General features: G+C 44.7%; 2 protein-coding genes across 3 annotated transcripts; both read left to right on the forward strand.

Annotated features, from left to right (window-relative positions):
* Positions 1-17,612: 17,612 nt before the first annotated feature.
* On the forward strand, positions 17,613-22,158 carry LOC143800236 (microtubule-associated serine/threonine-protein kinase 4-like). Its single transcript, XM_077281182.1, has 5 exons — positions 17,613-18,490; positions 18,567-18,761; positions 18,967-19,068; positions 20,161-20,260; positions 22,070-22,158. Exons 1-5 carry the CDS (start codon positions 18,440-18,442, stop codon positions 22,156-22,158), a joined length of 537 nt encoding a protein of 178 aa, XP_077137297.1. The 5' UTR covers positions 17,613-18,439.
* Positions 22,159-22,802: 644 nt separating this feature from the next.
* On the forward strand, positions 22,803-40,886 carry LOC143788736 (microtubule-associated serine/threonine-protein kinase 3-like). 2 transcript variants are annotated; one of them, XM_077278635.1, is made up of 15 exons: positions 22,803-23,003; positions 26,415-26,623; positions 28,439-28,577; positions 28,662-28,794; positions 28,983-29,148; positions 29,264-29,359; positions 37,242-37,364; positions 37,515-37,627; positions 37,721-37,812; positions 38,152-38,262; positions 38,801-38,874; positions 39,044-39,143; positions 39,556-39,629; positions 40,129-40,224; positions 40,450-40,885. In XM_077278635.1, the coding sequence occupies exons 1-15, from the start codon at positions 22,957-22,959 to the stop codon at positions 40,545-40,547; spliced, it is 1,671 nt and encodes a 556-aa protein (XP_077134750.1). In that variant the 5' UTR covers positions 22,803-22,956; the 3' UTR covers positions 40,548-40,885. The 2 variants fall into 2 exon arrangements, with proteins under 2 accessions (XP_077134750.1, XP_077134825.1); XM_077278710.1 differs by lacking the exon at positions 38,152-38,262 and having other exon boundaries at positions 40,450-40,886.
* Positions 40,887-72,089: the final 31,203 nt, after the last annotated feature.

A 72,089-nucleotide genomic window follows, 5' to 3' on the forward strand; every position in this document is an offset into this window, starting at 1 on the left:
TAACCCCGACGACATGACCTGGGTGAACGTGTTCTGTACTTTTATAGGCCACAGAATTTTGAGAAAGGGGGCTGTGATTGCAATAGTATATTTTTAAAAAAGGTACCCCCTATTGGTGAAACCACATCCTTGTTGGCTAAGACTTCATAACATTTGTGTACCTTAAAAAGCTCGCTTGAAAAGCTCTTTTTTGTGTTGCCTGGTTGCTAACATTGGACACAATACACTTCATATAATTTTGATAAAGGAATGCTGTTAGTTTGGCTCAGTAGTTCATTATAAATATTTCTTTGGTGACTAGTGTTGAGCATTCCGATGCTGCAAGTATCGGGTATCGGCCGATACTTGCTGTATCGGAATTCCGATACCGGGATTCCGATACTCTTGTGGTATCGGGTATCGGGTATCGCAACAACATTAATGTTAAAATGTGTAAAAGAGAGAATTAAAATAAAAAATATCGCTATACTCACCTGTCCGACGCAGCCGGGACTTCAGCGAGGGAACCGGCAGCGTTGTTTGTTTAAAATTCGCGCTATTACTTGGTTACGTGAATTCCCGGCTTGTGATTGGTCAGGTCGGCCACGTTGCCGGGACGCGGACCAATCACAGCAAGCCGTGACGAAATTACGTCACGGCTTGCTGTGATTGGTCCGCGTCCCGGCAATATGGCCGCCCTGACCAATCACAAGCCGTGACGTCACGGGAGGCTGGACACGCGCCCATTTTAAAATGAGCGCGTCCAGCCTCCCGGCTTGTGATTGGTTGACCGCGGCGCAACCAATCACAAGCCGTGACGTCACGGGAGGCTGGACACGCGCCCATTTTAAAATGAGCGCGTCCAGCCTCCCGGCTTGTGATTGGTTGACCGCGGCGCAACCAATCACAAGCCGTGACGTCACGGGAGGCTGGACACGCGCCCATTTTAAAATGAGCGCGTCCAGCCTCCCGGCTTGTGATTGGTTGACCGCGGCGCAACCAATCACAAGCCGTGACGTCACGGGAGGCTGGACACGTGCCAATTTTAAAGTGAGCGCGTGTCCAGCCTCCCGTGACGTCACGGCTTGTGATTGGTCAGGGCGGCCATATTGCCGGGACGCGGACCAATCACAGCAAGCCGTGACGTAATTTCGTCACGGCTTGCTGTGATTGGTCCGCGTCCCGGCAACGTGGCCGACCTGACCAATCACAAGCCGGGAATTCACGTAACCAAGTAATAGCGCGAATTTTAAACAAACAACGCTGCCGGTTCCCTCGCTGAAGTCCCGGCTGCGTCGGAGAGGTGAGTATAGCGATATTTTTTATTTTAATTCTTTCTTTTACACATTTATATGGTTCCCAGGGCCTGAAGGAGAGTTTCCTCTCCTTCAGACCCTGGGAACCATCAGGAATACCGTCCGATACATGAGTCCCATTGACTTGTATTGGTATCGGGTATCGGTATCGGATTGGATCCGATATTTTGCCGGTATCGGCCGATACTTTCCGATACCGATACTTTCAAGTATCGGACGGTATCGCTCAACACTATTGGTGACTATTAGTGTTGAGCATTCCGATACCGCAAGTATCGTGTATTGGCCGATATTTGCGGTATCGGAATTCCGATACCGAGATCCGATACTTTTGTTGTATCGGGAATCGGTATCGGGATCGATATAATGTGTAAAATAAAGAATTAAAATAAAAAATATTGATATACTCACCTCTCCGACGCAGCCTGCACCTTACCGAAGGAACCGGCAGTCTTCTTTGCTTAAAATGCGCTCGTTTAGTGCCTTCCGTGACGTCACGGCTTCTGATTGGTCGCGTGCCGCCAATGTGACCGCGACGCGACCAATCACAAGCCGTGACGTCATTCTCAGGTCCTAAAAGCCTAGAATTAGGCATTTAGGACCTGAGAATTACGTCACGGCTTGTGATTGGTCGCGTCGCGGTCACATGGGCGGCACGCGACCAATCAGAAGCCGTGACGTCACGGAAGGCACTAAACGCGCGCATTTTAAGCAAAGAAGGCTGCCGGTTCCCTCGGTAAGGTGCAGGCTGCGTCGGAGAGGTGAGTATATCAATATTTTTTATTGTAATTCTTTATTTTACACATTACTTTGGATCCCAGGGCCTGAAGGAGAGTTTCCTCTCCTTCAGACCCTGGGAACCATCAGGGATACCTTCCAATACTTGAGTCCCATTGACTTGTATTGGTATCGGGTATCGGTATCGGATCAGATCCGATACTTTGCCGGTATCGGCCTATACTTTCCGATACCGATACTTTCAAGTATCGGACGGTATCGCTCAACACTAGTGACTATTAGTTTCTCTCCTTGAGAGCAATAACTTTGGCTGCCTAAAATGTACAAATGGCGAATATACAAATGGCGATTTGGAATCCAGATTAAATTGCTGTATACTGAATGCATTCAGACCATCACTGTTGTGAACTCTGTTTTCGGGCTCCCTCTTGTGGTCACTGGTGGTATGGTGTGATTTTTGCTTTGGGCTCCCCCTGGTGGCTTTGTTTGTTATCCTGCTGGTCTCTGGCTATCAGCTGGTTCGTTACCCTCTGGGAGGTTCCTATATAGCTCTGTTTCACTTCCACTTGTTGCCGGCTGTCGATGTAATCAGTGCTACTCGGATTCCTTCTGACTACCTTGCTCCCAGTCCATCCAGGACAAGCTAAGTTTTGTTTGCTCATTTTTTGATCAGCAGTGTTTATCATGTTTTCTTGTCCAGCTTGCTAAAATGTGATTCCCTCGCTTGCTGGTTGCTCTAGTGGACTGAGTTTCTCCCCACACACCGTTAGTTGGTGTGTGGGTTCTTGAAATCTCAGGATGGATATTTTGTAAGGGTTTTTTATTGATCGCATAGACCCCTGCTCTATTTTCTGCTTTCTAGTACTAGTGGGCCTCTTTTGCTGAATCTGATTTCATCCCTATGTATGTGCCTTCTTCTTACTTCACCGTTAATATTTGTTGGGGGCTTCTATATCTTTGGGGATAATTTCTCTGGAGGCAAGCGAGGTCTTTCTTTCTCTTTAGGGGTAGCTAGTTCCTCAGGCTGGCTCGAGACGTCTAGGAATTTTTTAGGCACGTTCACAGGCTACCTCTAGTTGTGTGGGATAGGTTCAGATTTGCGATCAGTCCAGTTACCATCTCCCTAGAGCTTGTCCTAAGTTTATTCACTTGCTGGTCTATTTGTGATCCTCAGCCACTAAGGATCATAACAGTACAGCCGGCCAGCAAAGTGTTAATTGCATGGCAGAAGCAGGAGAAAAGAAGCCTTGAGAATTTTTTTATTTTTTTTGCCGTGTGTCTAGCTGCTGTGGCTAGCTTCTCTCCTCCTCTTAATCTTGGTGTGGCTCTGAGTTCAGCTACTGACATGGATATCCAGAGCTTAGCTTCCAGTCTGGATCATCTTGCTGCTAGGGTTCAAAGTATTCAGGATTTTTTTGTTCACAGTCCTATGTCAGAGCCTAGAATACCTATTCCGGAGTTGTTTTCTGGAGATAGATCAAGGTTCCTGAATTTTAAGAACAATTGTAAGTTGTATCTTTCTTTGAAATCTCTTTCCTCTGGTGATTCCGTTCAGCAAGTTAAAATTATCATTTCTTTTTTGCGGGGTGACCCTCAAGATTGGGCTTTCGCATTGGCGCCAGGGGATCCTGCATTGCTTAGTGTGGATGCGTTTTTTCTGGCCCTTGGGTTGCTCTATGAGGAACCTAATCTTGTGAACCAGGCTGAAAAAGCGTTATTGGCCCTCTCGCAGGGGCAAGATGAAGCAGAGGTGTACTGCCAGAAATTTCGGAAATGGTCGGTGCTTACTCAGTGGAATGAGTGTGCCCTGGCTGCAAATTTCAGAGAAGGTCTTTCTGAAGCCATTAAGAATGTCATGGTGGGGTTCCCTACGCCTGCAGGTCTGAATGAGTCAATGACTCTGGCCATTCAGATTGATCGGTGTTTGCGGGAGCGCAAACCTGTGCACCATTTGGCGGTGTCTTCTGAACAGACACCTGAATCTATGCAATGTGACAGAATTCTGACCAGAAGTGAACGGCAAAATTATAGACGGCAAAATGGGTTGTGCTTTTACTGTGGTGACTCAGCTCATGTTATCTCAGCATGCTCTAAGCGCAAAAAAAGGGTTGATAAATCTGTCACCATTGGTACTTTACAGCCTAAGTTCATTTTGTCTGTTACCCTGATTTTTTCCCTGTCATCTTACCCGGTTAATGCTTTTGTAGATTCAGGTGCTGCCCGGAGTCTGATGGATTGGTCATTTGCCAGGCGCTGTGGTTTTGATTTGGAGCCTTTAAAATTCCCTATTCCACTAAGGGGAACTGATTCTACACCATTGGCTACGAATAGACCTCAGTACTGGACACAAGTGACCATGTGCATGACTCCTGTTCATCAGGAGGTGATTCGCTTTCTTGTATTGCATAATTTGCATGATGTTGTTGTGTTGGGTCTACCATGGTTGCAGACTCATAATCCAGTCCTGGATTGGAAAGCTATGTCTGTGTCAAGTTGGGGTTGTCAGGGAATTCATGGTGACGCTCCTGTGGTGTCAATTGCTTCGTCCACTCCTTCTGAAGTCCCTACGTTTTTGTCAGACTACCAGGATGTATTTGAGGAGCCCAAACTCAATTCTCTACCTCCTCATAGGGACTGTGATTGTGCTATAAATTTGATTCCTGGTAGTAAGTTTCCTAAGGGACGACTTTTCAATTTATCTGTGCCGGTGCATGCTGCCATGCGGAGTTATATAAAGGAGTCTTTGGAGAAGGGACATATTCGCCCGTCCTCATCCCCTCTTGGTGCAGGATTCTTTTTTGTGGCTAAGAAGGATGGTTCCCTGAGACCTTGTATTGATTATCCCCTTTTGAATAAAATCACGGTCAAATTTCAGTATCCTTTGCCATTGTTAACTGATTTGTTTGCTCGCATTAGGGGGTCTAGTTGGTTCACCAAGATAGATCTTCGTGGTGCGTATAATCTTGTGCGTATAAAACAGGGTGATGAATGGAAAACTGCATTTAATACGCCTGAAGGCCATTTTGAGTACTTGGTGATGCCTTTTGGACTTTCTAATGCTCCTTCAGTCTTTCAGTCCTTTATGCACGACATCTTCCGTGAATATCTGGATAAGTTTATGATTGTGTATCTGGATGATATTCTGGTTTTTTCGGATGATTGGGAGTCTCATGTTAAGCAGGTGAGGATGGTCTTTCAGGTCCTGCGTGACAATGCTTTATTTGTGAAGGGCTCAAAATGTCTTTTTGGAGTCCAGAAGATTTCTTTTTTGGGTTTCATTTTTTCTCCTTCTACTATTGAGATGGACCTAGTCAAGGTTCAGGCTATTCATGACTGGACGCAGCCTACATCTGTTAAGAGTCTTCAGAAGTTCTTGGGTTTTGCTAATTTTTACCGTCGCTTCATAGCTAATTTTTCTGGTGTTGTTAAGCCTTTGACGGATTTGACCAAGAAAGGTTCTGATGTGACTAATTGGTCTTCTGCGGCTGTGGAGGCCTTTCGGGAGCTGAAGCGTCGGTTTTCTTCGGCTCCGGTCTTATGTCAGCCAGATGTCTCGCTTCCCTTCCAGGTGGAGGTTGATGCTTCCGAGATTGGAGCGGGGGCTGTTTTGTCGCAGAGAAGCTCCGATGGCTCTGTGATGAAGCCATGTGCTTTCTTTTCAAGAAAGTTTTCGCCTGCCGAGCGGAATTATGATGTCGGTAATCGGGAGCTGTTGGCTATGAAGTGGGCATTTGAGGAGTGGCGACATTGGCTCGAGGGAGCTAAGCATCGTGTGGTGGTCTTGACTGATCACAAGAATTTGATTTATCTCGAGTCGGCCAAGCGGCTGAATCCCAGACAGGCTCGTTGGTCGTTATTTTTCTCTCGTTTTGATTTCGTGGTCTCGTACCTGCCTGGTTCGAAGAATGTGAAGGCTGATGCTCTTTGTAGGAGTTTTGTGCCTGACTCTCCTGGAGATTCAGAGCCGGCTGGTATCCTTAGAGAAGGGGTGATTTTGTCTGCCATCTCCCCAGATTTGCGACGTGTGCTGCAAGAGTTTCAGGTGGATAGACCTGACCGCTGTCCACCGGAGAGACTGTTTGTCCCGGATAGATGGACCAACAGAGTCATCTCCGAGTTTCATTCTTCGGTGTTGGCGGGCCATCCTGGAATATTTGGTACCAGAGACTTGGTGGCCAGGTCTTTTTGGTGGCCTTCCTTGTCGCGGGATGTGCGTTCCTTTGTGCAGTCTTGTGGAATTTGTGCTCGGGCTAAGCCTTGGTGTTCTCGTGCCAGTGGTTTGCTGTTACCTTTGCCTGTCCCGAAGAGGCCTTGGACGCACATTTCCATGGATTTTATTTCAGATCTCCCTGTCTCTCAGAGAATGTCTGTCATCTGGGTGGTGTGTGATCGTTTTTCTAAGATGGTCCATTTGGTGCCCTTGCCTAAGTTGCCTTCCTCCTCCGAGTTGGTTCCACTGTTTTTTCAAAATGTGGTTCGTTTGCATGGGATTCCTGAGAACATTGTTTCTGACAGAGGATCCCAGTTTGTGTCTAGATTTTGGCGGACCTTTTGTGCTAAGTTGGGCATTGATTTGTCTTTTTCGTCGGCCTTCCATCCGAATGGCCAAACCGAGCGAACTAATCAGACTTTGGAGACTTATTTAAGATGTTTTGTTTCTGCTGATCAGGACGACTGGGTTACTTTTTTGCCGTTGGCCGAGTTTGCCCTTAATAATCGGGCTAGTTCTGCTACTTTGGTTTCTCCTTTTTTTTGTAATTCGGGGTTTCATCCTCGTTTTTCCTCGGGTCAGGTGGAGCCTTCTGACTGTCCTGGAGTGGATGTTGTGGTGGATAGGTTGCATCAGATTTGGAATCATGTGGTGGACAATTTGAAGCTGTCACAAGAGAAGGCTCAGCTCTTTGCCAACCGCCGTCGCTGTGTGGGTCCCCGACTTCGCGTTGGGGACTTGGTGTGGTTGTCTTCTCGCTTCGTTCCTATGAAGGTCTCCTCTCCTAAGTTCAAGCCTCGGTTTATCGGTCCTTATAAGATTCCGGAAGTCCTTGGCCCTGTGTCATTTCGTCTGGACCTCCCGGCATCATTTGCTATTCATAATGTGTTCCATCGCTCGTTGTTGCGGAGGTATGTGGTGCCTGTGGTTCCTCCGGTTGAGCCTCCTGCCCCGCTGCTGGTTGAGGGAGAATTGGAATACGTGGTGGAGAAGATCTTGGATTCTCGTATTTCTAGATGGAGACTCCAGTATTTGGTTAAGTGGAAGGGCTATGGTCAGGAGGATAATTCTTGGGTTGTCGCCTCTGATGTTCATGCGGCCAATTTGGTTCGTGCCTTCCATGTGGCTCATCCTGATTGCCCTGGGGGTTTTTCATGAGGGTTCGGTGACCCCTCCTCAAGGGGGGGTACTGTTGTGAACTCTGTTTTCGGGCTCCCTCTTGTGGTCACTGGTGGTATGGTGTGATTTTTGCTTTGGGCTCCCCCTGGTGGCTTTGTTTGTTATCCTGCTGGTCTCTGGCTATCAGCTGGTTCGCTATCCTCTGGGAGGTTCCTATATAGCTCTGTTTCACTTCCACTTGTTGCCGGCTGTCGATGTAATCAGTGCTACTCGGATTCCTTCTGACTACCTTGCTCCCAGTCCATCCAGGACAAGCTAAGTTTTGTTTGCTCATTTTTTGATCAGCAGTGTTTATCATGTTTTCTTGTCCAGCTTGCTAAAATGTGATTCCCTCGCTTGCTGGTTGCTCTAGTGGACTGAGTTTCTCCCCACACACCGTTAGTTGGTGCGTGGGTTCTTGAAATCTCAGGATGGATATTTTGTAAGGGTTTTTTATTGATCGCATAGACCCCTGCTCTATTTTCTGCTTTCTAGTACTAGTGGGCCTCTTTTGCTGAATCTGATTTCATCCCTATGTATGTGCCTTCTTCTTACTTCACCGTTAATATTTGTTGGGGGCTTCTATATCTTTGGGGATTATTTCTCTGGAGGCAAGCGAGGTCTTTCTTTCTCTTTAGGGGTAGCTAGTTCCTCAGGCTGGCTCGAGACGTCTAGGAATTTTTTAGGCACATTCACCGGCTACCTCTAGTTGTGTGGGATAGGTTCAGATTTGCGATCAGTCCAGTTACCATCTCCCTAGAGCTTGTCCTAAGTTTATTCACTTGCTGGTCTATTTGTGATCCTCAGCCACTAAGGATCATAACACATCACATAGCTTCATTTCTTGTAAAACATTTACAGATGTGGAAGACAATGCTCATAGTGACACATTCTTGAGAAATGTTTGTTTATTCACTTCACAAACTGTTCTAAGCCTCTATATGTTTGCAGTTTGCCACTGTAAAACATTAAGGTTTACTGAAACTCTGCCTGTGGTAATTTGATCTAAATCCTTGTGGCTTTTATTTTTTAGGGGTTTATGGCCCCTCGTCTGATGACTCCATGATATCTCAGTTTCATACAACCTTGGAAGCTGGCCAATTGAAGGGCTGGGTGAAACTAGAGTTACTACATAGTGTAAATCACTATATAAGACCAGAGAAACATGACTAAGACAGATGCCAAAACTGGGGTATCTGTAGATGTACAGTGTGCTTATATCTGAATAATTGGGGGACACCCATGCAGTGTAGGTAATCTCCCAGGGGTTCCCTGTCTTGGTGTTGCTTATCTGATATTCCAGACAGATGATGTTTAAAAGCCTCTTGTGGATGATGTAAGTATACTGTATGTAGTTAATCTTCATATATACGTAATCACTATATCTATTTAATCCTTATATGTACTTATTAACCTTTGCATGTTTACATATACAAAAGTTAACAAAAATACCAGATTCATTGTGGTGACTGATGTCAGTCAACCCACAATAGCATGTACTTCCATGCACTATAGGAATGCTGATCGGGAGAAACAATGGAAGCTTGTTTAAAAGGTTTAAATACAAACTTTATTGAAAAATGACACACTTAAAAACCAGGCACTTTTCAAGGTAATGATAGTGCAATACAAAAAGAATGACAAATGACATAAGACACCAGACTGGTAAGGGTTTTACCACACAATAAGTATTATATATTAGGGAAATACCCCGTATATCAAGAAAAAGGCATAAGCATTCTAATTGGACCTCAAGACACCCATGCATAAATGTTCTCAGGGATACACCGTTACTCCCATATGTGAGTTATAGCAGGGCCCAGATCCATACTGGGTACCCACTATCAGATGCATGGGAATGAACAAGGACAGTAAGAGATGCCTCACCTAAGCGCGGATAAGCCTCTGCACGCACCCCGACGCGCGTTTCGCCGCCATTTTGGCAAAAGTGTACGCACTCACACTATTCAATCATACTATTCCTTGAATTTTGTAGTTTGCAATAAAATTGCGTTGTATTGCAAGTATTAGTCTTATTTAAAGTCATATCTGAATCTGAACCTTAGTGTTTAAAACATGGCAAATAAAATTGCCAAATTCTCCTGTAAATAATTCTGCAAAGAGGGAACCATCATACCATTAAAAATACGAGTGTATTTTCATGGGCCCATCCAGTATGTGGGTTCTGTAGCAATATGTTATATGTTCATGTGGCCTCTAGGGGTCTCACTACTTTTATGTGTGTTCTATATTCTTTGTTTGGAACTTGTTGGATGTTGTTGTACACTGGATTCTTGTAATGGAGGTTGAGACATGATGTGAATAAAGAGCCTGGAGATACTCACACAGTGTGATTCATGACAGGATTCATCAAACAGAACATGGTGGCAGCCGGGCACAGAACCTGCAAATTCTCAGAGTTTATATGAGGCTGGAACTGCACAGATCACTGCAACTGTAAGTACAGATTCCCTGACAGTACAGCAAAATGGAGACTGGTCTGAAGCCCCCTCAGAGACTGGATGTCACTTCATGTAATCTGTCCCAGACCTGGAGACATTGGAAGGAAGAGTTTACACTGTATGTGGATCTGACTGTGGGCCCCACTGATGACAAACGGAAAGTAAAGCTGTTTTATTACCTAATTGGGGAAAATGGCAGAGAATTAGCCCACACCTTGCTCCCAGACACAGACAACCTCTTCCTAGCAGACATTGTGCAGGCATCTGATAAACACTGTGACCCAAAGAAGAATGAGACAGTGGAAAGATATAAGTTTTTCACAAGACATCAGGAGGATGGTGAAAATGTGGACAGATATCTGACAGAGCTGAGGAGACTTGCAGAAACATGTGGCTTTGGAGAGATCAGGGACAGTCTAATCAAGGACAGAATGGTGTGTGGCATAAAGGACAGTCATCTCAAAGAAAGATTACTGAGAGAGGAAGGCATGACTTTAGAGAAATGTATGCAAATCTGCAGGGCTGCTGAGCTCACACAGCACAGCCTGAAGATGATGGCAGGCACCAGTGAGAATGATGATGACAAGGTACATGCGGTATCTATGAAAGGAAAGACAGGACCAGACTACCCTATAAACACTGTCCACTGCAAGTATTGTGGGAAAAGACATGAGAGAGACAAAACCAAGTGTCCAGCATACGGGGAAACCTGCAGGTCATGTGGCAAGAAGAATCATTCCTCTGCTGTCTGCAGGCAGGGAAGAGGCAAACAGTACAGACAGCTCCACACTGTGACACCAGACACTGACAGTGCAGAGGACATTACATGGCTACAAATGCAGTCTACAACAGAGAAAGTCAATGTAGTCGGGCAGTCAGTAGTGAAGGATGCCAAGCAGCTTTATGCAACATTCTTGTTGGATGAGAAGCCCATTAGATTTCAGCTGGATTGTGGAGCAAGCTGCAATGTAATTTCATTTGATCTGCTAAACAAACAGGTTTCTATTGAGCCAACTGACAAGGTACTGGTGATGTACAACAAAAGTGATCTGAAACCAATGGGGACATGTAAGCTAAAAATACGAAACCCATGTAACAGAAAGAGTTATAGAGTTGAATTTACCGCGTTATGGCGTGGTAACCATGTACCATTACTGGGAGTAAAAGCAGTTCAGGCAATGGACTTAATAAAAGTACAGTCTCAGAACATTATGTCTGTTGAAGTTGCCCAGGATAGACAAAATCCAAAACTAAATGCAGAGCACAACTTGGACATGCAGAAAATAAAAGCAGAGTATGCTGATGTATTTGAAGGTGATGGGTGCTTTGAAGGTAAATATAGGCTAGAAATTAACAACACAGTGCAGCCCACCAGATTACCTACAAGAAGAGTGCCTGTAGCTTTAATGCAACAGCTGAAAGTAGAACTGCAAGATCTACATAGAAGAGGCATGATAGCACCAGTCCATAAGAGCACAGATTGCATCAGCAGTTTGGTCATAGTGCAGAAACCATCGGGCAAGTTAAGAATATGTATTGATCCTAAGCCACTCAACAAGGCGCTGAAACGAAATCATTACCCAATGCCAACATTAGATGATGTCCTACCAGATTTATCAAAGGCTAAAATATTTTCTGTATGTGATGTAAAAAATGGATTCTGGCATGTGGCCCTGACTGAAGATTCAAGTTTATTGACAACATTTTCTTCACCATTTGGACGCTTTAAATGGCTGAAAATGCCCATTGGACTAAAACCTGCTCCAGAGATATTCCAGCAGAAATTGATGCAGGCTTTGGAAGGACTTACTGGAGTGAAGGCAATAGCGGATGATATCCTAGTAGTGGGAGAAGGTGAAAATATGGAATCTGCAATCAAGGATCACGATCAGAAGATGATACAATTTTTGGACAGATGCAGAGAAAAAAACATAAAGCTGAATTTGGACAAATTCAAATTGAAAATGACAGAAGTGGCCTATATTGGTCATCGACTGACTTCAACTGGGGTCAAAGTGGATGCTGAAAAGGTGAGAGCAATACAAGATTTGCCTACCCCTACTGATGTTTCTGGAGTACAACGATTTTTGGGCATGGTGAATTATCTCTCAAAATTTTGCAGACATCTGTCAGACATGTGTGAGCCACTGAGACAGCTAACCCACAAAGATGTGCGCTGGGAATGGACAGAAAGCCAGGAGACTGCTTTCCGAGCAGTAAAGAATGCCATTGCAGATACAGCAACCCTAAAGTATTTCGATCCAGATCGAGAAGTGGTGGTACAATGTGATGCTTCGGAAAAAGGCCTTGGAGCCACATTAATGCAGAACAAACAGCCAATTACATTTGCAAGCAGAGCCCTTACAACAACAGAGCAGGGATATGCGCAGATTGAGAAGGAACTACTGGCTGTGGTATTTGGGATGGAGAAGTTTCACCAGTACACCTATGGTCGACGGGTAACAGTGCAGTCGGATCACAAACCATTGGAGAGTATTACAAAGAAACCATTACTAAATGCCCCAAAGAGACTACAGCGCATGCTGTTGCGACTTCAGAAATATGATGTTGACATCGAGGACTGTCCAGGAAGAGACTTACTGATTGCAGATACGCTAAGCAGAGCTTACCTTCCTAGCACAAAGGATGAGGAGGAAGACATTGAAACAATCAATATGTGTAACTACCTTGCAGTGTCAAAAGAAAAGGTCAAGCAAATCCAGACTTTTACAGAGAAGGATAAAAGTCTCCAGAGTTTAAAGACTGTCATCTTGCAGGGCTGGCCAAAATACAAGCAGCATGCTCCGAGGGAAGTCTCACCATTCTTCCACATAAGAGATAAATTGTCAGTGCAGCAAGGAATTATCTTTAAAGGAGACAGGGCTGTTATACCTGAAGTTTTCAGAAGAGACATATTGAAAACATTGCACTCTTCTCACTTAGGCATGGAAGGATGCCTACGTCGTGCACGAGAATCAGTTTATTGGCCAGGAATGAATGACCACATAAAAAATTACATAGCACAATGTGAAATATGTGCATCCTGCAATGATAAGCAACCAAAGGAGACAATGCAACCTCCTGAAATTCCACATAGGCCTTGGTCAAAAATAGGAACAGACTTGTTCACATGGAATGACAAAGAATACCTGATTACAGTGGACTATTTCTATAACTTCTGGGAGGTTGATTTGGTGCAGGACACAAGGGCGAGAACAGTGATTAAAAAACTCAAGGCCCATTTTGCCAGGTATGGCATTCCAGATATCGTTTTCTCTGACAATGCGGCACAGTTTACGTCGGAAGAATTCAAAACTTTCAGTAAGAAATGGGAATTTGAACACCAGACGTCTTCTCCAAGATATCCCCAGAGTAATGGGAAAGCAGAGTCAGCAGTAAAAACGGCCAAAAGACTCATGCAGAAAGCAAACCAGGCGGGTGCTGATGTATATCTGTCTATACTGGATCATAGAAACACACCCACCCAAGGCCTAGACAGCAGTCCGGCACAGAGGCTCATGAGTAGGCGTACAAAGACACTCGTATCAACTGCGTGTCATCTGTTAGAGCCAAAGCTGCTGGGAAACATCGGAGCTAAATTACAGAAGAATCAAGAGAGGCAAGTTTTCTATTACAATAAATCTGCAAAGGATCTGCCTGAGCTCCAGAGAAATGACAACATTCGGCTGCAGCCAAGCAGCACATTTGACAAACACTGGCAAAAGGCAAAGGTTGTCCAGAAACTGGGACCTCGGTCCTACGAAATTCTAACAGACGACGGAAGAAGACTAAGGAGGAATCGGAGATATTTGAGGAAAACGCAAGAAAGAGATGATTCATGGCCTTTTGAACAGTATCCAGACACCCAAAACAACGAGGCAGCAAGTACAAGTCAGGCACCAACAGTGACAGCTGACCATCAGGGTGAGGACTCTGGCCAGAGACAGACAATATCAAAAGAACTACCAGATGTACCAGATGTAGAAAGTGACACATCTTATATTACCAGAGCTGGCAGAATTAGCAAAAAGCCGGCGCACCTCAAAGATTATATCTAACTGGACGTACTAGGTTAATTTCTAACTTTGTCATAGTATACATTAGTTTAGTATCTTTTATTGTTCCTCCAGTTAAAAGAGAAAGGATGTAGCAATATGTTATATGTTCATGTGGCCTCTAGGGGTCTCACAACTTTTATGTGTGTTCTATATTCTTTGTTTGGAACTTGTTGGATGTTGTTGTACACTGGATTCTTGTAATGGAGGTTGAGACATGATGTGAATAAAGAGCCTGGAGATACTCACACAGTGTGATTCATGACAGGATTCATCAAACAGAACAGGTTCCAAGGCTTATTGGGGTGCATATGAATTGGTAGCAGGGCAGGCCTTGAATTCATTGCAACTCTTTTTCAGGAGTCCCCCCTGGACATCTTATGACAGGGGTATTGTGGTGTGTCGTAATTCTTGGCAGCCCATCCACTCACAGCATAGGCTACAACAGCTTAGGAGACCCACTGTTTAATAATGGCTAGTGTTGAGCGATACCATCCGATACTTGAAAGTATCGGTATCGGCCGATACCGGCAAAGTATCGGATCTAATCCGATACCGATACCCGATACCAATACAAGTCAATGGGACTCAAGTATCGGACGGTATCCCTGATGGTTCCCAGGGTCTGAAGGAGAGGAAACTCTCCTTCAGGCCCTGGGAACCATATTAATGTGTAAAATAAAGAATTAAAATAAAAAATATTGCTATACTCACCTCTCCGACGCAGCCTGGACCTCACCGAGGGAACCGGCAGCGTTGTTTGCTTAAAATGCGCGCTTTTCCTTCCTTCCGTGACGTCACGGCTTCTGATTGGTCGCGTGCCGCCCATGTGGCCGCGACGCGACCAATCACAGCAAGCCGTGACGTAATTTTCAGGTCCTTCTAGGCATTCAGTATTTTAAAATTACGTTCCGGCTTTGTGATTGGTCGCGTCGCGGTCACATGGGCGACGCGACCAATCAGAAGCCGTGACGTCACGGGAGGCAGGAGACGCGCGCATTTTAAAATGCGCGCGTCTCCTGCCTCCCGTGACGTCACGGCTTGTGATTGGTCGCGTCGCCCATGTGACCGCGACGCGACCAATCACAAAGCCGGAACGTAATTTTAAAATACTGAAGGACCTGAAATTACGTCACGGCTTGCTGTGATTGGTTGCGTCGCGGCCAACATGGGCGACGCGACCAATCACAAGCCGTGACGTCACGGGAGGCTGGACACGCGCGCATTTTAAAATGCGCGCGTCTCCTGCCTCCCGTGACGTCACGGCTTCTGATTGGTCGCGTCGCCCATGTGACCGCGACGCGACCAATCACAAAGCCGGAACGTAATTTTAAAATACTGAATGCCTAGAAGGACCTGAAAATTACGTCACGGCTTGCTGTGATTGGTCGCGTCGCGGCCACATGGGCGGCACGCGACCAATCAGAAGCCGTGACGTCACGGAAGGAAGGAAAAGCGCGCATTTTAAGCAAACAACGCTGCCGGTTCCCTCGGTGAGGTCCAGGCTGCGTCGGAGAGGTGAGTATAGCAATATTTTTTATTTTAATTCTTTATTTTACACATTAATGTTGTTTCGATACCGATACCCGATACCACAAAAGTATCGGATCTCGGTATCGGAATTCCGATACAGCAAATATCGGCCGATACCCGATACTTGCGGTATCGGAATGCTCAACACTAATAATGGCCCTTTAAGAAGATTAATGCCGCCTGATGCACCAGTAAAAATAGGCCCTGTGACTTTAAGAGTCGCTCCTTCGTACATGAAACAAGATGGGTCCGCTTATGTGTCACACACCACATGGCCAGCTAGGGTTGTTAAATGTTACAATGACATTTCCCAGTGAATGCATTTGTAATGGTTGAAAGCAATGTTAAAGTTGAAAAACACTTCAAAAACGCTGCGTCTGAACTAAGCCTAAGTGGGGGAGGAAATTTTCGGTCTGGGGTTAATTATTTGGCCTTACAGGCAAGTCATTAACCTGCAAAGGACGTACCTTGACATATTTCCCAGCAAAATCCATTTTGGTTTCGTTTTAGTGTGTTTTTTGTGGCACCGGCAAAAATGGCATGAATCTCGGAAAAAAAAGTTTATATCTGTGAACTAGGAGTCAGGAATGCTTCCAGGGGCGATCCCCATGAGGTTCCTGTGTCATTTGAGCAGTGTTTCCATCATTTTCAGATGTTTTTAGACATTAAAAGGACCCCCGGGGGGATCACGGTAAAAATACTCAGGTCTCCCATAGACTTACATTGGGCTCGTTGTTCTGGCCGAGTACCCGAGTATTCCAATATGCTCGACCCGAGCAACGAGCACCCGAGCATTTTAGTGCTTGCTCATCACTAGATATCACTAGTGTTGAGCGATACCGTCCGATACTTGAAAGTATCGGTATCGGAAAGTATCGGCCGATACCGGCAAAGTATCGGATCCAATCCGATACCGATACCCGATACCAATACAAGTCAATGGGACTCAAGTATCGGACGGTATTCCTGATGGTTCCCAGGGTCTGAAGGAGAGGAAACTCTCCTTCAGGCCCTGGGAACCATATTAATGTGTAAAATAAAGAATTAAAATAAAAAATATCGCTATACTCACCTGTCCGACGCAGCCGGGACCTCAGCGAGGGAACCGGCAGCGTTGTTTGTTTAAAATTCGCGCTTTTACTTGGTTACGTGAAGTCCCGGCTTGTGATTGGTCAGGGCGGCCATGTTGCCGGGACGCGGACCAATCACAGCAAGCCGTGACGAAATTACGTCACGGCTTGCTGTGATTGGTCCGCGTCCCGGCAACATGGCCGCCATTAACCAATCACAAGCCGTGACGTCACGGGAGGCTGGACATGCGCGTATTTTGAAAAGCGCGCGTGTCCAGCCTCCAGTGACGTCCCGGCTTGTGATTGGTTAATGGCGGCCATGTTGCCGGGACGTCACTGGAGGCTGGACACGCGCGCTTTTCAAAATACGCGCATGTCCAGCCTCCCGTGACGTCCCGGCTTGTGATTGGTTAATGGCGGCCATGTTGCCGGGACGTCACTGGAGGCTGGACACGCGCGCTTTTCAAAATACGCGCATGTCCAGCCTCCCGTGACGTCCCGGCTTGTGATTGGTTAATGGCGGCCATGTTGCCGGGACGTCACTGGAGGCTGGACACGCGCGCTTTTCAAAATACGCGCATGTCCAGCCTCCCGTGACGTCCCGGCTTGTGATTGGTTAATGGCGGTCATGTTGCCGGGACGTCACTGGAGGCTGGACACGCGCGCTTTTCAAAATACGCGCATGTCCAGCCTCCCGTGACGTCACGGCTTGTGATTGGTTAATGGCGGCCATGTTGCCGGGACGCGGACCAATCACAGCAAGCCGTGACGTAATTTAGTCACGGCTTGCTGTGATTGGTCCGCGTCCCGGCAACATGGCCGCCCTGACCAATCACAAGCCGGGACTTCACGTAACCAAGTAAAAGCGCGAAATTTAAACAAACAACGCTGCCGGTTCCCTCGCTGAGGTCCCGGCTGCGTCGGACAGGTGAGTATAGCGATATTTTTTATTTTAATTCTCTTTTTTACACATTATTACATTAATGTTGTTGCGATACCCGATACCACAAAAGTATCGGATCTCGGTATCGGAAATTCCGATACAGCAAGTATCGGCCGATACCCGATACTTGCAGTATCGGAATGCTCAACACTAGATATCACCAATCATTCCCATTTTATTTAGGTGTATCCATATAAATGGCCCACTCTGTATAGTCATTTGCTTTACAACTACTGGTAATTTGCTACAACTGCCCTCCATGTGCTTGTTGGTTTGAGACACCTTTTTATCTCATTAATTTTTTGTCTTTTATGCATTGTTTTAAATTAGGAAAAATAAAGTATTCCATTTAATTTTGTGTTGAATATAAGCACTTGTTGATCTGTATGTTGCATACATGCGGCATGATCATTATGGATTCCTATTGTCCTGTGTAGCCCATCCCAGCCATGTGCAGGTCTACATTTTTGTACCTGGTGTCCTTAGACAGCTGTTTGGTCATGGCCATGGTGGAGAGGTTGGAGTGTGATTGAGTGTGTGGACAGGTGTCTTTTATGCAGGTAACGAGTGCAGAGTAGGAGGCTTCTTAAAGAACAACTAGCAGGTCTGTGAGAGCCAGAATTCTTGCTGGTTGGTAGGTGATCAAATATTTATTTCATGCAATAAAATGTAATTTCATTATTTAAAAATCATACAATGTGATTTTCAGTTTTTTTTATTTCTAGATTCTATCTCTCACAGTTGAAATGCACCTACGATAAAAATTACTACAGATCTCTCCATTCTTTGTAGGTGGGAAAACTTGCAAAGTTGTCAGTGAATCAAATACTTATAATCCCCACTGTATTTGTGCAGAGCCGATACATTAAGATTCCATCACAAGATTCCGTGATGACATCACTGGTGCTGCTTGGCTACGATGACATCACTGGTGCTGCTTGGCTACGATGACATCACTGGTGATGCTCAGCCATTATGACATCACAGACGATGTTCCCTACTTCTAGAATCTACACAGAATCCCAGGTGCCATTTTTGGTTCCTTAGTGACTGAGAGCATTTGCAATTTTTCACTATGGCTGAATTACTGACTGATTTTCAGGTACAAGCACTGTGGGAGATTCTTGTCATCAATCACCCTAACATTGTGCTTCTACCACCCGATGGCGTCCTCTGCTTCACTCACCGGCTGGTGGTGCAGCTAGTAAAGGACTGCCTGAAGAAACAACGAAGAGGTCAACTAACGTCAGAGTATCTGACTGATTTACGTCACAACATCAGGACATTAGTGCACCAGGTAAATGGCGGACGCTCCGCACAAAACTTCTCCATAATCATAGATGATAATGGTGGAATAGAAGCTTCTTCTTTCCTATTCCTATGTAGGAGTCCCCAGCTATGGAGCCATTGTATCTGCAGAGAGGAGCAGATGTCACATACAATGGCCGCCTCCATTGTTTCCTTTCTCATATCTTTATTTTTGTTTCTTTTCTTCTTTATAGGCTGAAAAAAGATCTCAATATGGAGATTTGGCTTTTATGAAACAACTGGCCGAAAAAGTCCTGTGTGTACTGGAAGATCCGGCCCGCTCGTCAGAACGCCCGGTAAGGAGCCATCATCTTCTCTGTCACACGTCCTTGTTTTCTGATCTTCCCCAGATCACCGGTCAGGTATCAGAAGATCTGGGGTTAGATCTTACAGGCCTCCCTGTCAGTCCCCGGCAGGCACAGGAGGTTTTATGGCCGCCTGTCTGTGCTGCTCCCTCCTCTGTGAGGACAGTCTGTATTCTGCTGATGTAGTTACAGCTCAGTGGGGGGAAGTCGGTATTTTCCCTTCTTTCTCGCTCTATCAGAGTCTTCCTACTTGTAAATGCTGCAGCTGAGATAATAGACGTCATTACAGAAATGTTCCGCATACAAGTCCATTATACAGTATATTAATGTGGACTTGTGGAGAGGAGCTGCAGTGTAAAGCAATTCTACCCATTACTGTAATGAATGAAGCACAAGATGTTTCCATGGTGTAAAGAGTGCGGATAGCGCAGCTCTGGGATATCACGGTGCAGAAAATAAAATCTGACACCGAACGTGACATTTTTCAATATTAAAAGAAAAAAGGAATGCAGTCAGCTTACCGGTCTTAGACAAAATCCCCAGACCTGCCAACGCCCAGCACGGTTCGGGGTGAGCGCCCACAGCAAATGAAGACAAAAAGAAAAATGATCCAGCTGGAGGTGGAGGCGGTTCAGACTTTATGAGACTTTATTAGACAACTAAAGCAATAAATCGTTCTTCAAAAAAGAATTCTTTGCATAGCAAACACCTGGCACACCAGTGAGGAGGATCAACGCATTTCAACTATGAAGTCTTACTCATGATCTGATCAGATCATGAGTAAGACTTCTTAGTTGAAACACGTTGATCCTCCTCACTGGTGTGCCAGGTGTTTGCTATGCAAAGAATTCTTTTTTGAAGAACGATTTATTGCTTTAGTTGTCTAATAAAGTCTCATAAAGTCTGAACCGCCTCCACCTCCAGCTGGATCATTTTTCTATTTTTCAATATTAACCCATCTTAATCCACATAAGTGAGAGAAGTTTCTGAGAAAAGTTCTCATGATGGCGCGTGATTTGTAGAGTTACAATTGCTGCATCTGTAAATCTTCCACATATTAATTATTTATATTATATCTATCAGGAAACACCAGAAGGCGACGACGAATGTGGGGAGAATGTGACCCCGGAAACCCCTGACCCTAATAGGAGTCAGCCGGAGCCGAGCAGCGATCTGATGACAGGTGAGCCGATCACTACAGGGAATATCCGGAGATTACACAGAGCAGGGAATAATGGCAGATTTACAGTGCCTTGCGAAAGTATTCAACCCCCTGGAACTTTTCAACCTTTCCCCACATATCATGCTTCAAACATAAAGATACCAAATGTAAATTTTTGGTGAAGCATTAACAACAAGTGGAACACAATTGCGAAGTTGAACGAAATTTATTGGTTATTAAAATTTTTGTGGAAATTCAAAAACTGAAAAGGGCGTGCAATATTATTCGGCCCCTTTACTTTCAGTGCAGCAGACTCACTCCAGAAGTTCATTGTGGATCTCTGAATGATCCAATGTTGTTCTAAATGCCTGATGATAAATATAATCCACCTGTGTGTAATCAAGTCTCCGTATAAATGCAGCTGCTCTGTGATAGTCTCAGGGTTCTGTTTGAAGCACCGAGAGCATCATGAAGACCAAGGAACACAACAGGCAGGCCCGTGATACTGTTGTGGAGAAGTTTAAAGCTGGATTTGGATGCAAAATGATTTCCAAAACTTTAAACATCCCAAGGAGCACTGTGCAAGCGATCATATTGAAATGGAAGGAGTATCATACCACTGCAAATCTACCAAGACTCGGTCGTCCCTCTAAACTTTCATCTCAAGGAGAAGACTGATCAGAGATGCAGCCAAGAGGCCCATGATCACTCTGGATGAACTGCAGAGATCTACAACTGAGGTGGCACAGTCTGTCCATAGGACAACAATCAGTCGTACACTACACAAATCTGGCCTTTATGGAAGATGGCAAGAAGAAAGCCATTTCTCAAAGATATCCATAAAAAGTGTTGTTTAAAGTTTGCAACAAGCCACCTGGGAGACACACCAGACATGTGGAAGAAGGTGCTCTGGTCAGATGAAACCAGAATCAAGCTTTTTGGCAACAATGCCAAACGATATGTTTGGCATAAAGGCAACACAGCTCATCACCCTGAATACACCATCCCCTGTCAAACATGGTGGGGGCAGCTTCATGGTTTGGGCCTGCTTTTCTTCAGCAGGGAAAGGGAAGATGGTTAAAATTGATGGGAAGATGGATGGAGCCAAATACAGGACCATTCTTGAAGAAAACCTGTTAGAGTCTGCAAAAGACCTGAGACTGGGACGGAAATTTGTCTTCCAACAAGACAATGATCCCAAACATAAAGCACAATCTACAATGGAATGGTTCACAAGTAAATGTATCCAGGTGTTAGAATTGTCAAGTAAAAGTCCAGACCTCAATTCAATCGAGAATCTGTGGAAAGAGCTGAAAACTGCTGTTCACAAACGATCTCCATCCAACCTCACTGAGCTCGAGCTGTTTGCCAAGGAAGAATAGGCAAGAATTTCAGTCTCTCGATGTACAAAACTGATAGAGACATACCCCAAGCGACTTGCAGCTGTAATCGCAGCAAAAGGAGGCGCAACAAAGTATTAAGTTAATATATTGCACTCCCCAATTTTCAGTTTTTTATTTTCCACAAAAATTTAAAATAACCAATAAATTTCGTTCAACTTCACAATTGTGTTTCACTTGTTGTTGATACTTCATCAAAAAATTACATTTGGTATCTTTATGTTTGAAGCATGATATGTGGGAAAAGGTTGAAAAGTTCCAGGGGGCTGAATACTTTCCCAAGGCACTGTACTCTCTGCTCCATGTATTAATCCCATTTACAGATGTCTCGTCACTTCTCCGTTATATTATTGGTATTAGTGGTATTATGTATGTAGGATTGATATCGTCTAATACATTATATTTCTTTATCACTTTATCACTATTTTAGAACCATCAGCGCTGGCGAATCCCGACAGTGGAATCTGTGAGATCCCGGAGACTCAAGAATCCGCCGGTGTAAGTATCATAGAGATATAGGGGTGTCTGTGTATCACCAGATCATGGGGTGTGAGTGACCCGTCCAGTGTTATCCCCCATATAACCATAGGGCAGCTCTGTTCTAAGTGTAGGTGACACTATTGTGTTAGATAATAGCATTTATATTAAATGGAATCTGTCACCAGGTTTATGCTATTTGATCTGAGAGCAGCAGTAGGGACAGAGACCCTGATTCCAGCGATATATATCACTTACTTTACTGGATGCAGCAGATGTGATAAAATCCCAGTTTTTTATGCTGCAGAGCTGAGTCCTGAGCCTTGTATAACCCCGCACACACCCACTGATTTGCAGCTTTCTGTGTACACTGTGCATAGGCAGAAAGCAGTTATTCAGTGGTGGTAGAGGATTTACAGAGCAATAGGACTACATGGCACGAGACAAATAGTCCTTCAATGATAATCTCCTGCTGATAAAACACTGATTTTATTGAAACAGCACACAGCCTATTAAGTAACACATCGCTTGAATCAAGGTTTCTGCTCCTAAATCATGCTGCTCTCAGAATACATAGTTCTCCCCTGTGTGATCTCCCGTATTATCCAGTACTTTACAATAATACCGGTGTATAGATGATCCCCCTTATATTACATCCATGCGGAGCGTCCGGCTTGTATCGTCCCCTACATCGGATCAGTGTAAATCAGCTGGGACATAATTTAGGAGGAGACGTTTTTACATCCTGAGATGTTTACCTGCAGCTTCTATATCTTAATATTATTTCTTATTCTTTTCTAGGACTTGATCAAATCATTGATCCCGGCAGGAGAGCCACGTATGAGCGACTATGAGACATCTAAACTGATCAGCTGTGGAGCTTTTGGGTGAGATTCCTGTTCCCATAATCCCCGTTTCTCAGGGTTCCCTATGACAATGCTTCTGCCTCTGTGCTCTGCCATTCAGTGTTGTCATAGGGAAACGATCTGAGTCCACATCACTGTCCACATCTCAATGTCACTATTCAGCTCCGTTATATAAGCTGTAACAAATCAGTCTGTAAGGAAAGGGATGACATAATATAATGCACTCACCGGTCCTAGACCTCATCTGTTCTTATGCTGCCGCCTCCACCACAGCTTCCCCGTCCTCCGCACTGATCTTCGGAGTATCAGGGCCCCATTATGGAGCTGATAATAGTGATTGGCTGCACATGGTCACATGAGGGGTGACACGATATTGACGCCAATGACATCTGCACCCTCACCCTCCACCATGACCATGTGAGTCCAATCACTGGCCTCAGCAGGAGAAGGGAGAACAACCAAAGACCGGCACAGAGGACGGAGGATGGCAGTGATGGACGGGGAGGACCGAGGACAAGTGGGTGTAATGTGATTAATTATGTTATAACTTCCTCCCTCCCCTCCATTTATTCTGCCTTGGGCTGAGGAGGAAGCCTAAAATTCATCTTCTTACAGCAATTGGAGCATTTTCAATTTAGACCAATTTATATTTTTTCTGGATCGTATCTACTGGTCGGTTATAGCGAATCTGCCCAAGATGAATTTCAGTAGATTCTCTCATCTATAATGTGACCTGGGTGAGGGTCTGGCAGACGGGCATTGTGCAGACCTCCCATAGGTGATCTACAGTGGGTACGGAAAGTATTCAGACCTTAACATTTTTCACTCTTTGTTTCATTGCAGCCATTTGGTAAATTCAAAAAAGTTCATTTTTTCTCATTAATGTACACTGCACCCCATCTTGACTGAAAAGAAAACAGAATGTAGACATTTTTGCAAATTTATTAAAAAAGAAAAACTGAAATATCACATGGTCATAAGTATTCAGACCCTTTGCTCAGACACTCATATTTCAGTCACATGCTGTCCATTTCCTTGTGATCCTCCTTGAGATGGTTCTACTCCTTCATTGGAGTCCAGCTGTGTTTAGTTAAACTGATAGGACTTGATTTGGAAAGGCACACCTCTGTCTATATAAGACCTCACAGCTCACAGTGCAGGTCAGACCAAATGAGAATCATGAGGTCAAAGTAACTGGCCAAGGAGCTCAGAGACAGAATTGTGGCAAGGCACAGATCTGGCCAAGGTTACAAGAGAATTTCTGCCATACTCAAGGTTCCTAAGAGCACAGTGGCCTCCAAAATCCTTAAATGGAAGAAGTTTAGGACCACCAGAAGTCTTCCTAGACCTGGCCATCCAGCCAAACTGAGCAATCGTGGGAGAAGAGCTTTGGTGAGAGAGGTAAAGAAGAATCCCAAGATCACTGTGGCTGAGCTCCAGAGATGCAGTAGGGAGATGGGAGAATGTTCTACAAAGTCAACTATCACCGCAGCCCTCCACCAGTCGGGACTTTATGGCAGAGTGGCCCAACGAAGACTCTCCTCAGTGCAATACATATGAAAGCCTGCATAGAGTTAGCTAAAAAACACATGAAGAACTCCCAGACTATGATAAATAAGATTCTCTGGTCTGATGAGAAGAAGATAGACCTTTTTGGTGATAATTCTAAGCAGTATGTGTGGAGAAAACCAAGCACTGCTCATCACCTGCCCAATACAATCCCAACAGTGAAACATGGTGGTGACAGCATCGTGCTATGGGGGTGTTTTTCAGCTGCAGGGACAGGACAACTGGTTGTCATTGAAAGAATCATGAATGTGGCCAAGTACAGAGATATCCTGGATGAAAACCTCTTCCAGAGTGCTCTGAACCTCAGACTTGTCCAAAGGTTCACCTTCCAACAAGACAATAACCCTAAGCACACAGCTAACATAACAAAGAAATGGCTTCAGATCAACTCTGTGATCATTCTTGACTGGCCCAGCCAGCGCCCTGACCTAAACCCAATTGAGCAACTCTGGAGAGACCTGAAAATGGCTGTCCACCAATGTTCACCATGTAACCTGACGGAACTAGAGAGGATCTGCAAGGAAAAATGGCAGAGGATCCCCAAATCCAGGTTTGAAAAACTTGTTGCATCATTCCCAAGAGGACTCATGGTTGTACTAGCTCAAAAGGTGCTTCTACTCAATACTGAGCAAAGGGTCTGACTACTTATGACTATGTGATATTTCAGTTTTTCTTTTTTAATACATTTGCAAAAATTTCTACTTTTTTTTTAGACCAGATGGGGTGCAGATAGTGTTGAGCGATACCGTCCGATACTTGAAAGTATCGGTATCGGAAAGTATCGGCCGATACCGGCAAAGTATCGGATCTAATCCGATACCGATACCCGATACCAATACAAGTCAATGGGACACCAAGTATCGGACGGTATCCTGTATGGTTCCCAGGGTCTGAAGGAGAGGAAACTCTCCTTCAGGCCCTGGGATCCATATCAATGTGTAAAAGAAAGAATTAAAATAAAAAATAGGGATATACTCACCCTCTGACGCGCCCTGGACTTTACCGCCGTAACCGGGAGCCGTTGTACCTAAGAATGCGCGCTTAAAGGGCCTTAGATGACGTCACGGCGCTCTGATTGGTCCGTAGCGGTCTCGTGACCGCTACGCGACCAATCACAAAGCCTTGACGTCACCTAAGGTCTTTCAAGCGCTTGAAATACCTTAGAAGACGTCCGCAGCTTCTGATTGGTCACGTAGCGGTCGCGTGACCGCTACGCGACCAATCACAAAGCCGTGACGTCACCTAAGGTCTTTCAAGCGCTTGAAAGACCTTAGGTGACGTCACGGCTTTGTGATTGGTCGTGTAGCGGTCACGCGACCGCTACGGACCAATCAGAGCGCCGTGACGTCATCTAAGGCCCTTTAAGCGCGCATTCTTAGGTACAACGGCTCCCGGTTATGGCGGTAAAGTCCAGGGGCCGCCGGAGAGGTGAGTATATCCCTATTTTTTATTTTAATTCTTTCTTTTAGACATTGATATTAATCCCGATAACCAAACCCTGATACCACAAAAGTATCGGATCTCGGTATCGGAATTCCGATACCGCAAGTATCGGCCGATACCCGATACTTGCGGTATCGGAATGCTCAACACTAGGTGCAGAGTGTACATTAATGTGAAAAAAATGAACTTTCTTGGATTTACCAAATGGCTGTAATAAAACAAAGAGTGAACAGTTTAAAGGGGTCTGAATACTTTCCGTACCCACTGAAATAGAGCTCTTTCATGTATTTCTAGATGTGGATTTCTAGTGATGGCCGGACTGCTGGTATCAAACATTAGTACAGAAGATCATGTAATGACTTGTATATACAGACTGTTAATAAGGATTCATTATAACCCATGGATTCTCTTTCTCTCCAGGTCCGTCCACTTAGTGCGCCATAAAGACTCTCAAGAGATCTTTGCAATGAAGAAAATGGCCAAGCGGAACCTGGATACTCCTAAAAAAGCGGAAAGAGCCTTTATCGAGAGAGACATCCTAACATTCGCAGATTGTCCCTTTGTGGTCTCCATGCTCTGCTCCTTCCTAACTAAATCTCACCTGTGTATGGTCATGGAGTATGTAGGAGGTAGGACACGTACATTGTATTATGTTTAGCCCATGTCTGCTGACATATTATCACCTCTCATATCATTTAGACTTGTACAACACCCGCTAGGGCCGTGGAGTACTCAGAACCGTGTCACACAGCTCTTAAAGGGGTGGTCACGGCAGCGGTGACCCGGTCTTTGGCCTTGGGCGCGCAATAAAAATAAGAAAGGGGAAGTTCATAAGGGATTGTACGTGGCACCACCTGTGGTGTTTGGCTATAAATGGCCGACGCTGCTTAAGGGGACTGCTGGGGCCAATGGTGATGCAGCTGTGATGGTTCTGCTCCCCACAGTGGAGTGGGGCCCCAGGGCTATCTGTACAATTTTGTAAAGTACTTGTGACATTGTGGTGCAAGACTGAGGGTCCAGGAATAACTAGAGGACACAAGGGTTGCAGTTTTCTTTACCTTTAATTCCAGGTTGCAGGTGCAGTCCAGGGCACATGTCACAGCTGGTGATGGAGATGCGGGCAGCCTGGAAGTAATTCAGAGCCCACCTAACCAGGTGGAATTGGAGGCCTTCCTGCTGCGCTATTCTCTTTGTGCTTGGTGCTTTTAGTTCTCCTCAAGTCCATCTCACAGTCTGTCCACTAAGTGAAACACTTCCCACATGGCAGGTCGCTTGAGCCTGTTCCAGGTGTCACTCCCTCGTGGTAACTCTGGGTTCTTGTATGCTGCCGTGCCTCCGGGTGTCAGCTGGGGCCAGGAGACTGTAATCTCCTGTCCTCCGGATTTGGTTGCAGAGCCTGCAGTTCCCACAACACCCTGGACTCCGGTGTCCAGTCTTCGGCGATCAGTCCTGGGGTGAGCTCAGTCGCAGCTCCAATCCCTCAGGTTCTCCTCACTTCTTGCCTCTTCCTCCTTCTCTGTCTGCTGCCTTCCACTGACTAAGACTCACTAACCCCACCTCCAGACCAGAACTTATAGGGAAGCTTCCCTGAAAACCGGGTTTATAGCTCCCCCTTCTGGTCTGGAGTCAGGAAAGGTGTTGGATGCAGACATTATCTGGTAAGGGGACTCCTGTTTGCTTCCATATATAGAATATATGGTAGCACAACTGTAGAGATGCACAAGTAGGTTCCCAGGCCCAAGGTGTAGTAACATAAAACTTGGCACTCAACTTAGTTTTGAAATCCAGTGATTTCCAACTAGCAGAGGATACCGCGTTGGTGTAGGAGAGACGCGCAGAATTACATTCTTGTACTCTAAAAGAGCAATTTTTGCCGAGATCTGTCCTCCTAGTTTACAGATATCTTCAACTGTACATATTCCTACTACCACAGCAGTCGGACTGACGAAGGTCCATGTGGGGCCAAAACGCCTCATGTTACTGTGACAGGACTGCATTAAAAATCACTGGATTTCAAAACTAAGTTGAGTCCCTCTTTGCTTCCAGGCATGGCATCACCCCCGCTGAGGAAGGCAATGCAACTGTGGCAACCGGACTCCAGGGGTGCCACACTTGTCCCCGTGGACGGTTACATCCCCGCAGAGCATTTACTATAGGTTATGACCAAGAAGCGCGGGAAGTCATTGATCTGTTTGATTTCCCTATATGTCCACACTGAGCACATCAGTATCTACAGCTGTAGACGATACCTGACATCACTTTATGTCATTAGTTACATAGATGACATTTCACCATGACTTCAGACTAATTAATCTGTGCAGTATACAGTACATCATATCTGTATATATTGTCTCCTGCCCCAATGTTTCCGCTCATTTCTCATCATACGTCATGGTGATCTGCTGTATAAACCCCTCACCGGTCATATTTCCTTTCTTCTATAGGTGGAGACTGTAGGACCCTTCTAACCACCAAGGGACCACTCTCTGTCCCCTTGGCCCGCATGTACTTTGCAGAAGCAGTTCTTGGTGTGGAATACCTGCATAGTTACGGTGTGGTGCACAGAGACCTGAAGCCGGATAAGTAAGTGCCCCCATAGTAATAAAGAGGGAAAGTTATTATTTATTATCTCACAGTCTATGAAGCTAAAATCTTCTTCTTTCACAGCCTCCTGATAACATCTGCAGGACATATTAAAATTACCGACTTTGGAGTTTCAAAAGTTGGTCTAATGATACCAAGCACCAACACCTACAAGCACTCAGCAGAGGACATCTCCAGAGAGTTCCTGGACTTTGAGGTCAGCATTACCTACAGGAACTTAGCTTGTTCTGTACAAATCTCATAACTCTATTTTCTCTTCCCTACGTTCTTCATTTTAGATAACCTTTCCACTGATATTTTATCTTCTGTCATTCTGTTTTGGTCAAAAACGTGTCATAATAATCGTTTCATCGATTCTCATCTCTATCTTCTGTTTGTTTCCAGACCTGTGGCACCCCGTGTTACAAAGCCCCAGAGGTCATCCTGCAGAAAGCCTATGGAAGACCTATTGACTGGTGGTCAATGGGCATCATATTATATGAATTTCTCAGCGGTTGTAGACCATTTCGTGGGGTTTCCCGAAGTGAGCTTTATAAAAATATGGTCACTGGTAAGTAGAATAAACTGATCAATGCTTTGACTGGTTATTTTGTTTTCGTTACTTCCTTTGCTTTATCTTACAGTCCAGTAAAGAGGTTTTATGTTCTGTATTTTCTATATAACAGGAGATATAAATTGGAATCGTTACACTCCTCCCCTGGATGCTCAGAACCTTATCACTCAGCTGCTCAAAAGAAGTCCTGTGAAAAGACTTGGGACAGGTAACGGATACAATAATATTAATATTCCCTTATTATACCGAGGACATATCACTCATGTCCATGAGGATCATTATTTCTCTATCATCTTCTCCATTTATAGTTCTCCGTACTAAGATTTTCAGGCTATTTCCTCATGTCTGCTTAGTTACGTAATTAGTTCAGATTAAGATAAACTAAAAATACCTAGATCCATCAAGTTCAACCTTTCTCCACCAATTGTTCATTTTGTCACTAAATTAACTATAACCCGCAATGTTATGTGCATTGAGTAAATCATCCAGCTCTTTTTTAAAAGCTGTTATGGTGTCGGCCATTACTACCTCTTGTGGTCGGCTGTTATGGTTCTCAATGGCAAGAGAACATAGCCCAGCAAACATGAGTACTAGCTCTTGGAAGGATGGAAACTAAACTGACCATGAACTAAACCTGCCGCACAACTAACAGTAGCCGGGTAGCGTTGCCTACGTCTTTATCCCTAGACACCCAGCGCCGGCCGGAGGACTAACTAATCCTGGCAGAGGAAAATATAGTCCTGGCTCACCTCTAGAGAAGTTTCCCCGATAGGCAGACAGAGGCCCCCACATATATTGGCGGTGATTTTAGATGAAATGACAAACGTAGTATGAAAATAGGTTTAGCAAAATTGAGGTCCGCTTACTAGATAGCAGGAAGACAAAAAGGGCACTTTCATGGTCAGCTGAAAACCCTATCAAAATACCATCCTGAAATTACTTTAAGACTCTAGTATTAACTCATAACATCAGAGTGGCAATTTCAGATCACAAGAGCTTTCCAGACACAGAAACGAAACTACAGCTGTGAACTGGAACAAAATGCAAAAAACAAACAAGGACAAAAGTCCGACTTAGCTGGAAGTTGTCTGGTAGCAGGAACATGCACAGAAAGGCTTCTGATTACAATGTTGACCGGCATGGAAGTGACAGAGGAGCAAGGTTAAATAGCGACTCCCACATCCTGATGGAAACAGGTGAACAGAGGGGATGATGCACACCAATTCAATTCCACCAGTGGCCACCGGGGGAGCCCAAAATCCAATTTCACAACAGTACCCCCCCCTCAAGGAGGGGGCACCGAACCCTCACCAGAACCACCAGGGCGATCAGGATGAGCCCTATGAAAGGCACGGACCAGATCGGAGGCATGAACATCAGAGGCAGTCACCCAAGTATTATCCTCCTGACCGTATCCCTTCCATTTGACCAGATACTGGAGTTTCCGTCTGGAAACACGGGAGTCCAAGATTTTTTCCACAACGTACTCCAACTCGCCCTCAACCAACACCGGAGCAGGAGGCTCAACGGAAGGCACAACCGGTACCTCATACCTGCGCAACAATGACCGATGAAAAACATTATGAATAGAAAAAGATGCAGGGAGGTCCAAACGGAAGGACACAGGGTTAAGAATCTCCAATATCTTGTACGGGCCGATGAACCGAGGCTTAAACTTAGGAGAAGAAACCCTCATAGGGACAAAACGAGAAGACAACCACACCAAGTCCCCAACACAAAGCCGAGGACCAACCCGACGCCGGCGGTTGGCAAAAAGCTGAGTCTTCTCCTGGGACAACTTCAAATTGTCCACTACCTGCCCCCAAATCTGATGCAACCTCTCCACCACAGCATCCACTCCAGGACAATCCGAAGATTCCACCTGACCAGAAGAAAATCGAGGATGAAACCCCGAATTACAGAAAAAAGGAGACACCAAGGTGGCAGAGCTGGCCCGATTATTGAGGGCAAACTCCGCTAAAGGCAAAAAAGCAACCCAATCATCCTGATCTGCAGACACAAAACACCTCAAATATGTCTCCAAGGTCTGATTCGTCCGCTCGGTCTGGCCATTTGTCTGAGGATGGAAAGCAGATGAGAAAGACAAATCTATGCCCATCCTAGCACAGAATGCTTGCCAAAATCTAGACACGAATTGGGTTCCTCTGTCAGAAACGATATTCTCCGGAATACCATGCAAACGGACCACATTTTGAAAAAACAGAGGAACCAACTCGGAAGAAGAAGGCAACTTAGGCAGGGGAACCAAATGGACCATCTTAGAGAAACGGTCACACACCACCCAGATGACAGACATCTTCTGAGAAACAGGAAGATCCGAAATAAAATCCATCGAGATGTGCGTCCAGGGCCTCTTCGGGATAGGCAAGGGCAACAACAATCCACTAGCCCGAGAACAACAAGGCTTGGCCCGAGCACAAACGTCACAAGACTGCACAAAGCCTCGCACATCTCGAGACAGGGAAGGCCACCAGAAGGACCTTGCCACCAAATCCCTGGTACCAAAGATTCCAGGATGACCTGTCAACGCAGAAGAATGAACCTCAGAAATGACTTTACTGGTCCAATCATCAGGAACAAACAGTCTACCAGGTGGGCAACGATCAGGTCTATCCGCCTGAAACTCCTGCAAGGCCCGCCGCAGGTCTGGAGAAACGGCAGACAATATCACTCCATCCTTAAGGATACCTGTAGGTTCAGAATTACCAGGGGAGTCAGGCTCAAAACTCCTAGAAAGGGCATCCGCCTTAACATTCTTAGAACCCGGCAGGTAGGACACCACAAAATTAAACCGAGAGAAAAACAACGACCAGCGCGCCTGTCTAGGATTCAGGCGTCTGGCGGACTCAAGATAAATTAGATTTTTGTGGTCAGTCAATACCACCACCTGATGTCTAGCCCCCTCAAGCCAATGACGCCACTCCTCAAAAGCCCACTTCATTGGCCAAAAGCTCCCGATTCCCAACATCATAATTCCGCTCGGCGGGCGAAAATTTACGCGAGAAAAAGGCACAAGGTCTCATCACGGAACAATCGGAACTTCTCTGCGACAAAACTGCCCCAGCTCCGATTTCAGAAGCGTCGACCTCAACCTGAAAAGGAAGAGCAACATCAGGCTGACGCAACACAGGGGCGGAAGAAAAGCGGCGCTTAAGCTCCCGAAAGGCCTCCACAGCAGCAGGGGACCAATCAGCAACATCAGCACCCTTCTTAGTCAAATCAGTCAATGGTTTAACAACATCAGAAAAACCAGCAATAAATCGACGATAAAAGTTAGCAAAGCCCAAAAATTTCTGAAGACTCTTAAGAGAAGAGGGTTGCGTCCAATCACAAATAGCCTGAACCTTGACAGGATCCATCTCGATGGAAGAGGGGGAAAAAATATATCCCAAAAAGGAAATCTTTTGAACCCCAAAAACGCACTTAGAACCCTTCACACACAAGGAATTAGACCGCAAAACCTGAAAAACCCTCCTGACCTGCTGGACATGAGAGTCCCAGTCATCCGAAAAAATCAAAATATCATCCAGATACACAATCATAAATTTATCCAAATAATCACGGAAAATGTCATGCATAAAGGACTGAAAGACTGAAGGGGCATTTGAAAGACCAAAAGGCATCACCAAATACTCAAAGTGGCCCTCGGGCGTATTAAATGCGGTCTTCCACTCATCCCCCTGCTTAATTCGCACCAAATTATACGCCCCACGGAGATCTATCTTAGAGAACCACTTGGCCCCCTTTATGCGAGCAAACAAATCAGTCAGCAGTGGCAACGGATATTGATATTTAACCGTGATTTTATTCAAAAGCCGATAATCAATACACGGTCTCAAAGAGCCATCTTTCTTAGCCACAAAGAAAAAACCGGCTCCTAAGGGAGATGACGAAGGACGAATATGTCCCTTTTCCAAGGACTCCTTTATATATTCTCGCATAGCAGCATGTTCAGGCACAGACAGATTAAATAAACGACCCTTAGGGTATTTACTACCCGGAATCAAATCTATGGCACAATCGCACTCCCGGTGCGGAGGTAATGAACCAAGCTTAGGTTCTTCAAAAACGTCACGATATTCAGTCAAGAATTCAGGAATCTCAGAGGGAATAGATGATGAAATGGAAACCACAGGTACGTCCCCATGCGTCCCCTTACATCCCCAGCTTAACACAGACATAGCTTTCCAGTCAAGGACTGGGTTATGAGATTGCAGCCATGGCAATCCAAGCACCAACACATCATGTAGGTTATACAGCACAAGAAAGCGAATAATCTCCTGATGATCCGGATTAATCCGCATAGTTACTTGTGTCCAGTATTGTGGTTTATTACTAGCCAATGGGGTGGAGTCAATCCCCTTCAGGGGTATAGGAGTTTCAAGAGGCTCCAAATCATACCCACAGCGTTTGGCAAAGGACCAATCCATAAGACTCAAAGCGGCGCCAGAGTCGACATAGGCATCCGCGGTAATAGATGATAAAGAACAAATCAGGGTCACAGATAGAATAAACTTAGACTGTAAAGTGCCAATTGAAACAGACTTATCAAGCTTCTTAGTACGCTTAGAGCATGCTGATATAACATGAGTTGAATCACCGCAATAGAAGCACAACCCATCTTTTCGTCTTAAATTCTGCCGTTCACTTCTGGACAGAATTCTATCACATTGCATATTCTCTGGCGTCTTCTCAGTAGACACCGCCAAATGGTGCACAGGTTTGCGCTCCCGCAGACGCCTATCGATCTGGATAGCCATTGTCATGGACTCATTCAGACCCGCAGGCACAGGGAACCCCACCATAACATCCTTAATGGCATCAGAGAGACCCTCTCTGAAATTCGCCGCCAGGGCGCACTCATTCCACTGAGTAAGCACAGCCCATTTACGGAATTTCTGGCAGTATATTTCAGCTTCGTCTTGCCCCTGAGATAGGGACATCAAGGCCTTTTCCGCCTGAAGCTCTAACTGAGGTTCCTCATAAAGCAACCCCAAGGCCAGAAAAAACGCATCCACATTGAGCAACGCAGGATCCCCTGGAGCCAATGCAAAAGCCCAATCCTGAGGGTCGCCCCGGAGCAAGGAAATCACAATCCTGACCTGCTGAGCAGGATCTCCAGCAGAGCGAGATTTCAGGGACAAAAACAACTTGCAATTATTTTTGAAATTTTGAAAGCAAGATCTATTCCCCGAGAAAAATTCAGGCAAAGGAATTCTAGGTTCAGATATAGGAACATGAACAACAAAATCTTGTAAATTTTGAACTTTCGTGGTGAGATTATTCAAACCTGCAGCTAAACTCTGAATATCCATTTTAAACAGGTGAACACAGAGCCATTCCAGGATTAGAAGGAGAGAGAGAGAGAGAAAGGCTGCAATATAGGCAGACTTGCAAGAGATTCAATTACAAGCACACTCAGAACTGAAGGGAAGGGAAAAAAAAAAAAAAAAAAATCTTCAGCAGACTTCTCTTTACTCTCCTTTCTCTGTAAATTAATTTAACCCTTTTTGGCCGGTCAAACTGTTATGGTTCTCAATGGCAAGAGAACATAGCCCAGCAAACATGAGTACTAGCTCTTGGAAGGATGGAAACTAAACTGACCATGAACTAAACCTGCCGCACAACTAACAGTAGCCGGGTAGCGTTGCCTACGTCTTTATCCCTAGATGCCCAGCGCCGGCCGGAGGACTAACTAATCCTGGCAGAGGAAAATATAGTCCTGGCTCACCTCTAGAGAAGTTTCCCCGATAGGCAGACAGAGGCCCCCACATATATTGGCGGTGATTTTAGATGAAATGACAAACGTAGTATGAAAATAGGTTTAGCAAAATTGAGGTCCGCTTACTAGATAGCAGGAAGACAAAAAGGGCACTTTCATGGTCAGCTGAAAACCCTATCAAAATACCATCCTGAAATTACTTTAAGACTCTAGTATTAACTCATAACATCAGAGTGGCAATTTCAGATCACAAGAGCTTTCCAGACACAGAAACGAAACTACAGCTGTGAACTGGAACAAAATGCAAAAAACAAACAAGGACAAAAGTCCGACTTAGCTGGAAGTTGTCTGGTAGCAGGAACATGCACAGAAAGGCTTCTGATTACAATGTTGACCGGCATGGAAGTGACAGAGGAGCAAGGTTAAATAGCGACTCCCACATCCTGATGGAAACAGGTGAACAGAGGGGATGATGCACACCAATTCAATTCCACCAGTGGCCACCGGGGGAGCCCAAAATCCAATTTCACAACAGTCGGCATTCTGACTGTAAAGGACCCTTTCCTGTTTAGATGCCGGAATCGCCTTTCTTACACCCGTAATGAGGGCCCCCTGGTCCTTAGTATGGTCCCCACTATGGTTCCTTAGTAGAAGGAATAAGACATGTGCCAGTCCTCTGTACTGACCACACATTTATATTCATACATATATATGAGATCTCCTCTGAGGCATCTTTTTTCTTTGCTTTTGCGGCTGCTGCTTGACACTGAGTACTGCTGCTCAGCTTACTTGTAACAAAAATACCCAAGTTCTTGTCCTGTTTTGTAGTCCCAAATATGGTCCCATTTAATGTATATGCAGCAATAGGATTACTCCATCCTAGGTGCCTTACTCTACATTTATCTACATTAAACCTCATTTGCCAAGTGTTTGCTTATTCAGACATCTTATCCAGATCTTTTTGCAAAATTGTAATGTCAAAGTCAGATTTTAGTATCCTACATTGTTTGGTATCGTCAGTAAAGACTGACACTTTGCACTCAATCCCATCCACAAGATCATTACTAAAGAGGTTAAAAAGAATTTTTCCTAGCACAGATTACTGCAGTACACCACTGCTCCCAGCACAGATCCCTGCGGTACCCCACTGCTCCCAGTACAGATCCCTACGGTACCCCACTGCTCCCAGCACAGATCCCTGCGGTCCCCATTGCTGACTATATACCATTTAGAGTATGTACCATTTATGACAACTCTTTGTTTCCTGTCATTTAGCCAATTCCCTTACCCATCTGCATACAGTTTCCCCCAGTCCCTGTGTATGGAGCTTCAGTATAAGGCTGTTATGTGGAACAGTATTAAAAGCCTTTGTAAAGTCCAGATAAATCACATCAACTGCATTATCAACATCAAGACAAGCACTTACCTCCTCATAGAAACCCAACATGTTAGACATTACCTATCTTTAATGAATCCATGTTTATAATGCCCTCAAAAATTTTGCACACTACTGATATCATGCTTACTGGACATTAGTTACCTGGTTCCACCTTCTTACCTTTTTTTAATATCAGTACCACATCACCCATCCTCCAATCCTGTGGCACACCTGTTAAAAGAGAGGCTAAGAATATAAGATACAGCAGTCTGTCATTTACTGAGCTCAATTCCCTCAGTATCCGTGGATGAATGCCATCTGGGCCAGGGAAATTTTCAATGTTTATTTTGCTCATGCGTAGGCATACTTCTTCTTGAGTTATTTCCAGTGGTGACCTTTGCCTTGTTGAATGATCCCTGGAACAGTTAGTTCATTGGTGAACACGGATGAAAAGTGTCTGGTTAATATCTCAGCCTCTTCTTTGACCTGAATTATTATCTTGTTATTATTGTTTTTAAGGGACCTATACCATCTTTTTTTGGCATTGATGTATTTATAACATTTGGGGTGATTTATTCTAATGTCACTGACAATTTGTTTCTCTGTGGATAACTTTGCCAGCTTGATTTCTTATTTACATTTCTCACTTAGTTCTTTATACTACTGAAATGTTATTTCTGTATTCTCAGCCTTCAGGATTTTGAATGCCCTTTGTTTTAGTCTGATTAAACTTTGTAGTGTCTAATTTATCCATAATGGCTTCTTTCCATTTCTGCACTTTTTTTTTCCAGAGGGTATAAGTTTTCTACAGGATCCTAGTAGCATATCCTTAAACATGCCCCATTTATAGTCGGCATCTCCAGTTAATATGAGATGGTCCCAGCCTACTCGATTAAGTGCTTCCTTTAATTTGTTGGTATGGCGCTGTCTCTGACAATTTCCTCATCACTTTTGTTTTTCTTTATCCAGGAGGAGCATTTGAGATCAAGGATCATCCATTCCTTAGAGATTTAGACTTCGATAACCTACTAAGTCAAAAGCCGCTGTACATTCCTCAGCTTGCATCAGATGTGGACACCAGTTTATTTATCAGTAAGTAGAAAAAGACGTCATGTAGACTAAGTGTCTGTTTGTCTCATCTTCCATATTATGTGATAATCGCTTCCCATTAGTATTAATGATAAATGGTGACTGTGTTATACTGACAACCTCTAATAACACTTCATTTTCTATGTCTCACAGACCATTCTAATATAAAAAAACATCTGGTCTCAGAGGATGAGAAGGGCCCAAGTGAGGACAATAAGTGGTTTGACTACCAAAATTTTACATCATCATCTGAAAAGCTTTCTAAAGTAAGTATGTGATTAATAAATCCAAAATATATATAAAAAGACCCATAAAAGTAAACATAAAATGATTTAATATCTTGTTGCTTCTGCATGTAGCTCTATACCACCACAAATGGGATGATGAACGATGAGTATTGGAAGTCACCTCCAGAGTGTGCACCAAAATCCAGCACAAACATCTCAGAAATGTAAGTAGATTATGGGGTCATTACTGGGGGTTCCAGGCTGATATACTGTATATGCACAACATCAAATATATGACAGAAATACCATAATATCAAAATGCAACATCCAGTGACCCATGGTTAGCACTTATAAAGTGCTGTTGATAGCAGCCCATGATTGCAGCTGGTCATGCATTTTTAGTTGTTTCCATTCCGCTCTATAAAAGTTATTTTGGAGTAAAAGACCTTCCCCACTATGGCAGTCATATGTCCTATTAGGCCTTATAATCGGTGTTCTTATAGTCAGACAACCCCATTTATACAGCTTCCTTGTGATTTACGTATTTTTCTTCTTCCAAACAGGCAGAAAGAATGTGTTACCGCATCTGATAGAGGCGATGCTATTATTATCTTTGAGGATCCCAAGTCCCCTCCAGAGTGTGCACAAAAATCCAGCACAAATACCTCAGAAATGTGAGTAGATTATGGGGTTCTTTACTGGAGCTTCAGGCTGATATATGTGCACAACGCCAAATATAGGACAGAAATAGAAATAACATAATATCAAATGCAAATCCCCTGCCCCATGATTATCGGTCATTGTGCTCTTGTCCTTAGAAAGTGCTGGTAATAACAGCCCTTGATCGTGGCCGGCCATGCATCTTTAGTGCTGCCCCCACTCTGTAGAAGAGATGTAGTACTACATGCCAGACATTCTTGGTAGTTATTTTCCACTCCACTCTATAAAAGTTAGTTTTGAGCAGAAGACCTTCCCCACTATGACAGTCATATGTCCTATTAGACTCCGCCCCCTCCTCCCCGGACATCACAATGGGGCAGCGGATGCGTTGTAAAATTGCATCCGCTGCCCCCGTTGTGTTTTTTTTCACAGTATGCGTCGGTACGTCGGTACGTCGGCACGTCGCATTGCGACGTGCGTCGTACGATGCTAGTGTGAAAATAGCCTTATACAGTTTCCTTGTGATTTACATGTTTTTGTTCTTCCAAACAGGCAGAAAGAATTTGTTACCGCATCTGATAGAGGCGACGCTATTATTATCTTGCCATCCTTGTCCCAACTGTCAGGTATGTCCATGTCTGCAGCATCAACAATGTGGATGTTGACTTCAAGGCTCAAATATTTCCACATGGTTTTTCTGTAATAGGTCTCTTATGTCTTCCATGTTTCATGTATAAATGGTGACTGTGTTATACTGACAACCTCTAATGACACTTCATTACCTATGTCTTGTAGGTCACTCTGATATAAATAAACATCTGGACTCAGAGGATGAGGAGGATCCCAAGTCCCCTCCAGAGTGTGCACCAAAATCCAGCACAAATACCTCAGAAATGTGAGTAGATTATGGGGTCATTACTGGAGCTTCAGGCTGATATATGTGCACAACACCAAAAATAGCACAGAAATAGAAATACCATAATATCAAATGCCACATCCACCGCCCCATGATTAGCGGTCATTGTGCTCTTGTCCTTAGAAACTGCTGGTAATAACAGCCCATGATCATGGCTGGCCATGCATCTTTAGTGCTGCCCCCACTCTGTAGAAGAGATGTAGTATAACATACCAGACATTCTTGGTAGTTATTTTCCGCTCCACTCTATAAAAGTTAGTTTTCAGCAGAAGACCTTCCCCACTATGACAGTCATATGTCCTATTAGGCCTTATAATCAGTGTTCTTATAGTGAGACAACCCCTTTTATACAGTTTCCTTGTGATTTACGTGTTTTTCTTCTTCCAAACAGGCAGAAAGAATTTGTTACCGCATCTGATAGAGGCGACACTATTATTATCTTGCCATCCTTGTCCCAACTGTCAGGTATGTCCATGTCTGCAGCACCAACAATGTGGATGTTGACTTCAAGGCTCAAATATTTCCACATGTTTTTCTGTATTAGGTCTCCTATGTTATCCATGTTTCATTGATCCCAATTATGTTGACCATGGGCCCATACTGTATCTCTATTTCACTAATTTTGTAAAGTTTTTTTTACATGAATTCTGTGAGATATGTTGTAGCGTCCAATAACCTACATCATCATAAAAAGACATTGTCTCCTATAATAGACTATCGCTCATCAGTGATGCACCACATGGCAGCACACGGGGCGCTTACTGCTCTATATCAGTGACACCTAATGCCCCCCAGATGGGATTATGTACATTGTATAGGACTTATTCTGCCCTATTATGATATAATACCAGATTATCAGGACTATAGGAGACAGGACTAGAACAATCCTACTATATACAGGAGACAAAGCAGATCCCATTAGGAAATGTCGTTACTGAGGTTTGTTTTTTTACTTTCTGATCAGAATTTCCAGCTCAGACAGAAAGAAAATATTCACCAATAAATCTGATTAAAGAAGAAGAAAAATCAGAAAATGGAGAAAGGGGAAAAAAGAGACGAGGTAAGTGTGAGAATCAGCTCCATGTTGTGTGATGTCAGTGAGAATAATTCATGTGGAGCAGACGTCATCTGTCGGTGATGGGATTATCACATGTATGATGGCTGACAATGATACCTGACCTCTGTGTGATAATATTCCTCTGCCGTCTGGCCACAGTGACCGCACAGTAGTATCATGTCATATGGAGTCCCATCACTTACATTATATTTACTTCTCTTCTCATAGGTTCCATCTTCCGCCGGATCTTATCATCCTGCCGGCGTGGATTATCCAGGGCTGCTCGAGTATTTGCTTGTTGTCACTGTTGCCCTAGAACCATCTGAAGGACGAGAAACCTAAGCATCCAGCACCCTGAAGTCCAGCAGATCCACCATCACTGCTGGACCTGTATAGAAGGACCTTCACCAGCTACCTGTGGTCTTCTGACTCTTACATCTAGACCCGGACATGTTTTGATATCACCTCTGTCACCAGGCTCTGCTGTAATCCTACTGCTCGCCTGACCGGGCTTTTACTGATCACTTGGTATCTGACCTCGGCTGACTCCCTGACTATGATTTTGTCTATTGATTCTGTTCCTAGTTTTACCCCTCCCTTATCCTTCTATTCTATTATTAATTCAAATAAAAATAAATAAATAAAAAACGTTTAGGTTTATTGAAATTTTTTCCACATTTATCAAACTTAACTATTCATTTTGTTAAAAAAAAGGAATATAGCCAGCTCAGCGATAGTTGCAAAGGAGCACGGAACTCAGTCCTGACAAGAAGTGAACAATATTGAAAAAGAAAGTTTGATGCGCCAGTTCCTTAATAAAAAAAATTCAAAACTATATTCAATTCCTTTTAAAACATACAAAATGCTCCTGGACAGCACTATAGTGACAAGAGAAACAAAGCTACGCATTTCAATAGCAGCAGCGATCTTTATCAAGGCCCATACAAGTAGCCCTAGACCAATCAGTTAGTCAAGTCATATCACATGATAAATGTCAGAAAAAGGCTAACATATTAAGCAAAGCAAGACAAAAAAAAGAACATGCAAGTAAAGTTAAATATATATACAGTATATATAAAAACAAAATTGATAACGTTGCTGAGATACTAATAATGAAACGTAATTTCGTTGCATCTATTAAGATCATCAAGAACCCTTGTGCCCAGGTTGTAGATCTGTTAGCAGCGGGTTAATCAGCGTGATGTCCACAACGAGCAACAGAGAATGTTCATTTATTGAGAATTAAGAACATCCAGCATTACGACATGAGAACAGGATCAATCTGGTTTCTGAGAGAGAGATCTGCTGTGACTTTCAGTTTCAGTTCCACACACAAGAAATGTGCTCACAGGGAAGGAGGAGGAGGAACATCCTGTCTGTAAATGAGGACTCTTTTTTTTTTTAACTTTGTTGACATGTGAACAATATGCATGCAGGTATATATAAATCACATCATATTAAACAAACAATAGTTGTTGCAATACATACAGATCAATATGCATTAGGCCAACACCCCCACTCAACAACTACTTATTCTGTCAGTCCCATAGTGGTTCTCAATTCTTGGAACCTAGGTCGTGGCAATGGCTTGGTCAAAATATCAGCTAACATTTTATCAGTTTCACAATAAACAAACTGAATTACGCCACGATCTATTAAATCACGTAGATGATGACATCTGACGTCAATGTGCTTAGTTCTAGCACTGATCTTTTCACTGCATGCAAGTTTAATGCATCCTTGATTGTCCTCATATATCACCGTTGGATGAGTTAACGGTTTACCAAGATCATCCATCAGTTGTCTTAGACAAATGATCTCCTGACTTGCATAGGCTGCGGACACATACTCAGCTTCTGTAGATGACAAAGACCAGGAGATTGAACTTTCTCCAAGTTTAAATACGTATCCGCTTGTGGATTTACGATCTTGCGAATCACCAGCCCAATCTGAGTCAACATAGCCGGTGAGTTTTAGATTTCCTGCTGCAGATATTTTTAAATTTACACCTTGTGTCCCTTTCAAATATTGGAGAACTCTTTTAACGGCATTCCAGTCCTTTTGGCACGGTTTCTCCACATATCTGCACAATATTCCAACTGCTGTTGTAATATCTGGTCGAGTCATAGTTGAGATATATAGAAGTGCCCCCACTGCCTGTCGATATTTCTCATTGTTATGCAACAGGTCATCTTCTTCCAGTTTCAGGTAGGATGATTCCATTGGCGTTGATACACCTTTGGCCTCCGTCATTCCGAACTGATCCAAAATTGAATTAATCTTTGCACTTTGATTTAAAAGAAACCTTCCATCTTCCTCTCTCTGGATGTGGATTCCTAGATAATATGTCACACTTCCTAGGTCTTTCGTTTCAAAATGCTGGTTCAATAATTTAGTAATTTTTCCAATTTCAGCTTCTTCTTGATGAACTACAATTACATCGTCCACTTATAAGAGAATATACATCCATTTTCCATCTGTATATCTTGTGTACAGGCATGGATCCGCTTGACCTCTTTTAAATCCTTCTTCTAACAAGACTTTGTTCATTTTAGTGTTCCATGCTCTCGCCGATTGTTTAAGACCATAAAGAGATTTTTGTAGTTTGCAAACAAGATTCTGTTCACCTTCCTTTATATAACCTTCAGGTTGAGTCATGTATAAGTCCTCCTCAATGTCACCATTTAAAAATGCAGTTTTGATATCCAAATGTCTGACAAACATCCTTTGTACTGCAGCTACTGCCAACAATACTCTAAATGTTGTCTGCTTAGCGACCGGGGAAAAAGTAGCATCATAGTCTTCGCCATATTTTTGAGAATATCCTTTTGCGACCAACCTCGCTTTAAATCTGTGGACTTTGCCTTCAGAGTCATATTTGGTTTTAAATACCCACTTGCACTTAATTGCCTTTTTATCCTGTGGTAACTCAGTGAGTTTCCAAGTTTGAAGTTGATGAAGCGAGTTCATTTCTTCATTCGCAGCATTGATCCACTTTGTTCTTTCATGGGTGGGTAGTTTCTGCATTTCATCCCATGACTGTGGCTCTGACTCAGGCAGTGTCTTCACAACGTAGGATAGACGTTTAGCTGGTATTCCTTTGTTTGATCTTGACGACTGTCTGATTTCAGGTTCACTTAGGCCTTTTGTTGTTCCTTCAGTGGTTGAAGAGTCCAGCCAGACTTCTACATTCTTTTCTTCGTTGTCTTGTAATTGTGATTAAGATTGTTGTTGTTGCTTTATCTGGACTACTGGCATAATGTCATAAAACTTGGGTGACACGAAGTTTTCATCAAACACTACATCTTTACTTATTGTGACCTTGTTTGTCTCTGGGTGTAAAATCCTATAACCTTTCTGGGTTTCACTGTAGCCTACCAGGATGCCTTCCTTGGCATGAGATTCCCACTTAGTTCGTTTTTCTTTGGGAACATGTGCAAATGCTTTACTTCTGAAAATCCTTATGTGTTGTAGTTTTGGTTTTGTACCATTCCATTGCTCAAATGGAGTTTTCTCTGTCGCTTTACTTGGTAGTCTGTTCTGAAGATAACAAGCCGTCATAATAGCTTCGCCCCAATATACTGTAGGCAAATTTGCATCAAATAACATACTCCTTGCGCTTTCACAGAGTGTCCAGTTTCTTCTTTCTGCTATACCATTTTGCTCAGGGTTGTATGGTACAGTAGTTTGAAATATGATTCCATTTTTCTTTAAAATGCTCTGTGTTTCATTACTTGTATACTCAGTTCCATTATCTGCACGTAAAGTTTTTGGCATTCTTCCAAACTTGTTATGTACTTCAGCTAGATATATTCCAAGTTTCTCTGGAACTTCATTTTTGCTGTGAAGTAAATAGACAACTGTATATCTCGAATTGTCATCAATAAATGTAAGAAAATATCTCTTCTTTCCAGGGGTCTGAGTACGCACTGGACCACAGATATCCGTGTGTACTAAATCTAGTGGTTGTTCTGTTCTTGTAGTACTTTTATTAGGAAAGGCCTTTCTGGACATTTTCCCTTTGATACAGCTGGAACACCTCATTGTCTGATTACATGAATCAATTGTAATATTGTCAGCTAATTGTTCTTGAAATAACTTTCTTATTGCTTCTGGGTCTCTATGCGCAAGCCGCCTGTGCCATACATAAATACGGATCTTGTACAGTTCTTGCTTAGCTGTGCATACACACTCTTTACATTTTAACTGATACAGTTCATCTCTGATTTTTCCTTTTGCTAATGTGTAACCCTCTTTTGAGATGATGCAGCTATCTTCCTTAAATGTAACTTCATTACCTTGTTTTGTGAGCTTTTTCACAGATAATAGATTACTTTCAAGACTAGACACATATAGTACATCTTTTACATGAATCCTTCTACTTTGTGTTGCAGAGATGTTACAATCAATATAACCGTCTCCTATGCCTTCTGAGTTCATGCACTGACCATTCGGCATTATCACTTTCTCTGACTTATTTTGGTTAAGCTTAGTAAAGAAGTCTCTGTCATTGGTCATGTGACTGGTTGCACCAGAATCTATACACCACGCATGCTTTGATTTAAATGCATTGACTGATGTGAATGCAGCTTCAGTATTTGCCGAATCATTGTTTCCAGATACAACACTCTTAACTCTCTGTTGGCTGTTTTGCTTTTTCAGCTGATTCATTTTAGCTTTCCAGACTCTGCATTCAGCCTTTAAATGACCTGGCTTCTCGCATACAAAACATTCACGTGTCTCTTTAGGGTCGTTCCTGCTGGTGGGTATATCATGTGTTTGTAAAGCAGTTTCCTTGTTAGATATCTTGCTGCTCACATTTTCTGCCTTTCTCTTATATTCATCTACAAGCTTTCCTCTGATGTACTCCAATGTCAGCTCATCATCTGGGCGTGCATCTAATGCAGTTACAAGCGTATCATAGCTTTCTGGGAGACCACTAAGTAATAGTGCTGCTACATGGAAGTCCTTCATATCTTCCCCAATGCCCCGCAGGCGCTCTATGGTCTCCAGAGTATTTCTAATGTAATCCTGCATGTCCTGGTCATTGTGCAGCTTAGACTGATACAGCTTTCTCATTAGATAGAGTTTATTACTTAAATTTATTCTCTCATGTACTTTCTGCAACTGCTCCCACATTTCCTTTGCAGATTCACACTTGCACACATGCACAATCTGATCATCCTCTATACTGAGTGATATGGTGCTCTGTGCTTTCTGATCCATTTCTAGCCATTCCTGTGGTACTGGGTCAGGTTTAGGGTCCTGAGTGTATTTCCACGTACCTTCTCTTATCAGCAGCATCTTCACCTTGAATTTCCAGGATTGGTAGTTCTGGTTATTCAGGCTTGGCACTGTAAACTTTTTGGAGTTGCTGCTGGCGGCCATTTTACTTCTTCTCAGTTTGCTGTTGTCTTTCTATCTCTGTGCTCTGCAGGTTTGGGATTGCTTTGACTCCTGGGCCGATAACCTGTTAGCAGCGGGTTAATCAGCGTGATGTCCACAACGAGCAACAGAGAATGTTCATTTATTGAGAATTAAGAACATCCAGCATTACAACATGAGAACAGGATCAATCTGGTTTCTGAGAGAGAGATCTGCTGTGACTTTCAGTTTCAGTTCCACACACAAGAAATGTGCTCACAAGGAAGGAGGAGGAGGAACATCCTGTCTGTAAATGAGGACTCTTTTTTTTTTTAACTTTGTTGACATGTGAACAATATGCATGCAGATATATATAAATCACATCATATTAAACAAACAATAGCTGTTGCAATACATACAGATCAATATGCATTAGGCCAACAAGATCAAATAAGACTCACGAGTGAGATATCTCCTCCATGCAATGACCTGTTAACACATTCTATCTCACACACCTGGAAAGATGCAATACTGTGTAAATGGTAGGAAACAAAATGTTCGGCTACTGATGAGATGTTGCTATTAGTGTTAGTATTAGTAATGTTAGATATTTGTCATACAAATGCTCTGAGATGTGTGTTTTTAGTTTTCTTGATGTGCATCGCACATTTGTTTTTTTGCATTGTGATGCAGTGACCCCTGTTACAAGTAGGGGGCACTGCCTGTCTCCCCAGAATACGCATGGAGGCGTATTAAGGCCATAGGAATGCATGGCAGTTGCAGGAATAACTGTGGTAATGAGGCAGTATTGTGAATGGCCGGCATGTGTGTCGCAGAGGAAGACACTCTGCACTGCCAGCCTGAGGTAAGGTTGTTTTGGGACCTGTAGTCCCACAAGTAAATGTGTTGTTTGTATAATTGTGAAGGGAGGCTGGTTATGAGAGATGGGCGGGTTGAACTAGCCATGCACACACACTCCCACCTGAGGGAATGGTTACAGCTTCATAATGTGACCAGGGTGTGAGTCACATGGTCTCCGAGTAAGGTCCTGGAAGCCTATGTGTTGGGAGTGCCGTCTCCCTGAGGAGCACGTGGTGGGGCTTTGGACCTGGTGGCCTGGGGTGTTGGACAAACGTCCTAGAATAGCACCAGGACAAGCCACATGCCTGTGTGTTGGACGGTCCCAGGAGGGATGGACATCCTGAATAGCGCACAGTGAAACTGTGGTCCTGGACGGTCTGTGTTGAAAGCTCCTGTGAGTGGAGTCTTCCTGGAGCATCTGAGAGACCGTGGACCTGGACGGTTGTGTGTTGGATGGTCCCACGAGGGATGGACGTCCTGAATAGCGCACAGTGAAACCGTGGTCCTGGACGGTCTGTGTTCGAAGCTCCTGTGAGTGGAGTCTTCCTGGAGCACCTGAGAGACCGTGGACCTGGACGGTTGTGTGTTGGACGGTCCCAGAAGGGATGGATGTCCTGAATAGCGCATAGTGACCATGGTCTTGGACGGTCTGTGTTGGACGCTCCTGTGAGTGGAGTCTTCCTGGAGCACCTGAGAGACCGTGGACCTGGACTGTCTGTGTTGGGGAAGCTACCGTCCTTCGCTGGCTCTGGACTGACTGGTGTGTGCCTGCCAGGCAAGTTGGTGATCCCTGTAAGGCAGTTTCCCCAAGAGAGGTGTTGGAATTCCTGGGAGTAGGACTTCCTGAATAGCACAACCTGTGTTGGGAGTCCTTGGTGTAGGACTTCCTGAAGAGCACATGGGAAGGAGTGAATGCAGAGTCTGCAACTGCACTGCACTGGAGGAGCTACAGCCCGTCTGAGGGTCTGGACTGTCTGGTTGCCTAGTGACCAAGGCATTGTCCGGGATGGTGATCTCAGGTTGGCAGCTTCCCTGTGAGAGAAAGAGGACTGACAGGAGGTCAGCGTGAGGAGCAGGAGCTCCAGAAAAGTAACCCCGGACAAGGGGATTGTCATATACTTTATTATACAGCATAGAAGTGTATCTGCCATATGAACTGTTCGGCGTACGGTCACCCATGGTAACTGGACGAAGTGAGAGGTCCAGCATGTTTAGTGAACTGTGAATTGAAGTCGTACAAAATGTATACAATGAACTATGCATGACCCGGTTTATGACACTTGAATAAACCGCCTAGACTGTGTTTAAGCGAACAACCGTTCCTGTGTGCTTGAATCCCATGCCAAGCAAGTGTCCCCCAACACATGCGGTAAGCGCTATTTAACAGCATACAGCACAATTAATTTTATAGATGACATAGCATGAATTGATAAATTCCTTAATATTATCATTTGGGAAAATTGGCATGATTCCTAAATGGTTTAGTATTGACCAACAACCCTTAAAATCAAGCCATGTTTTGTGAGGGATTTTTGACACAAGCATACTGGCGGATAGAATATTCCCCAGTGCGGGTGCTCTCCTCGCCACTACATTGCAACCTGACTGTAAAACAGATGCCAAAGTTTGATTCTCATATAGTATACAGAAAAATTTATACATAATCTGTTACATTTTGTAAAATTGAGGACTATATTGAAAGCAAATAATAGGTCTAATTGTAAATTAATGATCATTATTTTTATTTTTATCATTAGAGAAATGAGGTCATTGCAATCTTTTTTGACACAATATTTAGTAATTATTAGTGATGTGCGAACGTGCTCGCCACTACTCGTTACTCGCCCGAGTATCGATATGCTCGGCGTACTCGGCGAACAGCGAGCATTTCCGGTATTATTCAGCTGTAACTGCAGTCTCCACCCAGCAGTTTTGGCGGACTTTAGAGACCCAATCACAGTGCAGGGATTGTCTGCCAGGCCATGAAACGCCGTAGCCATCTTTGTTGTGGTCGTGCAGTGATTGGCTTGGCCGCACAGCATCATCCCGAGTATAAGAGACCTGGCGCCGCCCTGCTCGCCGCATTCTGTTCCTGTTTCAGCGAGAGTAGGGAGAGCTGCTGCCGAGATAGGGTCAGAATCGTGGTTTTAGAGTTAGTGTAGGTCTGCAACTGTTAAATCCACAACTCCTGAGAAACCAACAGTCCTTTTTAGGGCTAATTCGTGGGTCCCGATATTGCAGCACTAGCTAGGCATGGCACAGCATATCCACATTAGTGCAAGGCCTCCAGGCACTGTATGTGCATCCATTGGTCCCACTGCATCCTTACCAAAGCTCCATAACTGCCTGCTGCAGCTTATTTACTGTCCATATACCTATTTTTTTTTTTTTTTTTCAAAAAATTCCCCCCCCACAAAAAGATAAAAATAAATATACACTCTGTTCGGTCAGACTGAGGCCTGTTGAAAAGATATAGTTTGTCAGGCATCCGTAGCATAGTTGTGTGTGCTACCCTTGTGCCCCTTTTTTTTTTGGTGTTTTAAATTCACTGAAAAGGGCCTCATATATCTGCGTGCTCCAAGTTTGGTCATTGGAGGCTGGTGTACTTATTTTTTGGATGTGTGATACTCAAATTCTATACAGCCCTATTTTGCATCAAAAAAATTAAAAGGCCACAGATTTGCCAGTGTGGTATTTCTGTTACAGCCGTCATATATCTCTGTGCTCCAAGTTTGGGTATTGGAGGCCGGGGAACTTATTTTTTAGCTGTGTGATACTCAAATTCTATACAGCACTATTTCGCATAAAAAAAATTAAAATGCCACATATTTGCTAGTGTGGTATTTCTGTGAGAGCCCTCATATATCTCTGCTCCAAGTTTGGACATTGTAGGCCGGTGTACTTATTTTTTGGCTGTGTGATACTCAAATTCTGTACAGCACTATTTTGCATAAATTAACTTTAAAAATAAAACAAAACAAAAATTTAATACAGTCTGTTAGGTCAGGCTGAGGCCTGCCTGGTGTTTGGGTTTTAAAAATCGTAGATTTGCAAGCATACTGATCACATATTATTTCGCTACTAATAAAGACATGTGTTGAGCATTTGAAATAGTGCAATAGTCCATTTAAAATGGTTAAGGCAAGGGGCAAGGGACGGGGAAGTGAATGTGATGCTGATGATGCATCCAGAGGACGAGGCCATGGGCAAGGTGAAAATGGGCAACAACAAAGACCCACATCTTCTCGCTCGACCTTCCTGTCCCAGTTTCTAGTAGAACGCAGCACACCACTATTGCCAGACCAGTGTGAAATGGTTGTTGGATAGCGGATAATGCTTCCAGTCACTTAGCCACCACCACCACCTTGTCATCCACAGCAGTGAGTGTGGCCAGGATATTATTCACCCTGATCCTCCTTCCTCCCACCATGCCAAGTTCCCTGAGACAACTGATCCCACACTTGGACACTCTGAAGAGCTGTTCAGTTTTCCATTTCAAGATTCAGAAATCTCTGCCGGTCAACTTGAAGTGGGGAAAGACGAGATCGCATGTAGAACTGTCCAAAGCTTTGACCAGCCCCAGTCAAGGCGATGGTGGGAAAGTGTCACAAAAGGTGGACGATGATAAGACACAATTGCCAGAAAGTCAGGAGGAGGAGCAGGGTGTGGATGTGGAAGACGAGGTGGTGGATGACATAGTGACTGACCCAACCTTGCAGGAGTACATGCATAGCGAGGACAGCAGCACAAATGGGGATGGAGGCATATCCCCCCAACAGGCAGGAAGAAGCAGTGTGGTGGCCACAGACAGAAGGCGTGCATCTGTTCCCCGTAACACTAACATGAGTGAAGTTGCGATTTCACCTGTGAGATCTTCCCGAGTCTGGCTATTTTTTAAAGACTATGCCTATAACCCCAAACAGGCCATTTGCAGCACCTGCCATGCCCTCATCAGCAGGGGTAGCAAGACAACCAGCCTGACCACCACCAGCATGATCAGGCACATGCAAGCAAAGCACCGGACTTTGTGGGCCGAACCCCAGGCTCCAGGACCACTGCCGGCTGGTCACAACACTGCTTCTTCCACTGTTTTGAGTAGAAGCCAATCCCCAATACACCGTGCATGTGAAGATGCCTCTAGCCCTGCACCTGTTGTGGCCAACAGTCAAGCAGCACCATCAGCAAGCACAGTCCACGTCCTTGTCCCAGCACAGCGTTCAGTTGTCTGTAACCCAGTCTTTGGAACGCAAGCGGAAATACCCAGCCAACACCCCACAGGCCACAGTCCTCAATTCTAATATTTCTCTTCTGCTTGCATTAGAAATGCTGCCTTTTAGGCTTGTTGAGACGGAAGCTTTCCGCAACCTGATGGCGGTGGCCGTCCCAAGGTACTCGGTCCCCAGTCGCCACTATTTCTCCCGGTGTGCCGTACCAGCATTACACCAGAATGTGTCCCACAACATTACCCGTGCCCTCAACAATGCTGTTACCGGGAAAGTCCACCTAACCACGGACACGTGGACAAGTGCTTGTGGGCAGGGATGGTACATCTCAGTGACGGCACACTGGGTTAACATAGTGGAAGCTGGGACCCAGTCGGACCTTGGGATGGAACACATCCTCCCCATGCCGGGGATTGCTGGCCCTATGTCAATCAGGGTTGCCCCCACAGTCTATAGCTCCTGCACCTCCTCCTCCTCCTCTTCATCCTCCATCTCTGAAATCAACACATCAGTCAGAAGCTGGAAGCACTGCAGCACTGCCTCAGCCAAGCGGCAACAGGCTGTGCTGAAGCTAATCTGCATAGGTGACAAACCACACAATGCAGAAGAGTTGAGGACAGCGTTGAAAGAGCAGTCGGATGTTTGGATGACACCGCTGAACCTACAGCCAGGCATGGTAGTGTGTGACAATGGCCATAACCTGGTGGCAACTCTGAGGCAAGGTGAGCTCACACAAATACCTTGCTTGGCCCATGTGCTTAACCTCGTGGTTCGTTTTCTGAAAAGCTACCAGATCTGCTAGTGAAAGTACGCCGCCTGTCTGCTCATTTTAGAAAGTCAGCTACAGCTTCAGCTGCCCTTGCCGTGCTTCAGCGTTTTCAGCTTCCAGCTCACTGACTGTTGTGTGATGTCCCCACGCACTGGAACTTTATGCTGCATATGTTGGAAATGATTTGTGAGCAGAAGAGGGCCGTTGTTGACTACCAACATCAACAAGGCCGTCGAATTTCAGGTCAGACTTCACACATAAGACCTCAGGAGTGGACATAGATGTCAGACATATGTAACATCCTCCAAAACTTTGAGGACTGCACCAAGATGGTGAGCGGTGATGACTAGTGTTGAGCGATACCGTCCGATACTTGAAAGTATCGGTATCGGAAAGTATCGGCCGATACCGGCAAAGTATCGGATCCAATCCGATAACGATACCCGATACCAATACAAGTCAATGGGACTCAAGTATCGGACGGTATCCCTGATGGTTCCCAGGGTCTGAAGGAGAGGAAACTCTCCTTCAGGCCCTGGGAACCATATTAATGTGTAAAATAAAGAATTAAAATAAAAAATATTGCTATACTCACCTCTCCGACGCAGCCTGGACCTCACCGAGGGAACCGGCAGCGTTGTTTGCTTAAAATGCGCGCTTTTCCTTCCTTCCGTGACGTCACGGCTTCTGATTGGTCGCGTGCCGCCCATGTGGCCACGACGCGACCAATCACAGCAAGCCGTGACGTAATTTTCAGGTCCTTCTAGGCATTCAGTATTTTAAAATTACGTTCCGGCTTTGTGATTGGTCGCGTCGCGGTCACATGGGCGACGCGACCAATCACAAGCCGTGACGTCACGGGAGGCAGGAGACGCGCGCATTTTAAAATGCACGCGTGTCCAGCCTCCCGTGACGTCACGGCTTGTGATTGGTCACGTCGCCCATGTGACCGCGACGCGACCAATCACAAAGCCGGAACGTAATTTTAAAATACTGAAGGACCTGAAATTACGTCACGGCTTGCTGTGATTGGTTGCGTCGCGGCCACATGGGCGACGCGACCAATCACAAGCCGTGACGTCACGGGAGGCTGGACACGCGCGCATTTTAAAATGCGCGAGTCTCATGCCTCCCGTGACGTCATGGCTTGTGATTGGTCGCGTCGCCCATGTGACCGCGACGCGACCAATCACAAAGCCGGAACGTAATTTTAAAATACTGAATGCCTAGAAGGACCTGAAAATTACGTCACGGCTTGCTGTGATTGGTCGCGTCGCGGCCACATGGGCGGCACGCGACCAATCAGAAGCCGTGACGTCACGGAAGGAAGGAAAAGCGCGCATTTTAAGCAAACAACGCTGCCGGTTCCCTCGGTGAGGTCCAGGCTGCGTCGGAGAGGTGAGTATAGCAATATTTTTTATTTTAATTCTTTATTTTACACATTAATGTTGTTTCGATACCGATACCCGATACCACAAAAGTATCGGATCTCGGTATCGGAATTCCGATACAGCAAATATCGGCCGATACCCGATACTTGCGGTATCGGAATGCTCAACACTAGTGATGACGCCATAATTAGCATCACCATCCCGCTTCTCAGCATTCTGAAAAACTCTCTGCTCACACGAGGACATGGAGCAAGAAAACATACAGGGGGACTACACTCAGCCCAGCATCATGTCTTCTCAACGTGGATTGGTAGGGAATGAGGAGGAGGAGGAAGAACAGGAGCTACTTTCATGTGCTATAGATGGTACAACAAACACATCTATATTAGCTTCTGTTCAGCGGGGATGGCCTGAGGACAGAAAGGAGGAGGATGAGGATGAGGAAGAGAAGGACAGCATGGTCAGTCGTCCTGTTGGTGAGGACACGGAAGTCTTGTCTGTTTGCAGTCTGGCTTGCATGGCTGACTTTATGTTGCGCTGCATTTCATGTGACCCTCGGATTATCAAAATCTTGGGTGACACTCATTACTCGTTGGTGACACTTCTAGACCCACGCTACAAGGAGAACTTTCAATCTCTTCTGCCTGAGGCAGAGAGGTGTACTAAAATGTTCTAGTACCACAGGGCCCTTGTAGCGTAATTACTTAGAAAATTCCCATATGAGAACGCTGGCAGCAGGCATCAGAGTTTGTTGTACAACCAAGGACTCCAAGCGAGAGAGACAGAAATACAATCCAGCTCAGGCAGGGGAATAATGGCCAAGTTCTGGGACAGTTTTCTCCGACCCTCCCATCGTGGCAGCACAGGGGAGGCAAGGGGTGCTGTCACAAGAAGTGCAATGCTTGGGAAGATGGTGAGGGAGTACCTTGCAGATTGTACAAACGTCCTCCATGATTCCTCTGTGCCTTTTAATTATTGGGTATCCAAGCTGGACACGTGGCATGAACTGGCTCTCTACACCTTGGAGGTCCTGGCCGGCCCTGCTGCTAGCGTTCTGTCAGAGCGGGTTTATAGTGCCACTGGTGGAATTATAACAGATAAGTGCATCCGCCTGTCAACTGAAAATGCTGACAGGCTGACTCTTATAAAAATGAACAAGGCCTGGAATGGGAAAGACTTCTGAACACCACCAAGTGAAAACAGCGAAACATAACCTCAAATACATTCTCTCTTTTGGGTGATGTATTCTCATGCACCTCTTCACAACCACACATGGGTATACGTTTCCAGATTTGGTCTGTTTGTTCTTATCCTCCTCCTTATCCTCATCCTCCTCATCCAGAACCACTATATCACCAGGGGGAACATGGTCTGTACGGGGCATTTTGACCAAGGGTGCTGTGATGGCACTCTTTTATTTTTTAATTTTTAAAAAAAGGACAACACATTGGGGAATTGGGCATGACATTACATTGGGCCTACTTCTTAACTCGGTCGCCTGCAATCTGTCCTGTACCTGCCAGTAGATCACCAGGGTGAATGTTCTCTGTACTGTTACAGTGGGGCAAAAAAGTATTTAGTCATTCAGCAATAGTGCAAGTTCCACCACTTAAAAAGATGAGAGGCGTCTGTAATTTACATCATAGGTAGACCTCAACTATGGGAGACAAACTGAGAAAAAAAAATCCAGAAAATCACATTGTCTGTTTTTTTATCATTTTATTTGCATATTATGGTGGAAAATAAGTATTTGGTCAGAAACAAACAATCAAGATTTCTGGCTCTCACAGACCTGTAACTTCTTCTTTAAGAGTCTCCTCTTTCCTCCACTCATTACCTGTAGTAATGGCACCTGTTTAAACTTGTTATCAGTATAAAAAGACACCTGTGCACACCCTCAAACAGTCTGACTCCAAACTCCACTATGGTGAAGACCAAAGAGCTGTCAAAGGACACCAGAAACAAAATTGTAGCCCTGCACCAGGCTGGGAAGACTGAATCTGCAATAGCCAACCAGCTTGGAGTGAAGAAATCAACAGTGGGAGCAATAATTAGAAAATGGAAGACATTCAAGACCACTGATAATCTCCCTCGATCTGGGGCTCCACGCAAAATCCCACCCCGTGGGGCCAGAATGATCACAAGAACGGTGAGCAAAAATCCCAGAACCACGCGGGGGGACCTAGTGAATGAACTGCAGAGAGCTGGGACCAATGTAACAAGGCCTACCATAAGTAACACACTACGCCACCATGGACTCAGATCCTGCAGTGCCAGACGTGTCCCACTGCTTAAGCCAGTACATGTCCGGGCCCATCTGAAGTTTGCTAGAGAGCATTTGGATGATCCAGAGGAGTTTTGGGAGAATGTCCTATGGTCTGATGAAACCAAACTGGAACTGTTTGGTAGAAACACAACTTGTCGTGTTTGGAGGAAAAAGAATACTGAGTTGCATCCATCAAACACCATACCTACTGTAAAGCATGGTGGTGGAAACATCATGCTTTGGGGCTGTTTCTCTGCAAAGGGGCCAGGACGACTGATCCGGGTACATGAAAGAATGAATGGGGCCATGTATCGTGAGATTTTGAGTGCAAACCTCCTTCCATCAGCAAGGGCATTGAAGATGAAACGTGGCTGGGTCTTTCAACATGACAATGATCCAAAGCACACCGCCAGGGCAACGAAGGAGTGGCTTCGTAAGAAGCATTTCAAGGTCCTGGAGTGGCCTAGCCAGTCTCCAGATCTCAACCCTATAGAAAACCTTTGGAGGGAGTTGAAAGTCCGTGTTGCCAAGCGAAAAGCCAAAAACATCACTGCTCTAGAGGAGATCTGCATGGAGGAATGGGCCAACATACCACCAACAGTGTGTGACAACCTTGTGAAGACTTACAGAAAACGTTTGACCTCTGTCATTGCCAACAATATGATATATTACAAAGTATTGAGATGAAATTTTGTTTCTGACCAAATACTTATTTTCCACCATAATATGCAAATAAAATGATAAAAAAACAGACAATGTGATTTTCTGGATTTTTTTTTCTCAGTTTGTCTCCCATAGTTGAGGTCTACCTATGATGCAAATTACAGACGCCTCTCATCTTTTTAAGTGGTGGAACTTGCACTATTGCTGAATGACTAAATACTTTTTTGCCCCACTGTATAGGCCAGTGAATTTTGGGCAAGGTGGCTGTGATGAGTCCAAAGGACAACACATTGGGGAATTTGGCATGACATTACATTGGCCCTACTTCTTAACTCGGTCGCCTGCAATCTGTCCTGTACCTGCCAGTAGATCACTAGGGTGAACGTGCTGTGTACGGAGCATTTTGGCCAAGGGGGCTGTGATGGCACTCTTTTATTTTTTAAAAAAGGATCCAACATTGGGGAATTGGGCATGACATTACATTGGGCCTACTTCTTAACTCGGTCTCCTGCAATCTGTCCTGTACCTGTCAGTAGATCACCAGGGTGAATGTTCTCTGTACTGTTATAGGCCAGTGAATTTTGGGCAAGGGGGCTGTGATGGCACTATTTTTTTTAAGTCCAAAAAGGACAACACATTGGGGAATTGGGCATGACTTTACATTGGGTTTACTTCTTAACTCGGTCGCCTGCAATCTGTCCTCTACCTGCCAGTAGATCACCAGGGTGAACGTGCTCTGTACTGTTATAGGCCAGTGAATTTTAGGCAAGGGGGCTGTGATGGCACTCTTTTATTTTTTAAAAAATGGACCCCACATTGGGGATTTGGGCATGACATTTCATTGGGCCTACTTCTTCATTCTGTATCCTGCAATCTGTCCTTCAACTGCCACTAGATCACCAGGGTTATCGTGCTCTGCATGGTGGATTTTTGGCAAGGGGGCTTTGATGTCACTCTTTTAATTTTTAAAAAATGGACCCCACATTGGGGAATTGGGCATGACATTCCATTGAGCCGACTTCTTAACTCGGTCTCCTGCAATCTAAAATGTACCTGCCACTAGATCACCAGGGTGAACGTGCTCAGTACTGTTATAGGCCATTGAAGTTTGGGCTAGGGGCATGCGATGGCACTAATGTATGTTTAAAAAAGGTACTCTGTTATGATCTGGTGGCCTAAGAGCGGCATGAGACGTACTCTGGAGAATGTGGTAACTGTACTGACCGCAGACCCTGGACTTAACACCGCAACTAGAAGTAGCCGTGGGATGTACCTACCAATCCTAGACACCTCGTCACAGCCGGAGGACTAATTAACCCTATAGATAGAAAAGGGAAAACTATCTTGCCTCAGAGAAAATTCCCAAAGGATAGGCAGCCCCCCACAAATATTGACTGTGAGAGGAGAGGAAAGAACATACACAGGCTGAAAACAGAATTTAGCAAAGGAGGCCAATCTAGCTAGATAGAAAAGATAGGACAGAGAACTATGCGGTCAGTATTAACATACTAAGAAATGTCCACCACAGATAATACAAAAAACTCCAAATCTAACTAAAGACATGGAGGGTGAATCTGCCTCTCCAGAGATTCCAGCTAGGCTACATAAATCCTTACACAGATTAAGCTGGACAAGAAAAAACATGCAATGCACTGAACAATGAGGCCCACAACATGTGGGCAGAAAAACAAGCAGAACTTATCTTGAAGAAATGAACTGCAAGCAGGAGCGACCAGGAAGGGATGTGAATCCTCCAGAAACAATGAACAACTGGCACTCACTAAAGGGTGAAGCCAGACTAAATAGCCCCATCCGAAGTGGACGCACCTGATGACTGCTGTGAAGGACAAACAGCAGCACTACCACTTATAACCACCGGAGGGAGCCCAAGAGCAGAACCCACAACAGAATTCACAACAGTACCCCCATTGGGGAATTCTTTGGCAGATCATGCACTGCATTACAAGTCTCAGAGACCCACACCACTACATTGGCCCTAATTCTTAACTCTGTCTCCTGCAATGTCTCTTCCTTATCTCCGACGACATGACCTGGGTGAACAGGCTTTGTACCACTATAGGCCATGAAGTTTGGGCAAGGGGGGCTGTGATGGCAATAGTACATTTTTTAAAAAGGTACCCCCCATTGGTGAAACCACATCCTTGATGGCAAACACTTCACATTTGTGTACCTTAAAGAGCTCACTTGAAAAGTTCCTTTTTGTGTTGCCTGGTTGGTCAAATTGGACACAATACACTTCATATAAATTTGATAAAGCAATGCTGTTAGTTTGGCTCAGTAGTTCATTAAAAATATAGCTTTGTCCACTATATTAGTATCTCTCCTTGAGAGCCATAACTTTGTCTGCCTCAAATGTACAAATGAGGAATATACAAATGGCGATTTGTAAACAAGATTGAAATACTGTACACCGAATGAATTCAGACAATCACATAGCTGCATGTCTTGTAAAACATTTACAGATGTGACAGACAATGCTCATAGTGACACAATCTTGATAAATGTTTGTTTACTCACTTCACAAACAGTTCAAAGCCTCTATATGTTTGCTGTTTGTCATAGTAAAACATCAAGGTTTACTGAAACTCTGCCTGTGGTAGTTTGATCTAAATCCTTGTGGTTTTTATTTTCTAGGGGTTTATGGCCCCTCATCTGATGACTCCATGATATCTCAGTTTCATCCAGCCTTGAAAAGTGGTGCCTTGAAGGTCTGGGTGAAACTAGAGTTATTACATAGTGTAAATCACTATATAAGACCAAAGAAACATGACAAAGACAGAATCCAAAACTGGGGTACCTGTACATGTACAGTGTGCTTATACCTGCATAATTGGGGACGCCCATGCAGTGTAGGTAATCTCCCAGGGGTTCTCTGTCTTGGTGTTGCTTCTCGGATATTCCAGACGGATGATATTTAAAAGCCTCTTGGTGATGATCTAAGTAGACTGTATGAAGTTAATCTTCATATATACGTAATCAGTATATTTATGTAATCCATATATGTACTTATTAACCTTTGAAAGTTATTGTTAACATATACAAAAATGTACGCACTCACACTATTCAATCTTAACCCCTCTGTGACCTTAGACGTACTATCCCGTCGAGGTGACCTGGGCCTATCTGACCCTCGACGGGATAGTACGTCATAGCCGATCGGCCGCGCTCACGGGGGGAGCGCGGCCGATCGCGGCCGGGTGTCAGCTGCATATCGCAGCTGACATCCGGCACTATGTGCCAGGAGCGGTCACGGACCGCCCCCGGCGCATTAACCCCCGGCACACCGCGATCACACATGATCGCGGTGTACTGGCGGTATAGGGAAGCATCGCGCATGGAGGGGGCTCCCTGCGTGCTTCCCTGAGACCCCCGGAGCAACGCGATGTGATCGCGTTGCTCTGAGGGTCTCCTACCTCCCTCCTCGCCGCAGGTCCCGGATCCAAGATGGCCGCGGCATCCGGGTCCTGCAGGGAGGGAGGTGGCTTACCGAGTGTCTGCTCAGAGCAGACACTTGGTAAGCCTGCAGCCCTGCACAGCAGATCGCAGATCTGGCAGAGTGCTGTGCACACTGCCAGATCAATGATCTGTGATGTCCCCCCCTGGGACAAAGTAAAAAAGTTAAAAAAAAATTCCCCACATGTGTGTAAAAAATAAAAATAAAAAAAAATATCCTAAATAAAGAAAGAAAAAAAAAATTATTCCCATAAATACATTTCTTTAGCTAAATAAAATAAAAAAAACAATAAAAGTACACATATTTAGTATTGCCGCGTCCGTAACGACCCAACCTATAAAACTGCCCCACTAGTTAACCCCTTCAGTAAACACCGTAAGAAAGAAAAAAAAAAACGAGGCAAAAAACAACGCTTTATTACCATACCGCCGAACAAAAAGTGGAATAACACGCGATCAAAAAGACTGATATAAATAATCATGGTACCGCTGAAAACGTCATCTTGTCCCGCAAAAAACAAGCCTCCATACAGCATCATCAGCAAAAAAATAAAAAAGTAATAGTCCTGAGAATAAAGGGATACCAAAATAATTATTTTTTCTATAAAATAGTTTTTATCGTATAAAAGCGCCAAAACATAAAAAAATGATATAAATGAGATATCGCTGTAATCGTACTGACCCGACGAATAAAACTGCTTTATCAATTTTACCAAATGCGGAACGGTATAAACGCCTCCCCCAAAAGAAATTCATGAATAGCTGGTTTTTGATCACTCTGCCTCACAAAAATCGGAATAAAAAGCGATCAAAAAATGTCACATGTCCGAAAATGTTACCAATAAAAACGTCAACGCGTCCCGCAAAAAACAAGATCTCACATAACTCTGTGGACTCAAATATGGAAAAATTACAGCTCTCAAAATGTGGTAACGCAAAAAATATTTTTTGCAATGAAAAGCGTCTTTCAGTGTGTGACGGCTGCCAATCATAAAAATCCGCTAAATAACCCGCTATAAAAGTAAATCAAACCCCCCTTCATCACCCCCTTAGTTAGTGAAAAATAAAAAAATTAAAAAATGTATTTATTTCCATTTTCCCATTAGGGTTAGGGTTAGGGCTAGAGTTAGGACTAGAGTTAGGGCTAGGGTTAGGGTTAGGGCAAGGGTTAGGGTTAGGGTTCGGGCTAGGGTTGGGGCTAGGGTTAGGGCTAGAGTTAGGACTAGAGTTAGAGCTAGGGTTAGGGTTAGGGCAAGGGTTAGGACTAGGGTTAGGGCTAGGGTTGGGGCTAGGGTTAGGGCTAGGGTTAGGGCTAGGGTTGGGGATAGGGTTAGGGCTAGGGTTAGGGCTAGTGTTACGGCTAGTGTTAGGGCTAGTGATAGGGCTAGGGTTATTGCTAGGGTTAGGGCTAGGGTTAGGGTTAGGGTTGGGGCTAGGGTTGGAGCTACAGTTAGGGTTGGGGCTAAAGATAGGGTTAGGGTTTGGATTACATTTACGGTTGGGAATAGGGTTGGGTGTGTCTGGGTTAGAGGAGTGGTTAGGGTTACTGTTGGGATTAGGGTAAGGGGTGTGTTTGGATTAGGGTTTCAGTTATAATTGGGGGGTTTCCACTGTTTAGACACATCAGGGGCTCTCCAAACGGGACCTGGCATCCGATCTGAATTCCAGCCAATTCTGCGTTGAAAAAGGAAAACAGTGCTCCTTCCCTTCAGAGCTCTCCCGTGTGCCCAAACAGGGGTTTACCCCAACATATGGGGTATCCGCGTACTCAGGACAAATTGGACATCATCTTTTGGGGTCCAATTTCTCCTGCTACCCTTGGGAAAATACAAAACTGGGGGCCAAAAATAAGTTTTGTGGGAAAAAAAAGATTTTTTATTTTCACGGCTCTGCATTGTAAGCTGTAGTGAAACACTTGGGGGTTCAAAGTTCTCACAACACATCTAGATAAGTTCCTTGGGGGGTCTAGTTTCCAATATGGGGTCACTTGTGGGGGGTTTGTACTGTTTGGGTACATCAGGGGCTCTGCAAATGCAACGTGACGCCTGCAGACCAATCCATTTAAGTCTGCATTCCAAATGACGCTCCTTCCCTTCCGAGCTCTGTCATGCACCCAAACAGTGGTTCCCCCCCACATATGGGGTATCAGCGTACTCAGGACAAATTGGACAACAAAGTTTGGGGTCCAATTTATCCTGATACCCTTGTGAAAATACAAAACTGGGGGCTAAAAATCATTTTTGTGAAAAAAAAAAAAGAATTTTTATTTTCACGGCTCTGCGTTATAAACTGTAGTGAAACACTTGGGGGTTCAAAGCTATCAAAACACATCTAGATAAGTTCCTTAGGGGGTCTACTTTCCAAAATGGTGTCACTTGTGGGGGTTTTTAATGTTTAGGCACATCAGGGGCTCCAAACGCAACATGGCATCCCATCTTAATTCCAGTCAATTTTGCATTGAAAAGTAAAATAGCGCTCCTTCCCTTCCGAGCTCTGCTATGCGCCCAAACAGTGGTTTACCCCCACATATGGGGTATCGTCGTACTCAGGACAAATTGCACAACAACTTTTGTGGTCTAATTTCTTCTCTTACCCTTGGGGAAATAAAAAAATGGGGGCGAAAAAATCATTTTTGTGAAAAAATATGATTTTTATTTTTACGGCTCTGCATTATAAACTTCTGTGAAGCACTTGTTGGGTCAAAGTGCTCAACACACATCTAGATAAGTTCCTTAAGGGGTCTACTTTCCAAAATGGTGTCACTTGTGGGGGGTTTCAATGGTTAGGCACATCAGGGGCTCTCCAAATGCAACATGGCGTCCCATCTCAATTCCAGTCAATTTTGCATTGAAAAGTCAAATGGCGCTCCTTTCCTTCCGAGCTCTGCCCTGCGCCGAAACAATGGTTTACACCCACATATGGGGTATCAGCGTACTCAGGACGAATTGTACAACAAATTTTGGGGTCTATTTTCTCCTGTTACCCTTGGTAAAATAAAACAAATAGGAGCTGAAACAAATTTTGTGTGAAAAAAAGTTAAATGTCTATTTTTATTTAAACATTCCAAAAATTCCTGTGAAACACCTGAAGGGTTAATAAACTTCTTGAAAGTGGTTTTGAGTACCTTGAGGGGTGAAGTTTTTAGAATGGTGTCACACTTGGGTATTTTCTATCATATAGACCCCTCAAAATGACTTCAAATGAGATGTGGTCCCTAAAAAAAAATGGTGTTGTAAAAATGAGAAATTGCTGGTCAACTTTTAACCCTTATAACTCCGTCACAAAAAAAAATGTTGGTTCCAAAATTGTGCTGATGTAAAGTAGACATGTGGGAAATGTTACTTATTAAGTATTTTGCGTGACATATGTCTGTGATTTAAGGGCATAAAAATTCAAAGTTGGAAAATTGCGAAATTTTCAAAATTTTCGCCAAATATTCGTTTTTTTCACAAATAAACGCAAGTTATATCGAAGAAATTTTACCACTATCATGAAGTACAATATGTCACGAGAAAACAATGTCAGAATCGCCAAGATCCGTTGAAGCGTTCCAGAGTTATAACCTCATAAAGGGACAGTGGTCAGAATTGTAAAAATTGGCCCGGTCATTAACGTGCAAACCACCCTCGGGGGTGAAGGGGTTAATATTCCTAGAATTTTGTAGTTTGCAATGAAATTGCTTTGTATTGCAAGGATTAGCCTTTTTTAAAGCCGTATCTGAACCTTAGTGTTAAAAACATGGCAAACACAATTGCCAAATTCTCCTGTAAATAATTCTGCAAAGAGGGAACCATCATATCATTAAAAAGTACGAGTGGATTTTCATGGGCCCATGCAGTATGTGGGCTCCAAGGCGTAATGGGTTGCATATGACTGACTATGCTGCAGGGCTCGCCTTCCTGCCAATGTGTAAACCCAAGGAGTACGGGAGTACAAAATGCATATTGTGAAGTGGATTTTCATGGGCCCATCCACTATGTGGGTTCCAAGGCCTAATGGGTTGCATATGACTGACTATGCAGCAGGGCTCTCCTTGCTGGCAATGCGTAAAACCAAGGAGTACAGGAGTACAAAATGCATATTGTGAAGTGGATTTTCATGGGCCCATCCAGTATGTGGGTTCAAAGGCCTAATGGGGTGCATATGACTGACTATGCTGCAGGGCTCGCCTTCCTGCCAAAGTGTAAAACCAAGGAGTACAGGAGTACAAAATGCATAATGTGAAGTGGATTTTCATGGGCACATAAACTATGTGGGTTCCAAGGCCTACTGGGGTGCATATGACTATGCAGCAGGGCTGGCCTTGCCGCCAATGTGTAAAACCAAGGAGTATGGGGCACAAAATGCATATTGTGAAGTGGATTTTCATGGGTCCATCCACTATGGGGGTTCAAAGGCCTATTGGGGTGCATATGAATTGGTAGCAGGGCAGGCCTTGAATTCAATGCAACACTTTTTCAGGAGTCCCCCCTGGACATCTTATGACAAGGGTATTGTGGTGCGTCGTAATTCTTGGCAGCCCATCCACTCACAGCATAGGCTACAACAGCTTAGGAGACCCACTGTTTAATAATGGCCCTATAAGAAGATTAATGCCGCCTGATGCACCAGTAAAAATAGTCTCTGTGACTTTAAGAGTCGCTCCTTCGTACATGAAACAAGATGGGTCTGCTTATGTGTTACACACCACATGGCCAGCTAGGGGTGTTAAATGTTGCAATGATTTCCCAGTGAATGCATTTGTAGTGGTTGAAAATGTGGCGCCCCTAGGGGTATTTGCCACAAAAATAGTTATTGACACCAAATACAAATATTAAAATAGCAAGACTGCACTACCATCTCCGGCCAGAAGGGGGAGCTCCAGAGACTCCCCTTGATCTATTCTGGTCTGAGAAAAGGACTGGCAGTTGGGTTGAGGAGCTGAAAGTGAGAGGTCGTATAACTGAACTCCTAACAGCCCTATAACGGATTATAGGCCCGTAATACCCATAGAAGGAAAAGAGGAATAGAGAAAAAGGACATTGTGAGAACCGGGTAGCAATAATCTCTACCCAAAATAGGCGCAGAGACGGATACCGGATCCGTGGCTATATTCATTATATATAATACAGCAACCGGAAGGAAGTGAGGTGATATCAGCTTCATCAGGGTAAGACGCAGCAACAGACACAGAGTTCAGCGGTACTCCCAGAGGGGGTAAGCCGACAAAAAGGACTCGGGTTGTCCGTCGAACCAGAGCACAGAAGAGACAGATTGGGTCGGCAGCCAGTTCACATACAGCAGCAGGGCCATACAGAAACTGCGCATAATAAGAGGTGGAAATCCTGACAGGGTCAAAGTAATTCAGAGTGCTCATACAGACTCCGGTGACAGCATTGGTTGCAAATCCCTTTTGTTGAAGTAAACTGGTTAAACGTTTCAGTGCCTCAGTCTTTCATTTGGACAATAGCCATCGATCCAGGATCGGGGTCATTACAGCTGGGAGGACCTGCTGCTGATCAAGTAAGTGTCTGTTCCTTCATGATATCCCTTACACTGTGCATCGCCTGAGGCCACAGCACTGGGTCAAGCCACTAGTGACATCCCCCTCAAGAGACGGACCTCATTGATCTGGTGCTGGGTACCTCGGTCTCCCGGGCGTCACAACTGGCGTCAAGAACAGGATTGGGCCAGCCCGTACACCGGGTATTGTGTGCCGTAATTGGAGTCTGAAACTGTGAAATTTGGATGAAAAATCTTGGAAATTGACTTTGTTAAAGAAAATCCCGTTCCCCATTGAAAACTATTGAAAGTGACTTTTCTCCATTGGTTATAATAGGGTAAAAATGGCCGCCATCCCCTGATGTAATCATCTCATAACCGTTAGGCACAAAACTGTTAATCGAGCTACATCATTACCCAAGCCCCAGTCTAACTGAAAAACTTCAAAATCCACCATCACAGAGCGTGCGGCAGTTAGAGGCAGCAGGGGGCGTGTCATTGTCATCCTGCTGCACAGAGGAACGAATCTACATTATCTAGACGGAAGCTGGGACCGGAGGGGTCTGGATTAACTAAGGGGCTACAGTATGTCGCAGCACGGAGACGCCGCAGCACCCGGCGACGCTAATGCAGCTGAAAGACAGAGTGTCGATAGAGAGCCTGGCAGCGCAGCAGTGCAAGGAGTGGCGCCCATCATGCCGGTGTTGATGCCATATACCCCGGGTGGCCCGTGGCTTCCAATGTATGAAGGTGAACCTAATACCCTTGACGGTTTCAGGGAAAAGATGCTGGCTCATTTTGATATGTTCCCCGTGGGTGAAGCTCAGCGTGTTAGTTGTTATGACCCCAATGGCAGAGGGTCTCAGAAATAGTTTCTAAGTCTGCAAACACAAAAAACAGCTCATAGGGCAGTGGTAACTGATCTGACCATATATCTAATCCTAGCACCACAAATAACAGCAGCCGGGGAACGTGCCTACGTTGATTCTAGACGTCTCGCGCCAGCCGGAGAACTAACTAACCCTAGAAGGGAAAAGAAAGACCTTTCTTGCCTCCAGAGAAAAGACCCCAAAAGTTGGATACAAGCCCCCAACAAATAATAACGGTGAGGTAAGAGGAAAAGACAAACGTAAGGATGAGCTAGGTATTTAGCAAAGAGAGGCCCACTAGCTAATAGCAGAATATAGTAAGATAACTTATATGGTCAGCAAAAACCCTATCAAAAATATCCACGCTGGATATTCAAGAACCCCCGAACCGTCTAACGGCCCGGGGGGAGAACACCAGCCCCCTAGAGCTTCCAGCAAGGTCAGGAATCACATTTAGTACAAGCTGGACAAAAATGAGAGCAAGCAAATAACCCAAAAAACAAAGAAGCAGGACTTAGCTTAATTTTGCACGAACCAGGACCAGCAGATAGGAGCAAACAAAAAGGATCTGATTACAACGATGCCAGGCACAGGACTAAGGATCCAGGAGGTTTATATAGCAACACCCCTGGACTAACGACCCAGGTGGGTGCAAACTGAGGAAAGAAAATCCCAGAGTCATATCACTAATAACCACCAGAGGGAGCCAAGAAGTCTAATTCACAACAGTACCCCCCCCTTAAGGAGGGGTCACCAAACCCTCACCAAGACCACCAGGGCGATCAGGATGAGCAGCGTGAAAGGCACGAACTAAATCGGCCGCATGCACATCAGAGGCAACCACCCAGGAATTATCCTCCTGACCATAGCCCTTCCACTTGACCAGATACTGAAGCCTCCATCTGGAGAGACGAGAATCCAAGATCTTCTCCACCACGTACTCCAACTTGCCCCCAACCAACACCGGAGCAGGAGGCTCAACAGAAGGAACCACAGGTACAGCGTACCGCCGCAACAAGGACCTATGGAACACGTTGTGAATGGCAAACGACACCGGAAGATCCAAGCGAAAGGACACAGGATTAAGGATTTCCAATATCTTGTAAGGACCGATGAAGCGAGGCTTAAATTTAGGAGAGGAGACCTTCATAGGAACAAATCGAGAAGACAGCCATACCAAATCCCCAACACGAAGTCGGGGACCCACACCGCGGCGGCGGTTGGCAAAACACTGAGCCTTCTCCTGTGACAACTTTAAGTTGTCCACCACATGATTCCAGATCTGCTGCAACCTATCCACCACAGAATCTACCCCAGGAGTCAAAAGGCTCCACATGTCCCGAGGAAAAACGAGGATGGAAACCAGAGTTGCAGAAAAATGGCGAAACCAAAGTAGCGGAACTAGCCCGGTTATTAAGGGCAAACTCAGCCAACGGCAAGAAGGTCACCCAATCATCCTGATCTGCCGAAACAAAACACCTCAAATAAGTCTCCAGAGTCTGATTAGTTCGCTCCGTTTGTCCATTAGTCTGAGGATGAAAGGCAGACGAAAACGACAACTCAATGCCCATCCTAGCACAAAAGGATCGCCAGAACCTGGAAACAAACTGGGATCCTCTGTCAGACACAATATTCTCAGGAATGCCGTGTAAACGAACCACATTCTGAAAGAACACAGGAACCAGATCGGAAGAGGAGGGCAGCTTAGGCAAAGGCACCAAATGGACCATTTTGGAAAAGCGATCACATACCACCCAGATGACAGACATGCCCTGAGACACCGGGAGATCAGAAATGAAATCCATGGAAATGTGTGTCCAAGGCCTCTTCGGGACAGGCAAGGGCAAGAGCAACCCGCTGGCACGAGAACAGCAAGGCTTAGCTCGAGCACAAGTCCCACAGGACTGCACAAATGACCGCACATCCCGTGACAAGGAAGGCCACCAAAAGGACCTAGCCACCAGATCTCTGGTGCCAAAAATTCCCGGATGACCTGCCAACACCAACACCGAGGAATGAACCTCGGAAATGACTCTGCTGGTCCACCTATCAGGAACAAACAGTCTGTCAGGTGGACAAGAGTCAGGTCTACCAGCCTGAAATCTCTGCAACACGCGTCTCAAATCAGGAGAAATGGCTGACAAGATAACTCCCTCTTTAAGAATACCAACTGGTTCTGCGACTCCAGGAGAGTCAGGCACAAAGCTCCTTGAAAGAGCATCAGCCTTCACATTCTTTGAACCTGGTAAATACGAGACCACAAAGTCAAAACGGGAGAAAAACAATGACCAGCGGGCCTGTCTAGGATTCAGGCGTTTAGCAGACTCGAGATACATCAGATTTTTGTGATCAGTCAAGACCACCACACGATGCTTAGCACCCTCGAGCCAATGACGCCACTCCTCAAATGCCCACTTCATGGCCAGCAACTCCCGATTGCCGACATCATAATTCCGCTCAGCAGGCGAAAACTTCCTGGAGAAGAAAGCACATGATCTTATTACCGAGCAACCAGGGCCTCTCTGTGACAAAACGGCCCCTGCCCCAATCTCAGAAGCATCCACTTCAACCTGAAAGGGAAGTGAGACATCAGGCTGGCACAAAACAGGCGCCGAAGTAAACCGGCGCTTCAACTCTTGGAATGCCTCCACGGCTGCAGGAGCCCAGTTAGCAACATCAGAACCTTTCTTGGTCATATCCGTCAAAGGTTTAACAATGCTAGAAAAATTAGCGATAAAACGACGGTAGAAGTTAGCAAAACCCAAGAACTTCTGAAGACTCTTAACTGACGTGGGTTGAGTCCAATCATGAATAGCTCGGACCTTGACTGGGTCCATCTCCACAGCAGAAGGGGAAAAAATAAACCCCAAAAAGGGAACCTTCTGTACTCCAAAGAGACACTTTGAGCCCTTAACAAACAAAGCATTCTCACGCAAAACCTGAAACACCGTCCTGACCTGCTCCACATGTGAGTCCCAATCTTCAGAGAAAACCAGAATATCATCCAGATAAACAATCATAAATTTATCCAGATACTTCCGGAAAATATCATGCATAAAGGACTGAAACACTGAGGGCGCATTAGAGAGCCCAAAAGGCATCACCAAGTACTCAAAATGACCTTCGGGCGTATTAAATGCAGTCTTCCATTCATCTCCTTGCTTAATGCGCACAAGGTTGTACGCACCACGAAGATCTATCTTGGTGAACCACTTGGCACCTTTAATCCGGGCAAACAAGTCCGACAACAGAGGCAAAGGATACTGAAATTTAACAGTGATTTTATTCAGAAGCCGATAGTCAATACAAGGTCTCAAAGATCCGTCCTTCTTGGCCACAAAAAAGAATCCCGCACCAAGAGGGGAAGAGGATGGACGGATATGCCCCTTCTCCAGAGACTCCTTGATATACGAACGCATTGCGGCATGCTCAGGTACAGACAGATTAAATAATCTTCCCTTAGGAAATTTACTACCTGGAATCAAATCTATGGCGCAGTCACAGTCCCTATGAGGAGGCAGAGCACTGGATCTGGACTCGCTGAATACATCCTGATAATCAGACAAATACTCAGGAACTTCCGAAGGAGTAGACGAAGCAATAGACACCGGCGGGGAATCAGCATGAATTCCCTGACAGCCCCAACTTGACACAGACATTGCCTTCCAATCCAAGACTGGATTGTGGGTCTGTAACCATGGCAGACCCAAATGACCAAATCATGCATTTTATGCAGAACAAGAAAACGAATCACCTCCCGATGTTCAGGAGTCATGCACATGGTTACCTGCGTCCAAAACTGCGGTTTATTTTCCGCCAATGGCGTAGCATCAATACCTCTAAGAGGAATAGGATTTACCAACGGTTCAAGAACAAAACCACAGCGCTTGGCAAATGACAGATCCATAAGACTCAGGGCAGCACCTGAATCCACAAACGCCATATCAGGGTAAAAAGACAATGAGCAAATTAAAGTCACAGACAAAATAAATTTAGGTTGCAAATTACCAATGGCGACAGGACTGACAACCCTTGTTAGGCGTTTAGAGCATGCTGATATAACATGTGTAGAATCACCACAGTAAAAACATAACCCATTCTGACGTCTATGATTTTTCCGCTCATTTCTAGTCTGAATTCTATCACATTGCATTAAATCAGATGTTTGTTCAGACAACACCACCAGAGGATTAGCGGTTTTGCGCTCCCGCAAACGCCGGTCAATTTGAATAGCCAGCGCCATAGAATCATTCAGACTTGTAGGAATGGGGAAACCCACCATCACATTCTTAATGGCTTCAGAAAGGCCATTTCTGAAATTTGCGGCCAGAGCACACTCATTCCACTGAGTAAGCACGGACCATTTCCGAAATTTTTGGCAATACACTTCAGCTTCATCCTGGCCCTGAGAAATAGCCAGCAAGGCTTTTTCTGCCTGAACTTCAAGATTGGGTTCCTCGTAAAGCAATCCGAGCGCCAGAAAAAACGCATCAATATTTGCCAATGCCGGATCTCCTGGCGCTAGCGAAAAAGCCCAATCCTGAGGGTCGCCCCGTAAAAAAGAGATAACAATTTTCACTTGCTGAGCTGGATCTCCAGATGAACGGGGTCTCAGAGAAAGAAACAATTTACAATTGTTCCTGAAATTCCTAAACCTAAATCGGTCTCCAGAAAACAGTTCAGGAATAGGTATTTTAGGTTCAGACATTGGACTACTGGTAACAAAATCTTGTATGCCCTGCACACGAGCAGCAAGCTGGTCTACACTTGTAATCAAGGTCTGGACATTCATGTCTGTAGCAAGCACAAGCCACTCAAAGGTAAAGGGGAGGAAGAGAGGGAAAAAAAAAAACAAACTCAGAATTTCCTTTCTTATTATCCCACTTCTGCAATGCAATAAACATTCAATGTTGGCCTGGCATACTGTTATGACCCCAATGGCAGAGGGTCTCAGAAATAGTTTCTAAGTCTGCAAACACAAAAACCAGCTCATAGGGCAGTGGTAACTGATCTGACCATATATCTAATCCTAGCACCACAAATAACAGCAGCCGGGGAACGTGCCTACGTTGATTCTAGACGTCTCGTGCCAGCCGGAGAACTAACTAACCCTAGAAGGGAAAAGAAAGACCTTTCTTGCCTCCAGAGAAAAGACCCCAAAAGTTGGATACAAGCCCCCAACAAATAATAACGGTGAGGTAAGAGGAAAAGACAAACGTAAGGATGAGCTAGGTATTTAGCAAAGAGAGGCCCACTAGCTAATAGCAGAATATAGTAAGATAACTTATATGGTCAGCAAAAACCCTATCAAAAATATCCACGCTGGATATTCAAGAACCCCCGAACCGTCTAACGGCCCGGGGGGAGAACACCAGCCCCCTAGAGCTTCCAGCAAGGTCAGGAATCACATTTAGTACAAGCTGGACAAAAATGAGAGCAAGCAAATAACCCAAAAAACAAAGAAGCAGGACTTAGCTTAATTTTGCACGAACCAGGACCAGCAGATAGGAGCAAACAAAAAGGATCTGATTACAACGATGCCAGGCACAGGACTAAGGATCCAGGAGGTTTATATAGCAACACCCCTGGACTAACGACCCAGGTGGGTGCAAACTGAGGAAAGAAAATCCCAGAGTCATATCACTAATAACCACCAGAGGGAGCCAAGAAGTCTAATTCACAACAGTTAGTCTCCTGATGATGCAGTTAAGTGGCCATGCTAAGCGAGAAGTCACGGCATGGGCAACTGATCTAAAAGGTACTGTTGAACGCATATTTGCTGGATTAAAAGCTACATTTGAAACCACTGCCTGCAGCAAAGCTAAAGTACGATTCTTTAATTGCAAACAAAAAGCTAATGAGGGCGTGAGAGATTTTGCCTTAAACCTGCAGGAAGCCTTTAAATCACTCAGACTGGCTGAACCCATTTTTAACACAGGAGCCGATAAACTGTTAAGAGATCAATTTATTGAGGGACTCTACACCCCTTCTCACCGGGGGCATGTGAGCATGCTTGTTTTTAAGAACCCTGAATTGACATTTGCCCAATTAAAGGAGAGCGCTATACGTCTCCAGCTGGCAGAGGCACCTCGGGATCAGGATCTCACACAACCCATGGCAGATGCACTTCAGCAACGGGGAATGCCAGTGACATCAGCTTTGTCCGGTGCCAGTGCTAAGTCCCTGGGGCCCATTACTAATGAGGCTCTTCAGCAAAAGCTTGACTCTTTAACTGATGTTGTTGCTTCAATGGCTAAAACCATGCAGGAGATGAGAGAACCCAAGATGGAGTTGGCAAACCGTAGAGAGGATGTTCCATGGATGAGGTCCCGGAGATACCCGACATGGAGAGGACGACCCCGTGACCGCTACCAACCGGATGGACAGCCCATTTGCCGCCGTTGCCAGCAGCCAGACCACTTTGCACGAAATTGTGATTTAAACGGGAATCCCCTGGGAATGCGGGCCGCTTCGAAGGAATGAATTTTCAAGGCCCAACACCCTGGC

This window comes from Ranitomeya variabilis, chromosome 1 (assembly GCF_051348905.1).
Source record: "Ranitomeya variabilis isolate aRanVar5 chromosome 1, aRanVar5.hap1, whole genome shotgun sequence".
Taxonomy (NCBI): Eukaryota; Metazoa; Chordata; class Amphibia; order Anura; family Dendrobatidae; genus Ranitomeya; species Ranitomeya variabilis.

Coding starts and splice junctions, on each gene's coding strand:
- LOC143800236 (XM_077281182.1), top strand. CDS start 18,440: ATGACATCACAGACGATGTTCCCTACTTCTAGAATCTACACAGAATCC. Junction 18,762..18,966: donor TCAGGACATTAGTGCACCAG/GTAAATGGCGGA, acceptor TCTTCTTTATAG/GCTGAAAAAAGATCTCAATA. Junction 19,069..20,160: donor CCCGCTCGTCAGAACGCCCG/GTAAGGAGCCAT, acceptor TATATCTATCAG/GAAACACCAGAAGGCGACGA.
- LOC143788736 (XM_077278635.1), top strand. CDS start 22,957: ATGAGCGACTATGAGACATCTAAACTGATCAGCTGTGGAGCTTTTGG. Junction 26,624..28,438: donor GGTCATGGAGTATGTAGGAG/GTAGGACACGTA, acceptor TTTCTTCTATAG/GTGGAGACTGTAGGACCCTT. Junction 38,875..39,043: donor ATCCTTGTCCCAACTGTCAG/GTATGTCCATGT, acceptor TATGTCTTGTAG/GTCACTCTGATATAAATAAA.